Genomic DNA, 58364 nt, shown 5'->3' on the forward strand with positions numbered 1-58364 from the left:
TTCAGGTCCACCTAAAAAAAAATTGACAGGTGGACCTGAACGGTCCGCATGTGTGAAAAGGGATTTAATCTGTCCAAAACTGAAAAAAGTTATTTTACCTTAAATACTTTCAGTTGTAAGAGAGGATATGGGGGGGGGGGGGGGGGGGGGGTGAGAGACAGAGGATGGGGGGGGGGGTGAGAGACAGAGGATGGGGGGGGGGGGTGAGAGACAGAGGATGGGGGGGGGGGGGTGAGAGACAGAGGATGGGGGGGGGGGTGAGAGACAGAGGATGGGGGGGGGGGGTGAGAGACAAGAGGATGGGGGGGGGGGTGAGAGACAGAGGATGGGGGGGGGGGTGAGAGACCAGAGGATGGGGGGGGGGGTGAGAGACAGAGGATGGGGGGGGGGGGTGAGAGACCAGAGGATGGGGGGGGGGGTGAGAGACAGAGGATGGGGGGGGGGGTGAGAGACAGAGGATGGGGGGGGGGTGAGAGACAGAGGATGGGGGGGGGGGTGAGAGACAGAGGATGGGGGGGGGGGTGAGAGACAGAGGATGGGGGGGGGGTGAGAGACAGAGGATGGGGGGGGGGGTGAGAGACAGAGGATGGGGGGGGGGGTGAGAGACAGAGGATGGGGGGGGGTGAGAGACAGAGGATGGGGGGGGGGTGAGAGACAGAGGATGGGGGGGGGGTGAGAGACAGAGGATGGGGGGGGTGAGAGACAGAGGATGGGGGGGGGTGAGAGACAGAGGATGGGGGGGGGGTGAGAGACAGAGGATGGGGGGGGGTGAGAGACAGAGGATGGGGGGGGGGTGAGAGACAGAGGATGGGGGGGGGGGTGAGAGACAGAGGATGGGGGGGGAGGTGAGAGACAGAGGATGGGGGGGGGAGGTGAGAGACAGAGGATGGGGGGGGGAGGTGAGAGACAGAGGATGGGGGGGGAGGTGAGAGACAGAGGATGGGGGGGGGAGGTGAGAGACAGAGGATGGGGGGGGAGGTGAGAGACAGAGGATGGGGGGGGAGGTGAGAGACAGAGGATGGGGGGGGAGGTGAGAGACAGAGGATGGGGGGGGGAGGTGAGAGACAGAGGATGGGGGGGGGAGGTGAGAGACAGAGGATATGGGGGGGGGGAGAGACAGAGGATATGGGGGGGGGGAGAGACAGAGGATATGGGGGGGGGGAGAGACAGAGGATATGGGGGGGGGAAGAGACAGAGGATATGGGGGGGGGAAGAGACAGAGGATATGGGGGGGGGGGAGAGACAGAGGATATGGGGGGGGGGGAGAGAGACAGAGGATATGGGGGGGGGGAGAGAGACAGAGGATATGGGGGGGGGAGAGACAGAGGATATGGGGGGGGGGGAGAGACAGAGGATATGGGGGGGGGGGGAGAGACAGAGGATATGGGGGGGGGGAGAGACAGAGGATATGGGGGGGGGGGAGAGACAGAGGAAATGGGGGGGGGGAGAGACAGAGGATATGGGGGGGGGTGAGAGACAGAGGATATGGGGGGGGGTGAGAGACAGAGGATATGGGGGGGGTGAGAGACAGAGGATGGGGGGGGGGGTGAGAGACAGAGGATGGGGGGGGGGGTGAGAGACAGAGGATGGGGGGGGGGGGTGAGAGACAGAGGATGGGGGGGGGGGTGAGAGACAGAGGATGGGGGGGGGGGTGAGAGACAGAGGATGGGGGGGGGGTGAGAGACAGAGGATGGGGGGGGGGGGTGAGAGACAGAGGATGGGGGGGGGGGGTGAGAGACAGAGGATGGGGGGGGGGTGAGAGACAGAGGATGGGGGGGGGGTGAGAGACAGAGGATGGGGGGGGGGAGGTGAGAGACAGAGGATGGGGGGGGGGAGGTGAGAGACAGAGGATGGGGGGGGGGAGGTGAGAGACAGAGGATGGGGGGGGAGAGGTGAGAGACAGAGGATGGGGGGGGAGAGGTGAGAGACAGAGGATAGGGGGGGAGAGGTGAGAGACAGAGGATGGGGGGGGGGGGAGGTGAGAGACAGAGGATGGGGGGGGGGGAGGTAAGAGCCAGAGGATGGGGGGGTGAGAGACAGAGGATATGGGGGGGGGTGAGAGACAGAGGATATGGGGGGGGGTGAGAGACAGAGGATGGGGGGGGGTGGTGAGAGACAGAGGATGGGGGGGGGTGGTGAGAGACAGAGGATGGGGGGGGGTGGTGAGAGACAGAGGATGGGGGGGGGTGGTGAGAGACAGAGGATGGGGGGGGGGGGTGAGAGACAGAGGATGGGGGGGGGGGTGAGAGACAGAGGATGGGGGGGGGGGTGAGAGACAGAGGATGGGGGGGGGGTGAGAGACAGAGGATGGGGGGGGGGGGTGAGAGACAGAGGATGGGGGGGGGGGTGAGAGACAGAGGATGGGGGGGGGGGGTGAGAGACAGAGGATGGGGGGGGGGGGTGAGAGACAGAGGATGGGGGGGGGTGAGAGACAGAGGATGGGGGGGGGTGAGAGACAGAGGATGGGGGGGGGGAGGTGAGAGACAGAGGATGGGGGGGGAGAGGTGAGAGACAGAGGATGGGGGGGGGGAGGTGAGAGACAGAGGATGGGGGGGGGGGAGGTAAGAGCCAGAGGATGGGGGGGGTGAGAGCCAGAGGATGGGGGGGTGAGAGACAGAGGATATGGGGGGGGGGTGAGAGACAGAGGATATGGGGGGGTGAGAGACAGAGGATATGGGGGGGGTGAGAGACAGAGGATATGGGGGGGGGGTGAGAGACAGAGGATATGGGGGGGGGGTGAGAGACAGAGGATATGGGGGGGGGTGAGAGACAGAGGATATGGGGGGGGTGAGAGACAGAGGATATGGGGGGGGTGAGAGACAGAGGATATGGGGGGGGTGAGAGACAGAGGATATGGGGGGGGGGATGAGAGACAGAGGATATGGGGGGGTGAGAGACAGAGGATAGGGGGGGGGTGAGAGACAGAGGATATGGGGGGGGTGAGAGACAGAGGATATGGGGGGGGGTGAGAGACAGAGGATATGGGGGGGGGTGAGAGACAGAGGATATGGGGGGGGGTGAGAGACAGAGGATATGGGGGGGGGTGAGAGACAGAGGATATGGGGGGGGGGTGAGAGAGAGGATATGGGGGGGGGGTGAGAGACAGAGGATATGGGGGGGGGGTGAGAGACAGAGGATATGGGGGGGGTGAGAGACAGAGGATATGGGGGGGTGAGAGACAGAGGATATGGGGGGGGTGAGAGACAGAGGATATGGGGGGGGGTGAGAGACAGAGGATATGGGGGGGGGGGTGAGAGACAGAGGATATGGGGGGGGGGTGAGAGACAGAGGATATGGGGGGGGGGGTGAGAGACAGAGGATATGGGGGGGGGTGAGAGACAGAGGATATGGGGGGGGGGGGTGAGAGACAGAGGATATGGGGGGGGGGTGAGAGACAGAGGATATGGGGGGGGGTGAGAGACAGAGGATATGGGGGGGGGGGTGAGAGACAGAGGATATGGGGGGGGGGTGAGAGACAGAGGATATGGGTGGCGGTGAGAGACAGAGGATATGGGGGGGGGGTGAGAGACAGAGGATATGGGGGGGGGTGAGAGACAGAGGATATGGGGGGGGGGTGAGAGACAGAGGATATGGGGGGGGGTGAGAGACAGAGGATATGGGGGGGGTGAGAGACAGAGGATATGGGGGGGTGAGAGACAGAGGATATGGGAGGGGTGAGAGACAGAGGATATGGGGGGGGGTGAGAGACAGAGGATATGGGGGGGTGAGAGACAGAGGATATGGGGGGGGTGAGAGACAGAGGATATGGGGGGGGGGTGAGAGACAGAGGATATGGGGGGGTGAGAGACAGAGGATATGGGGGGGTGAGAGACAGAGGATATGGGGGGGGGTGAGAGACAGAGGATATGGGGGGGGTGAGAGACAGAGGATATGGGGGGGGGTGAGAGACAGAGGATATGGGGGGGGGTGAGAGACAGAGGATATGGGGGGGGGTGAGAGACAGAGGATATGGGGGGGGGTGAGAGACAGAGGATATGGGGGGGTGAGAGACAGAGGATATGGGGGGGGGGGGGGTGAGAGAGAGGATATGGGGGGGGGTGAGAGAGGATATGGGGGGGGGGTGAGAGACAGAGGATATGGGGGGGGGGGTGAGAGACAGAGGATATGGGGGGGGGGTGAGAGACAGAGGATATGGGGGGGGGTGAGAGACAGAGGATATGGGGGGGGTGAGAGACAGAGGATATGGGGGGGGGTGAGAGACAGAGGATATGGGGGGGGGTGAGAGACAGAGGATATGGGGGGGGGTGAGAGACAGAGTATATGGGGGGGGTGAGAGACAGAGGATATGGGGGGGGTGAGAGACAGAGGATATGGGGGGGGTGAGAGACAGAGGATATGGGGGGGGTGAGAGACAGAGGATGGGGGGGGGTGAGAGACAGAGGATGGGGGGGGGGTGAGAGACAGAGGATGGGGGGGGGGGTGAGAGACAGAGGATGGGGGGGGGTGAGAGACAGAGGATGGGGGGGGGGTGAGAGACAGAGGATGGGGGGGGGGGGGTGAGAGACAGAGGATGGGGGGGGAGTGAGAGACAGAGGATGGGGGGGGGGTGAGAGACAGAAGATGGGGGGGGGTGAGAGACAGAAGATGGGGGGGGGGGTGAGAGACAGAGGATGGGGGGGGGTGAGGGAATCCTTTATGACAGAGGACATGCTGGTAGGTTAATTGGATCCTGTCTAAATTGTCCCTAGTATGTATGAATGTGAGTTGGGGACCTTAGATTGTAAGCTCCTTGAGGGTGTAGGGACTGATGTGACTGTACAATGTATATGTAAAGCGCTGCGTAAATTGATGGCGCTATATAAGTACCTGAAATAAATAAAATAAATAAATATGTCCACATTGGTAGATTTCTCCTCTATTCCTGTACTGGTGACAACCCAAGATTTGGAATTTCTTTCACCTTTGGTAACCAAATTAGGTTGGTGAATCTCCCTAACAGGGACACAGACAGCAATTAAAACTGAAAGGGTTTTTAATCAATCCACACTGTCTAACCCTTAAAAAAAAGGTCTTGCGTTCTGCCATGTTTGCGTTTAGAAGCGTTTAGCCACAAATGAAAAATGCCTGTAAATGAAACACGGCTAAACGCGTAGCATTTAGCGCTTGAATTTCCTCTAAACTCAGCTTCTGAACTCTTTTTTTGCCTTCCAAAAAAGGCCCCTAAACTCAACTGCCTAGAAAGGACTATAAACGACCCTGTGTACATGTATTGATAAGAGAACAGAGGAGCAGTTGAAAATAATGCCCGTCTGTTTACCAGCAGCAGTGTACATGAAGCCTAAACGTGTGCAATGTGCCCATGGGGGACACAGACCACCCCCTGAATGACTTCTTATGTATATCAGTGTGCACCATGTCTGATGATGACCCCTGACAGCCCCAGTCACTGAGCACTCCATGTGACATGTGGGCTCCCCCAGCTGTGGGTGTCCCCCCTACCCCCCAGATCTAGTCAGCACACAGCTGAATTCCATGCCGCCCCCTCCAATCTCACCGGTGATGGACAGGAACTCCTTCAACAGCTGAGCAGACACCCCACAATCTGCCTCCATCTTCCCCGCGCCAGGCAACAACAAGCCGTGACGTCACTACCTGCGCCGCTGCCTCCACCTAATGCCCCCGCCTAGAGCACACACAGGCACAAGAGGCAGATTCTACTCCTCACCGCTATGTCGCCGCCCTGTGCCTGACACCTAACAGCTATGAGAAGACTCTTCGGCGCTAAAAGTTTATGTTTTCCTTGATTATTAGCCTGGTAGTCGACTACACAGTATTATAGGGCACTTTGAGCTACCTACACTTCTGCGCATTCGAGGCTCTCGACGGCGGCCATGTTTTCGGAGACCAATTCATGTGCACATTGAAGGTTACTCGTCCCTCTGACGGGAAGACAGGGTTGGAGCGTTGTATGTCCCTCTGAAAACTTAGCTTCCATTGTTCTTCTATCTAGACTAGAGACACCAATTTCAAATAAACTTTATTGATCATCACTTTACTGAACATAGTTGCCAACAATTTAAAATAGGTCCCAGGATCCCTCTGTTCTGCTCTTAAAGCTGAGTTCCAGCCTAAATTACAGCAATGCCTGCAATTAGTGAAGACCTAACCCCCATTCTTATTTGGAAACTTTTTTTTTTTTTTTTTTTTGTCATTTACTACCTTATCTTGAGTCTAAAGGCTGTACTTCCGTTGTTCCGTCAGAATCGGCGACCCGTCAGATTAGGTAACAGAAGTGACATTCCATCAGTTGCGCATGTGTCCACCACTACCAGGTTTGCTCATCTGACAGAACACCTGCAGTAACAAGAAGGCAGCGGAGATCTTAGTACACCCAGCTACGTCTTAAATTTCACAGTAATTTTAGCAATAAATTGAGCGTATATAAATAAATATAGTGTATTGACATCCTGTGATGCTGTTTGGATGTTACATTTTGAAAGCCTAAAGGTTTAGCGCTGAGCAGTGCGAGGTGTACCAACATGGCCTCGGCCACCCTCTTACTGCTGGTGTTCAGCTTATTTCAAAATGTAACATCCAAACAGCATCACAGGAGTCAACATACTATATTTATTTATATACGCTGTTTATTGCGTTACCTAATCTGAGGGGTTACCTATTCTGACAAAACACCGTCCAACCTCGCCACGGCAAGGCATGTCATTTCTGCTTGTCCATTGGCTCCTGGGAAAGCAGTGTCATCAATCCCAGAAGTCAATGGGCATCCCCCCCCCGCTGCTAGCATCACGTTATTTCACAATCAGAAATGACGCAATGCTAGGCGGAGATAGCTGCCAGTTTTGAAATGGGAATTCAGTCTTTGTTTAGATTGGTACTGTGTGGCAGTAAAGGTATCTATAGCGACTGGTGGCGTCAGGAACAATATGAGCAGCATTGCAAATCGGAGGTTATTTTATTGCACTGACCGAGAAAACTGATGGGGCAATTCGTTCCCACTGCACATGCATGAGAACGGGAGGTGCATATGCTGGGTAGCCAGCTGCACCTAATCCCGGAAGAAAGTCGCAGCGGGCTTCAGATGCTCACAGTCAGGATGACTGTGTGCTGAATCTGGAGTTTATTATAAGTACTAAAAAATGCACACAGAACAGAAACAATACAATAGAGAACACATGCTGGTTTGTAATCGAAGTGCGGTGACTGTCACTGGGATTATTTAGTTCAATCTGATTTTATTGAAAAATATATTAGAAAGGTTAACACATAAAACATAGAAGCAAAAGTCTGCTTTGATAAGAAATTGTAATCTTTCTACTTTATATTATGTGCAAATTCAAGAAACAGGGGAGTACAAGTGGTTGCATGGAAAGCAAGGGATGCAGGGTACCAATGCTGGTGAGAGGCACCAAAAATGAAAAGAAAGCTCTTTTTGTGGAAAAAAAGGATATCAGTTTTATTTGGGTACAGTGTTGCATGCATACACAATTGTCAGTAAAAGGAACGCAGTGCCGTGTCGCAAAAAATGGCCTGGTCATGAAGGGCGGTAAACCTCCTGGAGCTGAAGTGGTTAGACAAAATAATTTTTTTTATTACAATAAATAAGAAATAGTGTGATTAAAATTTTACTAAACCCAGGACCCTGCATTCACTATATCTGGTCTCAGATCATAGTACACAGAACATGGAAAAGCAATTATTTTAGTAAATATAAACTGCTAAATATCTTTTCTCATCAGCAGCATATAGCAGTCTTGTGACTTCTATCAGTGTCTGGTTAAAGCTTGTCGGAGGAGTTTTTATTCTCCTCATGCTGCATGACCACGGACACTGTGTCTGGACAGTGCTGATTGGCCCAGTGCTGATCACATGCACCCTCCCGAAAAGAAAGAAAAAACCCTTTAGCAATACACACCAAACTGAGCATGTGCAGAGTGCCTCCAGGGCTCTGTCCTATCAGGAGATGGATTAAGGACTGTGGAAGAAGGGGAGGATCAGAGAATACAGGATCAGGCAGCCTTTTTACACAATAAGGAGGATTAACCCCTTAGGTTCCAGTGAGTATAACAAGCTTGCTTTACTGCATATACACACCGATTTTACTGTTGTGGGTTTAGTAACATCAAACTCCATCTTTTTTTTTTTCTTTTTTAACAATCAGGAGTGCTTTATTGAAAAGAATATCTTACAGTACAAAGCAAACAAGGGTATGTAGAACTTACAATGTTATACAGACCACATATACGTCTTCAGGCAATCAGTGCTGTGTCTTGGCCTAGGCCAACAAGGCCCAGGCCTAGGGCGGCACTGTGCGGGGGGGCGGCAAAAAGCCGCCCCCCCCCCGAAAATGGCAGCGGCGCCCTCTTCCCGCACAGCAGGGCCACCATCTGGGGAGTACAGCTTAGCAGTGCGGGTGCGGAGGGGGCTAGAAAGTAAAGTAAGAACTGTCAAGCCGCCCCTCCGTAAAGCTGTAAATCTGTCTCTGATTGGCCCTCTGCTGTGGCCAATCATGGGGAGGAAAACAGCGGTCAGGAAGCTGGGCGGCGGCACAGCGAAACCAATTAGAGCCGCGCTCTCTCTTCTCCCTTCAGCTGACAGAAAGGGGAGGGGGGGCAGCGGGGGGAGTTCTCTGGCAAATGGATCAGCAGCGCTGTGACAGGGAGAGGAGAGATGCGGGCTGTCTGTGTATCTCCCCCACTCGCCCCCCCTCCCCTTTCTGTCAGCTGAAGGGAGAAGAGAGAGAGAGCGGCTCTAATTAGTTTCACCATGCCGCCGCCCAGCTTCCTGACTGCTGTTTTCATCCCCATGATTGGCCACAGCAGAGGGCCAATCAGAAGACTCTGGGGGGCATCATGGGAAAATAGTCCCTGAAGAATGGCGGCCCTGTGTGTCAACAGACATGCTACAGCCCCCAGCATGCATGCACTCTGCTGAGGGAAGGAGGGAGAGGGGGGGAGGGGGGGTGTTAGAAGAGAAAAAGAGGGAGCCACGCTGTACCCGCACCACCAGGGAGCCACGCTGTACCCGCACCACCAGAGAGCCACGCTGTACCCGCACCACCAGAGGGCCACGCTGTACCCGCACCACCAGAGACACGCTGTACCCGCACCACCAGAGAGCCACGAGGTACCCACACCACCAGAGAGCCACGCTGTACCCGCACCACCAGAGAGAGCCACGCTGTACCCGCACCACCAGGGAGCCACGCTGTACCCGCACCACCAGAGAGCCACGCTGTACCCGCACCACCAGAGGGCCACGCTGTACCCGCACCACCAGAGACACGCTGTACCCGCACCACCAGAGAGCCACGAGGTACCCACACCACCAGAGAGCCACGCTGTACCCGCACCACCAGAGAGAGCCACGCTGTACCCACACCACCAGAGAGAGCCACGCTGTACCCGCACCGCCAGAGAGAGCCACGCTGTACCCGCACCGCCAGAGAGAGCCACGCTGTACCCGCACCGCCAGAGAGAGCCACGCTGTACCCGCACCGCCAGAGAGAGCCACGCTGTACCCGCACCGCCAGAGAGAGCCACGCTGTACCCGCACCGCCAGAGAGAGCCACGCTGTACCCGCACCACCAGAGAGAGCCACGCTGTACCCGCACCACCAGAGAGAGCCACGCTGTACCCGCACCACTAGAGAGCCACGCTGTACCCGCACCACCAGAGAGAGCCACGCTGTACCCGCACCACCAGAGAGCCACGCTGTACCCGCACCACCAGAGAGCCACGCACGGTACAGACATGCCTTCGGTAACTGGCAGCCAGAGTGCGCTAGCGTGGGCACCCAGGAAATCTGCCACCTGGGGTCCCACAAGCGGCGATCGGCTTTCCGTAGCAGCCGCCACCTCTCTCCCCACTGTCAGCCACACACACTCCTCGGCTCCTCCTCCTTCTCGGCTCCAATGTTCTAGTGTACACAGCCAGGAGAAGGAGCCACAGAGGAGGGACACGACTTCAGTGCAAGAGCCGCGCTGCCGGTCTGAGGTCTGTGTATAGTTTACAGTGGAGGGGGACACAGTAACCGGGAAGGGGGGCAGATAACAGATGCACACATGGATGAGGGGAAGGGGGGTAAGGGGATATGTGCTGGGTGCTTTGGGAGGGGAGAGGATATGTGCTAGTGAGGGGGGTCTGATCCTCCCCTCCCAAAGCAGCTAGCACATATCCCCTTACCCCCCAAATGAAAAGATGCCACATGCCTCTCTGTCCTCTTCCCGCGGCGTCCCTCTGTCCTCCTCCAATGAAGATGACAGGGCGGATCTTTAAAAGAAAGGGGTGTGGCCTTGACAGGAAGGGGTGGGGCATATTTAAATTAGGGGGTGCGCAAGCTCAGTCAGGCCTAGGGCAGCACAAAACCTAAATACACCACTGCAGGCAATCTCTTCCTCACATAGTGTCTATCACACAATATCCAATGTAAGTAAACAAAATACACTTAATACATTAAAAGAAAATTATGCATATGGATCATACCAGGCAGGGTAAGAAGAAGGAGAATAAGGGGGGTGGGGGGTGGGGCAGGCAGAGAACGGGGCAAGAAAACATGGGAGGAGGGAGAAGCCACACTGGAGGCAGCGAGAAGAAAATCAGTCAATCCCACCATAGCTCAGTAAACTCCATCTTTTTATACACTTTACATAGTTCATTTGGGCCAGCTTGGCCCAAACAAACTATGTCCCCTCACTAACATGTGAGGTTGCAGGATGTGAGGTACAAACTGAGGCTACATAGAGCATACTGCACTTTGTTCCAGAATTGAGCCGAGACTTCCAGTCTCATACCCAGAACACAGTAGAGTATCACAGTGGCGCTCAGCCATTCAGAGTAAACAATGTATTTTATCAGTGAATACAAAGCTTCCTCTGATTGGCTGAGTCAGAGAGGTGGGCTGCTGATGTCACAACCTTGGAACACAGTGCGGTATGCTGTACTGTATGTAGCCTCAGCTACATACAGTTTATACTGCACATCCATCGGCCTCACGTTAGTGAGGGACATAGTTCATTTGGGCCACGATGTAAAGTGTATGAAAAGATGAAGTTCAGTTTTAAAGAGGACCTTCAGTCATTTTTTTTTTTACTTTCCATCTATTAAATCTTCTGCCCTTGTTGTTTTAACTTCGGATAGTAAAACATTTTTTTTCTGCCAGTAAATACCTTATACAGCCCACTTCCTGTTTCTTGTCTGGTCATTAGCCGAGGCCAGTGATGGCAAACCTTGGCACCCCAGATGTTTTGGAACTACAATTCCCATGATGCTCAACTACACTACAGAGTGCATGAGCATCGTGGGAAATGTAGTTCCAAAACATCTGGGGTGCCAAGGTTTGCCATCACTGGCCTAGGCTAATGACCAGAAAAGAAACAGGAAGTGGGCTGTATAATCACTGACCTAGGCTTATGACATCATGCACAGCGCTCTCTTTTACTCTGGTGAGAGTTTTTCAGGAAGGGAGGGGGAATGAGTCATAAGGGGGCCAATTAGAGCTGCAGGGCTGCAGAGCTGGAGGCGTGCCTCTGTGTATCCTGGAAGTGAACAGGCAGCAGCTTCAGCTGCCCACAGTTAAAATGGATGCAGCCAGACTCAGTGGAGGGAGATTTCTGCAGCATATTTGGCAAGTACAGAGTCACAGTATATATAAAATAATATGCAAAGTGGTTAGAGGGAAGCTTCAGAATGGCAAAGATGTTTTTATTAGAAATTATGTGAGCAAACTGCAGTTCCTCTTTAAGTATTTTTTATTGTAAGATCCAGCCAGCACGTGACATACTCGTTTCCTTTTCAAGTGTTTTTTGACTTGGAATGTGGGATATTCCCAGTCGTTGGGACCTACCAAAATTGGTCCAAGGAAGGAAAACTAGTGAACCGGTGATGAGCTCATGGGCGGCCAAGGCTCACAGATATATGAGGGGTGCATAGGCTGGCCCGTATAGTCCAATCCACTAGAAAAGCCACTGTAATTCAAGTAGTTGTAAACCTCTGAATAATGAACAAAGCACATCCCTCTCTATTGTGTACTAGCCTGAATCCAAAACACTGAGCGTGATTCCTCTCAAATTTCTCCCCTCTCTTCTATCTGCATTAGTTACTGAAAAGACCTACACACATGGGTTGATTTTCTAAAACTGGAGAGTGTAAAATCTGGTACAGCTGTGCATGGTAGCCAATCAGCTTCTAACTTCAGCTTGTTCAGTTAAAATTTGACAAAAACTCCTGGAAGCTGAATGGTTAATATGCAGGGCTGAACCAGATTTGCACTCTCCAGTTTTAGTAAATCAACCCCACATCCTGCAGGAAGACAGCCCTCCTGCAGCACATAGCAGGTGTTTCATAGCCTCAGCTGTGTATTTCTTCCTGTTAGCCTGTTAGAGGAGGGTGTATATCTTCCCTCCACTCAGCTAACAGGGAACGGTGGGTTCTAATTCAGCGGTCTGTGACGTCAGATCCCCAACCCCTGCCTGCTAGGACTGAGAAAAATCCTTTGATCCGTTTATTTTTAGAAGGATCTGCAGGAGAAACAGCTGCAGATAAACATGTATAACTTATGTAGGAGGACTTTTTTATCTCTGTGTATCCTAATGCTGCCTCTAATAGAAGCCTCTGTCAGAACACACAGTTATTTATTAAAACTGGAGTGTGCAAAATCTGGTAAGCTCTACATAGGAACCAATCAGCTTCCAGGTTTTAATGTCAAAGCTTAATTGAACAAGCTGAAGTTAAAAGCTGATTGGCTATCATGCACAGCTGCACCAGTTTCTGAGTTTTAGAAAATTTCCCCTATAGCATTGCAGTTTGTTGTGTATAGGGCTGCATAGCCACAGACTGGTCAGGGTGCCCATGCTGACCCGTGTATACAGCTAAAAGTGGCTAAGATGGGCATGCGAGCATCAGAACTAGACCATGGAATAATAGAACAGACTTGACAACAAGAACCTGTAAGATTCATTACACAATATGACTCACAATGGTCACATCCTCTTCTGGTCCATCCTCTTCTGGTGCCCAACTTTGTTAGGTATAGTCAGAGACTATCCACACATGGTAGCACGTAGAGCCCCAAATTTCATGGATATGCTCACTCAGTCGGAGTTCATACAAACAACCAGTAACTCTTGGTTGACAGAATTTCCAAGAACCATTGGAATGTTTTCGTGTGGGCATTAGCAGATTTGTAAGTTTGTTGAGCGTACCGATACTTTCTCTAACACAAACAACGATAAAGTTTACAAGATCAAAAGCCTAATTAACTGTGCAACCACAAAGGTGATCAACAGGCTGCAATGTCTTTGCAATAAGACCTATATAGGCAAGACTAAACGTCAACTTCGTGTATGCATTGGCGAACACTTAGGTGATATTAAACACAAAGAACCTAAAAGTCCTTTGGCTCAACATTTTCTTCTTCACCACCAATTCAAACCGGGTGGACTGGTGGTTAAGGGGATCTAGGCCCTCAAACTCAGCAAAAGACGGGGTGACTTGGATAAAGTGCTCCTTCAAAAAAAAAAAATAGCTCAAAGCTAGCTCAAAAATTCTGGATTTATAAATTAGATATTTTGATGCCACATGGACTCAACAAAGAGATGAACTTACAGGTCTTTTTATACTAGTTGTTTTCCATGTGGCGTTGAGTATTGCTCTGCATCCATGCATTCACTTTCTTCAATCCAATTTTTCCTTGTTCTTTCCAGACTTTGTATCCTTGTCTGTATCTGTACTGTTATGAACGTGTTTACATTATACACAATGGAAGCACTTGTCACTTTATGTCCTGTATATTGTGTTCTATCTGTCCGTTTATTTTGTTCCCCTGACTAAGGCCCAGCGTTTTATGTTATTTTGTGTTGTGTTTTGATTTCAATCAGCCCCTTTGTAGATGGCATACCCTGATATACACCGTTCTTTCAATGTGAGCGTTAAAAGCTTTTCATTGTTTCATGTAAACAAACAAGGTTAATTGATCTTTGGGAAGACAGAAACAGAGTAATAAATCGGTATTTATACCTGTCTCAGCCACTGGGTGCCAGTCCTGAAGAAGTTTCCCCATGAAACTAGTTGACTTCACTCCCCCTCTCCAGGTGAACGTCTGTCACTCCGAGCACCCTGCACCAGCGCCTAGGATTCATGGCACGGATGTTTGCTGGCACTTTAGTGCGGGACACAGCATCTCGGGTCACTGTACCCAACAGCTACTCTAACGGCCATCTCATCTTTCTTCCACCCTGAATGATTAAAACTATAAGTCCGGATACAACGAATGCTGCGGAAAGGCATATAGAAACTGGCTGATATACAAGGTGATTCCTCGCTCAGCTGATTGACATCTACTTCCATTGAACACTATTGTTATTTCCATCCTAAAGCTGGCCATACACCTATAGATTATCTGCAGATTTTCTATGGTTAGATAGAAAAAGTGCAACAGATCTCTCCATGTTCACTAAACTCCCACTTTTTCCATCTAACCATAGAAAATCTGAAGATAATCTATAGGTGTATGGCCAGCTTTAGTGTCGGTTCATACTGCCGCGATTTGGGATCCGACTTGTTAGCCCTCAAGTCGCCCCAAGTCGTTTGACATTGGGAAATACATTAGTCAATGAGAGCCATCTTAATGTACACTACTGAAGTCGCTCCGGCTTCAGAAAAGGTTCCTGTACTACTTCAAGGCGACTTCTAGGCGACCTGTACCCATAGAATTCAATGGAAGTCGCCTCCAAGTCGGATCCTCATCTATAGTGAAGGGACTTTACAGGAAAAAGAAAAGATCATGAGGGGGAACTCCACGCCAAATTTTAAATAAAAAAACGGCATGGGTTCCCCTCCAAGAGCAAATCAGGCCCTTAGGTCTGGATTTCAAGGGGAACCCCCATGCCCAAAAAACAGCGTGGGGTCCCCCCAAAATCCATACCAGACCCTTATCCGAGCACGCAGCCCGGCTGGTCAGGAAAGGGGGTGGGGACGAGCGAGCGCCCCCCTCCTGAACCGTACCAGGCCGCATGCCCTCAACATGGGGGGTGGGTGCTTTGGGGAAGGGGGGCGCCTTGCGGCCCCCCTACCCCAAAGCACCTTGTCCCCATGTTGACGAGGACAAGGGCCTCTTCCCGACAACCCTGGCCGTTGGTTGTCGGGGTCTGCGGGCAGGGGGGCTTATCGGAATCCGGGAGCCCCCTTTAATAAGGGGGCCCCCCACCCTATGTGAATGAGTATGGGGTACATCGTACCCCTACCCATTCACATGGGGGAAAAAAGTGTCAATAAAAAAAAAACACACTACACAGGTTTTTAAAGTAATTTATTAGGCAGCTCCGGGGGTCTTCTTCCGACTTCTCCACTCTCTGTGGCCTTTTCTCCCGCTCTCCGGCCTTTTCTCCGGCCTCTTCTCCCGGTGATGGCACCCGGTGACCCTTATGACATCACAGTCCCTGGGCATGATGGGCCTCATGCCTATATAGTCGTTGCGCTCCGCACACATGGCATTACAGCGGGAGAAAGCGTTGTGTCAACATCGGTATAAGAGAAGAGGGAACAAGATGATCAGGCCAACGCTAGCAAGAGAGCGGCAAAAGAGCAGAAGATAGCAGAGGAGCCCGGCAGAAGAACCGGAGAGCGGGAGAAGAACTGGACACTGGGAGAAGAGGCCGGAGCGCGGAAGAAGAGGGCGGAGAGAGCGGAGAAGTCGGAAGAGAACCCCAAAGTCAGAAGACCCCCGAAGCTGCCTAAAAAAATTACTTTTAAAAACCTGTTTAGTGTGTTTTTTTATTGACACTATTTCCCCCAGGTGAATGGGTAGGGGTACAACGTACCCCATACTCATTCACATAGGGTGGGGGGCTGGGATCTGGGGTCCCCCTTTTTAAAGAGGGCTCCCAGATTCCGATAAGCCCCTGCCCGCAGACCCCAACAACCAATGGCCAGGGTTGTCGGGAAGAGGCTCTTGTCCTCATCAACATGGGGACAAGGTGCTTTGGAGTGGGGGGCCGCAGGGCGCCCCCCTTCCTCAAAGCACCCACCCCCCCATGTTGAGGGCATGCGGCCTGGTACGGTTTGGGGGGGAGCGCTAGCTCATCCCCACCCCCTTTCCTGACCGGCCAGGCTGCGTGCTCGGATAAGGGTCTGGTATGGATTTTGGGGGGACCCCCACGCCGTTTTTTTCAGTGTAGGGGGTTCCATTTAACATCCATACCAGACCTAAGAGCCTGGTATATTCTTGGAGGGGAATTCTCTCTTGCGCTCCCTGCAATAGGAAAATGTGTTTTTCCTATTGCAGTGAGCGCGAGATGTACAATACCCTGTCGCCGAGAACCAGCGCGATGGGATCGTGCTGGAAACACATTCTCGCGGGCAGGTACAGTATGTCACAAGAGCTGATTAGCTCTGATTGGCCACAGGCAAAGTCGCATGTCCTGGGGGCGACTTGAAGTCGTGTTGTAAGTCACCTCCAAGTCGCCTTGCTAAGTCGTGCTGTAAGTCGTGTTGCCCCAGTGTGAACCGACCCTAAGGGAAACAAACTACTGAACACAGCTGATCACTTGTAGCACATCATTCTCTACACCTGGGTTAGGTAAATTACAATATATACCTACCTGTTATGCTCCTGTCACTGAATCTGTTTGCCCTTTGCGGTTGATGATCGCTGTGCAGGCTACTTTCCTGTGTCCTTTGGATTTCAACATTTATCAGTGTTCACGAGATGGATTTTCATTTGCTTCAACCCAGTATGGCTATACCTCCTTGCCGTATACCCCTAACAGCCATCAACAGCATACCTTGTCAATTATTTTTCAATCATATGATTTTTCATGACTTTGAGTTGTGCAGGTTCCTGCTTTTCTACATTATTCCATTACAGGACTGCCTGGCCCTACGTCTGGTGTTGCCACATTGCTTATACATAAACTATTTTTATGGCCCATATATATTTCTGTACGTGCAGTGAAGACATTCCCTTATTTGTTTGTTAGTCTGCCCACTGACAACGTTGTCATTAGATGGTGAACAGTGGAGTTTTCATTGATTTTATACTTTTGTGTAATTGATCATTGTTCATTCATACAAATAATACATTTCTATTTTGTTCCAATTAGTACAATTTTTCAGACACTATATCTCTGTGGCTCTATATGTGGCATGTTTTTCTCTGCCTCTCTTTTTGGTGTAGTTTCTTTCCTTCATTGTACGGTCAGCCACTGAGCCTCACCCAACAATAGGGTGAGTAGATGAGTATCTGGTGTCCTTTATTGTTTAGCTTGGCTTCCATACCTTCACTAAAAGAAGAAGGTGGCCTGGTCAAGAATAGCTTGAGGAACACGTTTGAGATGTTAACTTGGCCTCCAGATTCTTAATCCAATGAGAATCTGTGGTATGTGCTAGAAAAAAAGGCAGGCCAATCCATGGAGGCCCCACATCGCAACTTACAGGACTCACTGCTGATTCACACTGGAACACGGTGCGGGAAAGGCATGTTTTGTGCGTGTTTCCCACACTGCACGGGTGAAAATTGTTTATGGTATCCCAAATGCATCTCACAAGTGCAACGCATTTGCATCCACCAAACCGCATGTTAACGCATGGTTTGGTGCAGCATGATATGTAAAAGTAATGCTTGCACATCCCCATATATTTGGCAGCCCATTAAAATTAATGGGCTGTCAAAACTAGAGTGCGCATTCATTGACCCCTAAAAGATCTGCTACTAATGGTTTGGTGCCAGATACCAAAAAAATCCATGCCTCGCCGGGTTACGGTAGGAGGTCATAATGGTATGGATGATCAGTGTATACTACATTAATACTATCTTCCATCTGGAATCCTTTGCTGTAGCTCACAACCTGGATATACTATAAATAAAATATTTGCTTATGCTTTACTTATTGCAGAGTTATGTTTACTAACTCCTACATCTAGCACTCGTTATTTATGAGCAAGAGGGACAAGGTGGAATCCTTTCACCGCCTATAATTCATTTTTTTTTAAGACTGCTCTGGTTTAAAGATAGATGCTTTTTAGTATGGTGGATTGAGTAAGCTTTCTTTTTCTTCCTGCCCAGGTGAAAATATCACACACTACAAAGTGAAGGCAATTACACCACATAGAAAACAGACAGCAATGAAAACCTAAGAGAATACCCTGTTTCCCCGAAAATAAGACCTAGCGTGATTGTCGGTGATGGCTGCAATATAAACCCTACCCCCCAAATAAGCCCTACCCTGAAAAGAAGACCTACAAGGACTTAAACTAGGGCTTATTTGGGGGGTAGGGCTTATATTGCAGCCATCGCCGACAATCACGCTAGGTCTTATTTTCGGGGGAAACAGGGTAGTATCTAAGTACTGGTTGGAAGAATGAAGGCAATTTTTCTAATCTACCTTTGTAGTTCCTTTCTTTCATTTTCCTTTCCCTCCCCCCAAAATCACCATCTTTTATTTTCGGTGCATAGACCAATCACCAGTTTAGGGATTCAATACACACAGACATCAAATTGGTGGTGGGGGAGGAGGTGCCCAGCATGTGTTCCTAACACCCAGTATTGCATTGAGTGAAGGGCTCAATAGACCATTACACAAAGTCCTTCAATTTACGATCAGATGCACCCTCTATTCATTACTGACCTTGCCTATCTTTCAAGTAGTGGCTTTCTTACTTTCCAATGTAATAACCTGGATGACGTATGCAGACCTAGAAGTCAGACTTTGCTGGAACCTGTATGTGTGTCCTAAGTAAGTGAATCAAAGTTTTGAAGCAAGACAACCTTTATCGTTGGGTGAATGTGTGAAATGATAAAGACCATATGAGCTTCCTTTAAAAGTCATTAGCGCTATCCATTCTGTCAACAGCAGCCCCTAACGTCTTGGAACCATGTAACCTTAGCTGACACAGGAAATTTCAGAGAGGGGCCCAAGGAACATTGTGCGGAGCATGTGATTGTAGGGTTGGTGTAACAAGACATAATTGATCCCATATGCACGAGGAAAACACATCTGTACTGGGCTACCATTGGCAAGTGGATCCAGTGAGTATGTAAATTATTGTACTGGCACACTACATTTCACACATAATCAGCAGCATGGGTTACAAATATTCTGATCTTACAGATTTGGCCATATGTAAACAGGACCAATGTGTGATAGGTCAGGTAGACTAATCACTTATTTTCTTTATATTTGTATTTTAATTTGATTTCCTGACTGTGCTATCTTAGGATCATGCACAGGGGCACTAAGAAGCATTATCAGTGAGGGGGTATTTTTCAGATTATGCATACCGCCCCCCAACTATTCACATGTTCTTTTCATTTAGTTGTTACAGACAAATTCTGCATCTTTACAAGATATCCATAATTTACATTGGTTCCTGATCTTGTGAAATCATGCCCTACCACAGCTATAATACAAGCATTTGGTCTAGTATTCATGGAAAATAATACATCTACCAGAATGCGTGTACAAAGTCCAAGTAGGAAGCTCTGTGGTGGGAATTAAGCTCAGGTCAAATGCTGTATGCTACATACTTCAATTTACAAACACATGTGGACTGTAAAATGAGGAATTTACATCAACTACTTGAGTCCTGCTCTACTCTTCATCCATATCTAGGTATTTACCCAAAGTGGTTGTAAAGGTAAACTTTTTTTTTTTTACCTTAAATTAGAACTATATAGGGAAAACTTTTTTTCATTTTGGATAGAGCAAGGAAGGGTTATAACCCATCAGGTTTTGTTTACCACCTGTGTCCCATTGTGGAGATTTCCCTTCATGTCCTGTCCCAAAGCCAATCAAGAAGTGAGAGGAAATCCATGGAAATTAGGGGAATTTTTTGGGAACCCCAGAACTAGTGTCCCCATTGGAAGATTTTCCTACAGTTACTTTTCTGGGGACAACCCAAAATATGGGATTTTCTTTTACTTTCAATTGTAAAAAGGGACAAATGAAGAGGGTGAATCTCCCGAACATGGGCACAGACAGCAATAAAAACTCACAGGTGTTCTAATCCCTCTGCACTTAATTCAAAACGAAAATACGTTTTGCCTTTAGGTATACTTTAATGCATTCTCTGCATTAAGGTAAAAAAAATGTTTTAATGGTAGCACACCCCCAGCCCCCCCCCCCCCCCAATTAATCACCTGAACCTGATCTCAGTCCAGCACTATGCACTTCTGCAGCAGCTGTTCTCTGCAGCAGCGGGGATGGGGCTGAGTGTCTGAATAGGCACAAACAGCCCAGCTTGGGAACGAACACACACGGGCCCCCATAGAATGCAGCTAACTATGGGGTACAAGCCACAAGTGCAGGTGGGGGACCCCAGAAAAGGAGGATTGGGCATGCTCTCTGCAAAACCATTGCACAGTGCAGGCAACTTTTTATAAAAGAAAGCTTTACAATCTTGTGCCCTGGGGTACAAAGGCTTCGCTAATTTCACCAGTTTATCCAGTGTTGCCTTCCCCTTTATTTTGTTATGACCCCTTAATAAATGTATATTTTTTGCACAAATCATTGGCTATGCGTTTGAATTAAAAAAGGGCAGTTTGTTTGTGAGTAGGCAGGTACATTTCCAAAATACAATGTCAAATTAACAAGGGACACCAACACCAACCAACCTCCTTGAGGTTAATAAATACAATAAATGTTGTGGTAACTTGACACACAAAACTAATAAAAATATTATGGAGATCACTATAAAAAAAAAAGTAGATTACTATAAAAATAAATTCTAAACATTATTATGGAGATCTGACGAAAAAAAAAAAAATATTATTCAGGAGATCACCAAAAATAATAAAGAAATAAATTTGTGAGAACTCTGTGTGAATATGAGCAGCAAAACAACTTCATTATTCTAACATTATAAAGAAGAAGAGAATGCGCTGCATTGAAAGATTATTAAATTTGCAGCATGATGAAAGTGCTATCTCCATTACGAACGCTAGTTTTACCAGACCGAGCACTTCCATCTCGTACTTGATTGAGAGCATGTGTGGAATTTTGTGCATCGGAATTGTCTACACACGCTCAGAATTTACCAGAACGGATTGTGTTGTCGGAAAATTTGAGAGCCAGCTCTCAAATTTTTGTTGTCAGAAATTCCAACAAAAAATGTCCGAAGGAGCCTACACACGGTTGGAATTTCCTATCGAACATTTGTTGTCGGTATGTCCGATCGTGTGTACGTGGCATAAGTTTTAACATTTACAGCAGGGGTGTCCAATCTGTGGCCCGACACAAATCATTAACTTACTTTTTTTTTTTTTACATTTTTGTAAAAATGCGTTTACAGTTTGCAAACACATTCGGCTGAAGACAAATTTGACAATGTCTCTGCTTGGCTTTTATAAGTTTCATCTTCCCAAAGAAAAATATCCCACTCCTCACAATCATGCCTTAAGCATATCATCAGTTTTCAGCAGCACCTATATTTGTGAGCAACTATTTTCAAGGATGAAGGGCAAAATTAGAACCAAACTATCTGATGAGTACCTTAAGAATTCATTAAGAATTACTAATACATCCATCAAATCAGATATTGGTACGTTAGTTTATCAAAAACAGTGTCAAATATCGCACTAGTTTTATGTTACCCTCTTTTATAATAAAAACATTATTTATTTTATAATAAAAACATATTATACAAAAAAAATAAAAATAAATAATAATAGGTACATTATCTATAGCAGTGATTGTTAACTTGGCATCTGCCTACAGATGCTTGATTGGATTGATCTCTGAAGAATTTGGAGGAGACTGAGTCAACAACTCACACTATTCTCGAAGTCATCAGACCAGGCTACCTTCTATTGCTCCGTGCATTAGTGCTGATGCTCAATTGCTCATTGTAGGTGCTTTTGACTGTGGACAGGTCAGAATATGAACCCCAACAGGTTTTCAGCTACACAGGTCCTAACTAGAGGTCGACCTATTAGGCTTTTTTTACTTAAAAAAAGCCGATTATAACTTCAGCGGGACTTGCAAATGACTTCTGTAATAGAAGTCAATGCAAGTTTCCTGAGGTTATCTGTGGAGAGGATTTTCTCCACCTCTGGGCAGCCTGCCAAGTCTGATAAGAAGATACATTTGTATCTCTTCAAGTTCTTTTATCAATAGACTAAGCTCCATGTGTAGAAGTTCTCAGTTTAATCATTTAAAGACTAAATCTTTTCTGACACTTGTTGCTTACAAGTAAAAATCCTGTATTTTCTGCTAGAAAATCACTTAGAACCCCCAAACATATATATATATATATATTTTTTTAGCAGAGACCCTAGGGAATAAAATAGCGGTTGTTGCAATATTTTATGTCACACGGTATTTGCGCAGCGGTCTTTCAAACATAATTTTTTTAAGAAAAATTAATGAAACAAAAAAAAAATAAGCAGTAAAGTTAGCCCATTTTTTTTCGTCCAAAAGTTTTGATTACCTGTTTTTGTGTATTTAATATTAAGATATAGTTTTTTTTTTTTTTAAATCTAAATTATACATACAAGTGAACTGATTGGAGGTTTGTTTTGTTTAATAAATGTAAAAAATTTTCTTTATCACTTATTACTTAAGGTTGCTTTCACACTGGAGCAGGCAGGCGTTGACGGTAAAACGCTGTTAGTTTTAGCGGCGCTTTATCGTCATTTTAGCGGCGCTATTCGGCTGCTAGCGGGGTGCTTATAGCCCAGCTAGCGGCCGAGGAAGGGGTTAAATGCGCCCATGAAGCGCCGCTGCCGAAACGCTTTGCAGGCGCTTCGGCAGCAGTGCGCATTCATTTCAATGGGCAGGAGTGGTGGAGGAGCGGTATACCCCGCTCCAAAGATGCTGCTTGCAGGACTTTTTTTTAACATCCTGCCAGTGCATCGGCTCAGTGTGAAAGCACTCGAGCTTTCACACTGAGACTGCAAGGGAACCGTTTTACAGGCACTTTACAGGCGCTATTTTTAGCCCAAAAGCGCCTGAAAAAGGCCCAGTGTGAAAGGGGTCTAACTGTTAGATTTTATGAGATGAAGGGGGAAAAAAAAAAAAAAAAGAACAAAAGAATAATAAAAAAAAAAAAAAAAAAAAATCGGCTTAATATATCGGCCATCGCGATTTCTAAATATCGGCATCGGCCAGAGAAAAACCCATATCGGTCAACCTCTAGTCCTAACCACTGCAGACCAGGAACATCCACCACAAGAGCTGCAATTCTGGAGTTGCCCTGATCCAGTTGTGTAGCCCTTACAATTTGGCCCTTGTCAAAGTTGCTCAAATCCTAAGACTTACCCATTCTTTCTGCTTTCAAGACATCAACCTCAGGGACATGTTCACTTGCTGCTTAATCTAGTCTACCCACTTTCAGGTGCTATTGTAACAACATAATGTTATTCACATTACCCAACAGTGGTCAGTGTATATATTTTATCTTTTGTGATCTATCACACCCAACAGGCTGGTCTACAGCCATGGGCTGTTCCTCTTCTATGTCATACCCTTTCGGAGGGACAGGAGAGGACATTACTTTGAGGGCTTCTGCTACACAGCACACTCAATACACAAAACAAAGCCATCCATAAAATAAAAATATAAGGTTACAAACACCTGTGTTGCAGCCCCATTCATTGCGATGGGCAGGGGGCATTTTGGGAGCGCTGTATACAACCCGCAAGCCCAAAAGATTCTGCTTGCGGGACTTTTTCTAACATCCCACAAGCGCACCGCCCCAGTGTGAAAGCACTCGGGCTTTTACATTCGGGCAGCAGTTTTCAGGTGCTATTTCTAGCGCTAAAACGCCTGAAAACTGCCTTAGTGTGAAAGGGGTCTAAGGCAGACACCAGATGGACACTCAAGATACCAATAGGTGTGCCTAGTGGACTTGTCCGGGGGAAACCATAGCTTCTGACAATAGCCAGCAGAGAGCACTCCCAGGAATCAGAGACCTTGCATTCCAGGTAGCCATGGATCATTGGAGATAACAAAGACAGTGGCACAGGCACTGTGACACCCTTCCCTGGCTGCTAAACCTCCTAGATACAGGCAGGCTACCATAAATGTAGTGGCTGACATGCACCCCCCATAGCTCATACTTATCACCTTCAAGGAGGGATGGGACTCAAACCCAGGATATATGTCCCGCTCTGCCTACACTGCCACCAGGGACCTCTAGGGTATCAACAAACTGTCACAGGCCACAAAAAGGGCACCACCTGCCTGTCTGGGGACAATGCCTGGTCGGTCAGAAGCACTGGTCAAATGTGCCCCTGCCGAGAGAGTTCTCACAGGCTGCTCTGGAGACACAGATTTCACGGCCACACCTGCTATAGTAAAAAAACTCTAATGTGGTCAGTATAGGTGAAACAAGAAATTATAATTTGCTGCTCATCAGCAGACAGTTGACTGATGAATCTGATCACATGATGAAAGAAAAAAAAAAAAAAAAAAAAAAACACAGCAAGGATTTTAATGTCCTCCTGATTCTATGGCAGCCAGCAGATACCACCCTAAGCTGTTTTTTGTGTTTACACATAGTACTCTACTCCTGCAGGTGACTGTATTACCCAGTGGTTCCAGATTTATGATCTTCGCTTTGTCCTTCAATCAATTTAAGAGAAACCCTTTTTTTATATTTAAAGTGGATCTTAAGGCTGGAGGGTTTTTTTTTTTTTACCTTCTATGCATGAAGGTAAAAAAACTTTCTGTGTGCAGCGCCCCCCCACCCCCTCCAATTCTCACTTGAGCTCCCTCTGATCCAGCGATGTTCTCGACAGCATCAGCTCTCTCCTCATTGGCTGAGACAGCAGTGGGAGCCCATTTGCAGGGCCACAGCTCAATGTGTCTTATGGACGTGTAGAGCAGTAGCTCGGGAGCAAGCACGCAGTAGTGGCCCCAGGACAATCTACTTTCTCTGGGAGCACTGCTCAAGGGAGAGGAGCCAGGAGCGCCGGCGGGGGAAGGGAGAAAAACAGGATCAGAGCTGCTCTCTACAAAACCACTGCACAGAGCAGGTAAGTATAACATATTTGTTATTTAAAGCTCAGTGGCAGCTGCTGTCTAAAGGTTTATTTTGTAACTGAACCTCCAGCACGCAGGTGTTTACCATGACAGACCCAAACATCAGTATTCCAGATTGTTCCGAGAGACCAAGGGCTGTTACCCGACAGCAGAGTCTGAGAACTAGGAACAGGTTCAGGTGTGTATTCTTCGGTCATTTATTATGTTAGAGGATGTTGATCGTCAGAGCGCAAATGCCATCTGGTTAAAAGAGGACTACATCAATTTAAGGAGGTATAAAAAAGGCGAAGAGTCGGCAACTCGTCCTTCCGAGAAAAAAAGTCACTTTATTACATTGAGTGGAGTGTACAAAGGTTTAGGGCTGCAACTAACGATTATTTTCATAATCGATTAGTTGGCCAATTATTGTTTCGATTAATCGATTAATAACCTTAAAAAAAAGTGTGGTGTATAATTTAGTTAATATGTAAAGTTTTAAAAAAAAGGCAATTTATTCTTAAATATCTCTATGCAGTGGTAAATATAAATAACCAACTATATGGTTAGAGAGCAAAATATCTAATCCACTCTGAGAATAACAGACAGAAGAGATACTGTATATACTATCAGAGGAGAGATAAGAACGTTCGTTCGATTTTCTAATCGTTAGTGGGGTCAAATCGACATTCATTTTCAACCACAGTAATGGGAAAATTTGGAAATAATAAAAAACTTGTTGGTGAAAGGAATTATGAGACAGTGGATGTGGTTTTCGTTCAGAAATTCCAATTATTTCAAAAAACAGAAAGTTAAAAACAAGTGAAAAATTCAAACATTCTTTCATTTATCGAATGTACAAAGATTTTTCGTCTGAATATTCTCATCTGAAAATTGATCGGTGTGGCCAGCATAAGACTCGGTGCACACCTATGCAGTTTGCTTTTGATCTGCTTCTGCAGTGCATTCTGCTGTGCGTTTTGATTTTTGCGCACGTGACTTTGCTGCGATTTGCTTTTTTGCATTTTTTTTTTGCCAATTTGTTGTTGGCCAGATTAAAAAACACAAATTGCTGCAAAAACGCATTACATGCTTTTCTGCAGCTTCTCCATTGAAGTATATTGAACCAAAAAAAGCACTGTTTTGCGTTAAAAAAAAGTCACTGACGCTTTCCAAATACGCAGCGGCTGAAAAAGCATAGATGTGAACGTGTCCCATAGGAAACCATGTAAATGAACTGTAGTCCGTTTCTGCAAAAAGCACCAAAAAACACATAGATGTGAACCAGGTGTAAGACGTTTAGTAACATAATGGGGTTAAAAAAAAACAAATATTAGCCCTTTTATAGTACAAAAAAAGCAACTAATCACTACTGTAAGGGGTTCATTTTTTTTTTCTCAAATTGGTATCAACAGATATCAATAGAATGAAAAACTTCCCACATCCATACTCCAATTTCAGCCGTGATGAACGGTTGGCTCTGGAGGCGCTGTCACGCAACCACGACGTTGTCATTAAACCCTCTGACAAGGGTGGCAACGTCGTGGTTATGGACAGTGCACAATATACTGAGATGTGCATGGATATATTACAAAATCATGAGTGGTATCGCCCCATCCCCAAATCTCTATTGGACAAATTCACTCACGACTTTTATACACTTGTTGATACTGCATTTCAATATAATGCAATATCCAAACAACTTTGGGAGTTCATTAGGACTAGCCACCCCAAAGAGGCAACTTTCTATGCGTTACCAAAGTTGCACAAACAAAAGAAAAAACCACCGGGCAGACCTATCATCTCAGGCTGCGGAAGCCTAACAGAAAACCTCAGTCGTGTAGTTGATAACCATCTAAAGCCTTTAGTTACTTGCCTATCATCGTATGTACGCGATACAATTCATTTCTTACAGATTATTCAAGACATACACATAGAAGAAGGCACCCAATTGGTAGCCATCGATGTGGAATCCTTGTACTGCACCATTCCCCACGCTAAAGGGTTATCGGCCATACAACACATTTTGCAACAATATAGCGATTCTGAACCCAAATATATTGAATTCATCCTGGCCTCTCTTGAGTTTATACTCAACCATAACTTCTTTTGCTTTGACGGTTCCCACTACCTCCAGGTACAGGGCGTGGCGATGGGGACTTGTTGTGCCCCATCGTACGCCAACCTGTACCTGGGGGAGTGGGAACATTCACTGCTTGTCCAGGAGTCGTTGTCTGTGTATATGCGCCATGTTATTACATGGCGACGTTACATAGACGATATCTTCATGATATGGGACGGGCCAACTGAATTACTACATGAATTTCTTAATTGTATTAACAAGAACGACTTCAATTTAAAATTTACAATGACCCACAGTCCAAAGGAAATTACATTTTTGGATGTACTGGTCCAAAGATCACCAGATGGCAATCTCTCCAGTGAACTATACCGAAAACCCACAGCCGGTAATTCATTGTTGCACGCAAGTAGTTTCCACCCCAAGCCCCTTCTAACCTCTATACCATATAGTCAATATCTAAGAGCACGCCGTAACTGCTCCGATGATACTAGATTTAAAATGGAAGCCAATGTCCTAAAAAAGAGACTCCTCGAAAGAGGATACTCAAACACCTGTTTAAAAAAAGCGTATAAACGAGCGCTCAACCAATCTCGTCGTGACCTACTTAATGCACAAAAACAATCCAGTAAAGATGAAACAACTAGAATCATCACGACATATTCTTCAGAACATAGGCAGATAAAGCGCATTCTAAATAAATACTGGCACTTATTAACTATGGACCAAACTTTGGCCCCCTTTGTCCCCAGTGCCCCAACAGTCACCTATAGGAGGCCACCATCTATAGGAGACAAAATAGTTAACAGTGAGTACAAAACTTGCAAAGGCGATCCATGCAAAGTATTGGGAACATATATGTGTGGGGGCTGCCACTATTGCCAATATATGGACAAACGAAAAAATATTATTCTGCCTAATGGCCAAAGGTTTACCCCCAAGCACTACGTTAATTGCAAAACCCCAGCAATAGTATATTTACTGACTTGCGAATGCGGGTGCTACTATGTTGGTAAGACCATAAACGAGTTCTGGAAACGCATTTACCAACATCTTGGCACCATACGCAAACGCGATCCAGACCTCCCTATTGGTCGCCACATGGCAATGGCTCATCCCTCATCGACCCCCAAAGTATACTTTTTGGCCCTTGATCGCATCCACTTCAGTCCAAGAGGAGGAGATTCTAACAAGCGTCTTCTCCAATGCGAACTGAGATGGATACACAATCTACGGGCCAACCATCCACCTGGCCTAAACGGGGCCTTCAACTTCAAACCATTTCTGCCTGGGTTCACATCAGGGGTCTGCGAACTAGATCTATAGGGACCTCCTAATACATCCCACTGTTTACTTTTACACTTTAATCTAAATGTCTCACCTTTTATTATGTTTTTTTGTCAGCTTCCAGACTTCATGTATTAAATAGTATTCATCGGTGTGGTAAAACATTTCCAGATAGATACAGGTATGGATACAAGACATTGTGCCCATATATATTTAGACTGTCTTTGATCTAAATCATCGTTATACGATAGGTCTGAACAATATGTATATCTGGGTTCCCTATACCGTTATAATACAAATTGCTCGATTACAATAATGAACACTTTGTGTTTACTTTAAAGATTTTGAAGATTTTGTTTATTTTATCAACATCGTTTGAAATTGACTGTTATTTCACAAACTGCCCATATGTAACCTCTGGTCATTTACAATATGTTTCCTTTTTTTTTTTTTTCTTGTTTTGCTCTTTTATGCTTCCTCATTTATTCACCTTTTTTATTCTTATTTTTCTTGTAATCATGTACAGCAGGCTGGCTTTTTGTTGATTCATTTTTGTTCACCTTCTTACATCCATCCACTAGATGGCGCAGTTTCTCCTTGGTGTGGATGTGCGCGTGCGCACGGACACCCGGCGGGTAAGCTCTACGCATGCATGGCCATGGGGCAGCACTTGGCTGCGCGCCCCATAGGCCTTCTGCATGTGGACGAGCTCTCGCACGGTTCCCGGTGTGGATTTCGCTAATCGCGCCGGGACCGCATACCCGCCGGTGACGTCAAGACGCGTGACGTCATCACGCCCCCATGGGCGTGGCTACGCCGCGCGCCTCGTCGTCTGGGGGATGCCCGATCTCCACACATGGCTGCTTGTTTTGCAGCTGACTATGTGGAGTGGACACTGATTGGCTGATGTCCAATCAGCTGTCCTATTTAGGACACAGACACTCCTTTGGCATCTGTCAGTCTTTTGAACTGCTGCCTGGAGGTCTGGTCTTGAGAGATCACTAAATAGCCACAAGGTAATTTGAATAGATACTTTGTTCTAGATCATCTGAATACTTTTTCTACACACCTACTCTCCCCTTTTAACCACAGCTGAATGACCACTCTATCCTTCAGCAAAGCATTGGCTTAATTATATGCCTTGTACACTTACAAACATCACTCTTTAAATACACAGATCTCCATCGGTCATCCCTTGTGAAAGTGCTGCAACGCTCTGCATCACACTCCTGGTTGCCCACCTTGTGTCATGTGAACCAGAAGCCAGCCTGCTCTCAGTTATACTGTTTTAACTGCTGTTTTTTGTCTTTATGAATCAAATTGATGTAAGTATAATTAGTCCATACCAGACCTTTTCTATACTACTTCCTTTAATAACTACTAAAATCGCATATATTGCAAAAATGCAGTCGCATATAATTTATGACGACATAGATATTCTCTATTATTATTTTGTCCTTTGATATTTACAGATAGATTTGAGCACCCAATCATAAATCCCTTGATGAAGGAGTAATACATACCTATTTCCGAAACATGTCGGGTACACGCCATACACCTCATCCGCCTGATTCTCCATATACAGGCTGCGGGCTGTAGGCACATGGGTGCTATATCCTCTATATGCAAGCGAATGTATAGTGTTTGTATTTGCACTTTATACAATTGTAAATTCTACTGTTATATTTTTTTATATATTGAATGTGTTTAATAAAGATGGCACTCTAGTGCACTTTTATATATAACAATCTATGAGATTTAATACTCACTTGTGGCCACTAATATCCATTAAGGGCGACCCCAAATGCACACTTAGTGCATAATTTTCTCTATAGAAAACACCATGTATGCTTCTTGTGTGAACTGGCCCCAAGCAGGCTACCCGGTTCCTTCCAACAGACTTCACCTCTTTACCTCTACTAGCAATAACAACTTAACCCTTCCCCATTCTATCACATGGCGTTAAAAACCTAGCTGGGTCAAAATCAAGATTATTTTTTTTTTCATATGGTCAATAAAGGGAGTACAGCCTTTGGCCTATGACCTGGTTTTATATAGCATGGCTACATTCACACAACCGGCCAGAGGTGGATAGTTTGCCATGTTCAGAGGCAAACAAATGACACTTCTAGACACAGTAGCACAGTGGGTACATAAAACTTGTTGATTAGCTGCGGACAAAACTCTGCAGTAATGCTTGGCCTGGGCACACGCTGTTCCCCTCATGCAGCTTGCCAGTGTCTGGATGCAGCCTCACCCGTGCCCAGATCAGGGCGGCGATCTCCATGTGTCCTGGAGCTGTGAATGGAATTGCCCGGGCGCCTGCAGTAACAACGTCCCGCCTCCTGTAATCACGTCACACTGATTCAATGTCCCGCCATTGGATCAGTGTGCCGTCTGTCACAGGAGGAGGGACATTGTTACTGCAGCGGCCCAGACAATTCAATTCACAGCTCCAGGACACACAGAGATCGCTGATCTGTGGGAAAGGAGGAGCAGGAAGGACTGGGGCGAGCCAGGAAGATGCCCCTGCAATGGGCGGCACCAGGTGGCGGGCCCCACCCCCATTTGCCATTTTTGGCCCCATTATCAGCAAGGTTTTCCTTTCGGCAATGTGCCGAAAACACCATTTTCGGTGGATAATTCGGTGCATCCCTAATGTATATGCTCATGGCAAGGCTTTTGCCTGTGTAAAAAAAATCTGAATTCAACAGTAAACATGAGAATCATATAAATTATAAAACTTAACTCAATGTAGACTGATGTTTTTGTCTTACACAAAGTTACTTTTAAGTATTTATGCTAAAGCTAGAGAGAATCTATCAGAACTTTTGCTTGAAGGCCGTGGGACAGGTGAGTGTCTGTTTATTATAAGTCAGCAGGTACACTTTTTGTAGCTGCTGACTTAATAAACTGAAAAACAAGTGGAACTCCACTTTAATGAATGTAATCCTGCACTGTTCATGCTACTTTAGGGGAGATATTACATTAATCAAGCTGATAACTTTTGTCTTAGATCCACCAGTGGTAGCATTTGGGGATTTAAAAAAGTTTACTCCCCCCCCCCCATTAGCACAAGGTTGTAACTGTGCATGTTTTTATGTGACTGACAACAGTACATTAGCCAAAACTAAAACTACACAATCTGGAAAAAATGGCTATAGAATACTGAAACCAAAGAAGTGAAAAGTAACATTTAATTGCCTAACTGCATAATCTAACTCATCATAGAACAGAGTACAGTTGACTCATAAAACTCATTTGCACTAGACCATAAGCCATAAAACAGAACTGGGCAATAGAAGAAAAATAATCACTATTCAATTACAGTTACTTCTGAAAAAAAAATATATGTATACAAAAGGATTTTTTGAGGACCAGTCAGAACTAGAGGGTGGCTTGAACACGTGAAACTTTTCACTTCTACCCAATATGATAGCACTTTGAGGCACTTATGTACACTTGTAACCATCTATATTCCAATCACGCACAATCCTGGAATAGGATCTGACACAACGGGTGCTGCAGCAACCGCTAGAAAACTGGAACATACATAATGCAGTGTAGATATTTTCCAGCACACCACGGATCTTCAAGTTCAGTCCAAACAATGTTTTATTAAAGCATGATCACATCACGAGCAAAATAGTGCAATATTTCGGAGCCGGGCAGGACCCCTTCGTCAGGCAGGTCACATGCCTGACAAAGGGGTTCTTCACGGCTCGAACGTTGCACTTTCTTGCTTGTGATGTGATCATGCTGCAATAAAACATAGTTTGGACTTAACTTGAAGATCCATGGTGTGCTGGCACACGGGACTTATTTAAAGCTGACCCTGCACTAAAAGGCAAGGTCCACCTATGTGGCTATTCCCCCCACTCTCTTCTTTCAAAATGCTGCATTACAGAACTAAATGGAGAAATGCAGTGTTCTGGGAACAGGGGGTCGGGGAAGACAAATATGAGGACATTGCATTTTAGTGCAAGGTCCGCTTTAATTAGTCAAAAAACAAAACAAGTACTGGATGTGAGAAATTCAGTAAGCCCCACCAAGTAAGCAAATTTCACTTTACATCTGCAGTGGTGCTGCACATTGCTGCCTGCAGTCATTCAGCCCTGGTTCACACTGACGCAGTGCAGGAAATGCAGCGATTTCTGCACTGCAATCACGCTGTGAAATGCAGTGCGTTTGCCTGAACTGGATCGTATGGGTGTAAACACCCATGCGATCCAGTTCCAGTGCAAACAAAAAAAGCTGCCTGAACCTTTTACAAGAGGATGCGGTGTGATGCGAGTCATTCAAAATGAATGAATGAATGTGCAAATCACATGCGGCGTGCAGTCTGAACCAGGGCTCCTCAAAATACAAGGAGCTCTAATTGGCAAGTGGCAAAATATGCACCATTGTAGTGCTGCACCTAGTAACAGACAATTAGCTTTCATTAACTGGAAGTGCATTAATTGTAAACAGCCTTATTGTATGTAATAGTTTGCATAAGCAGTCTGAAATAAAACTACTACCAAACCTAGCAGCCCTTTTTAAAAAGGTCATATTCATGGCTTTTGAATGTCTTCACAAGGGAGGCTTTTACATGTAAATAGCATGCATAAAATACATTAAAAGCACATATAACCTTACAGGAAGATTGGGTCCCTAAGGCCACTTGCACACTGCAGCTTGAAAATGCTCAGTACAGCTTTTTTTCTTATGGATCTGAAATGTAGCCCAATGTTTATGATATGGCTGTACACACAGGCATGTAAACAAGCACTGCGTATTCATGTGAAAAAAAAAAAAACCCATAAAAATCTGCGTTCCCCGTCAGTATTTTGTGCCGGTAAACGCATATGCGACAATAGTTTGCATAACATCCCGGGAGCTAGAACGCACAAATATGCGCTTGTGAATATATCTAACCTACAGGCCTGGGATTACGTCCAAAAATGCAGATGTTCAAACATCAGTACCGTGTGCAAGAGGCCTAAAGCCAAATTGCAGATATGGCAATGTTTACATAGGTACATTGAGCGAGCTTGGACCAGCACAAGTATGTATGTGCCAAACCTATGGGTTAGCCCTGGAAGTTGAAAATCACTAGTAGGCACCACTAATATAGTGATTACTGTTAGCTTCTGGGCCCCATGCCAAACAGATAAACTGCTACTTACTGAACAGATCGTCGCCTTCTCCGCACAGGCGCCGTTTACAATGCTCGATTTTCTCGATTGGATGAGGTGGAATTCATATCACCACCCTGGCTCTCCACCTCATCCAGTTAGAGAATACTTTACATTCATTTGAAAAAAAAACAAAGTATTCCCTGAATGGAGCCCATGCCAAGTGAGCAAGCTCCCTCCTGTGTTCACAATGCAGCAGAGCAGCCACTTGGCAAAGACCACTGTAGTAGTGGTGTCTACTACAGTGATTTCCAGCTGCCACAGGGATCCCACAGGTATGGTACATACTTGCATTGTTCCAAGCTGTGCCAAAGTAACTATGTATAAATGACTGTCTGTAATTCATTTTTAAGCAAATATGAAGTTCTTATTGAAACTACTTTCTTGAAGCTCTTTGAAACATATCCAGTATGGTTTGCTGCTTGTTACTTGGCTTCAGGATTTTTACCCCATTAGGCAGTGAGGGCTGTTCAGAAGTTTTACTTGTCCCATCTCTAGGTGGAAAGGATTGAGCATGCTTTCTTGGGGCAGGTTTTTTATTTTCATCAGAGGATTCCCCACTTTCAGAGCTCTTAGAACTGCTTTGATCCATACAGCACTCTGAAGCAGTCCTTTTGGATGATGAAGACTCCAATGGCTTCTGCTGTGGAGGTGTTCTTTTTGGACGCAACTTGTACTCATCTGGGGAACCCTTCTGTCTGCTGACTTGTTTCACCTCCTTGTTTAAGAGCTTCTGTAGTTTTAGTGCCAGAATTCGGTCCTGTTCTTCCTGCAGTTTCTTCTCATGGAGAGTCTCTTCCAGTTCCATTAACTTTTCTGTGTGATATCCAGGTGCTGTGCTTTTCTCCAGACAAGGCCTCTTTTCACTTGGATGATACTCTGTGTCTCCATAGAAATCAAGAGTTCTTTTAGGTGACAGTTTATGCCAATGCTCAGGCATATTGGTTGCATCAAGATGTTGTGGATTTTGCCGTTTCCTACTACTATCTATAGAGCTGGAACATCTGGGAGGGGATAACTGTGCAGTAGTCATGGTTAGGAAAGCCTCATTAGTTACCATTTGCTCTAAATATTTGTTTCTGGATGACCATTCTGTGTGTAATGCATTTCTGGTAGGAGAGTATTTAGTCAGACCAGGTAGTTGAATCTCTGAATCTGATACTTCTATAGGACTAGGAGTGAAAGAGGATTGAGGGGAGAGTATAGGCATTGCATCATCATCCGATTCTTCCAGCAAAGCTAAAACATTTTCAGCACCAGTACTCATGTTCTGCAAATACAACAAATAAGAGAATCAAGTGTCTGGTTACACATCCAGTACATAAAATTGAGGCATATGTTGTAAAGTATAGAAAACAGTTTACAAATGCCTATGAATTGGTCAGGTCAATGCACTTTTAAGCCTTGCTAGTAAAACGTACAATTCTCAAAAGTTTAAATGCAGGTGAATGCTATGCAAAGGCCTCAACTTCTGCAGACACAAAACTAGGCCTCAGCCTTGCTGGAGCCAAGTCCAGCTGACACAATTTAACTATGGTAAGAGCATCTACTAACCAATGGGCCTCTTACACTAGACTGTTGAGTGGCAGGTGCTGGTCACAAGTCAGGGTAGAAGTACTGCATGTAGCTCAGATGGAAGGGGGTGGGGATTGCTTCAGGACCAGGTTGGAAAGGGGTCAATTTGCACAAAAGTAATAAAATGCGCTGCACTGTCCCTTTAAAGCAATAACTGTCACTTGCAAATAATGGTGTAAAACTACTCAACCCAATTTTTATGTGACCAATCAAGAAGTGACAAATCATTTCCAAATAATCATACAGTACATAAAAGTGCTCAATATTAATGTGATCAATGCCCATGCAATAAGCATAAAGAATGTCTTTCTGTGCTCCACCACTTTAAAACACATGTACTGCTTACCATGTCCATTCACAATGGAGCATCGTAAACTTCTGTCTCCAGTCCATTTATCTTCAGTGCAGCTGAGGCTGCTAAGAAAGGGACTGGGGAATCTGTGTCCTCAGTCCCTTCTCCCGTCTCAAAGGGGAGATGTCAGGGGTCCGTTTAGACCTCTGATATCTCACCAACACCCCCCCCCCCCCCCCAACAGGGCTGTTAAAAAATAAAGAATTGTAATTAAAAAAAAAAAAAAAAAAATCACTGACACAGTCCGCACCTCATTAGTGCCACCTATCAGTGCTGCATATTAGTGCCACTGTCATATGACATAAAAAAAAAAATATATATATAAAAAAATAGTATCAGTATCGGCGAGGACCTTTTTAAAGCCGCATTGTGGCCATCCCAGACATGTGTGAACCAGCTCCATTGAGAGCCAATTACATACACATATTATGCAAATTGGATGCGGTTAAAAATGCATCCAATTCACATATATGTGAACCCAGCCTAACAGTCTGGGTCCCGTGCTGAGGCATATGGACTAGCCAGCGCGGGATGATGAAACTCATGTGCAGGAGTCAGTCATTTCAATGCACAGGGACCTCACTGCCCAGCTGCACATGAGCAGCCCAATTACATGCCGCAGAAGACACCGAGCAGGCAGGTTTGTGCATCTTATTGTATATCTCTTCTGTGATAAGACTGTCTGCTTGTAGTCTATTATAAAATGCCTTCAGTTCCATTTTAATCCAGGAATTTCTGCCTTCTCCCATTGCAAGTTACAAATGTGAAGATCAGGAATGACAACTTTATGCACCACCCAGCCCAACTCAACCTATTAGTCAAGTCCAGCATCTTGCTCACAGCCACATTCGTTAGAATGACCTAACCTCAGCAGCCAAATTGCAAGAGTGTTCCATCTTAGCTCCAGCAAGCCCTCCCACCGAGAGAAAAAAAAAAAAAAAAAAAAAAAGAAAGATTTCCAGGTGGCTGAAATTTTAAATGGAAACAGATTTACCTGAAGTTCCCCATTTCTAACATAAGTAGATCCGTTAGTGCCAAAATTCTTCACTGATGTAGGTGACAGAAACCTGCAACACAGAATAAATTAACTTTAAAACAAAGATCACTAAACTCCTTACCCTGACCTAACCAACACTCCCTCCATAGACGCAGTTACCTTGATGTGACAGCTGCAGCCTCAAGTGTTTGTATATACACACTATGGCTGCGCATTACAGCCCCATGGACACCTAGAGAGCGGTGTCATGAGGCCAGAGATGGAGAGATGTACAGGAGCAGCCAGGATGAAAATACCAGAAGCCACAGCCATCGGATCAAGGTAAAAGTATGCATTTATGGAGGGTTAGGGTGTCTTAGATGCAGATCCTTGCAGCAAAGCATGAACTACCTAGCTCTCCCAAATTTCTTGCGAACAGAAATAAATACAAACTCAGTATTTTAGAAGCTATTTTCAGCCTCTAAGCTAGTCGCTAAAACCTGAATACAGACTCTCACTCCCATGAAGAGGTTCAAAGTGTGAGCAGAGAGGAGGGCGGATGTTGTTACGATCTCTGCCTCAGCCAATCAAAGGAAGCTTTACATTCAGAGCATACAAAAGCTGCCTATAAATAGCTGAGCACCACTCAGCCTGACTCACGTTTGTTCTGGTTGTGGAATGGGATGTTTGCATCCCACAGACGCAACACAAGGCTGGACACTGCAGACAGCTGGAGCTACAGTCTATACAGTGCTGCCAGCGGGTGCACCTGTTAGTGTAGAAAAATCATTTGTTTGGGCCAGCTAATCTCAAATTATTTAAAGTGATAGTAAAGCTGGAGTCAGCTTTGGAAGACCATAAGAGGACCCTTGCTTTTGACAAGACAGATCATTTTTTGTAATTTCAGTACAGTACAAAATGGATCCAATGCGGAGCTTTAATATGACCAAGTCATATATGGTACCATCATTTTGTCTCTCCTGATCAAGTTAGATTTTTTCAGCTTCAAGATTCCATTACGTCAAATGACTTCCTTCCTCACCTCTGAATGTCTCCAGACTGCGTCCTGTTGCTTTTCATACGTTTACAAGACTTTATAGCGACAGTCTTCTTGAGGATTACAGGTGATTCCACTGGGGATATTTGGACAGATGATGCAGTGGACTCATTCTAGTGAAAAAAAAAAAAAAAAGTTAACCCTTTAAGGGCAGGTTTGTTTAAGAAACAAAATTCTCCTCTAGGTGATCTATATACATTGCAAGGATTTTGGCACACTTGCTTCAGAACAGAAGGTAGGAATCTGCAACAAATGGCTGTTTTACCATGTCATTGCCAGGCTAGTTCCTGAATTTGAGGGGGGAGGGGGGGGGGGGGGGCGGGGTCGTCTACTCTCATTATAACCTCATAAGCAAATCTCAGTGTTACAATGAGAAATGCTGCAGGGACCTTTGTAAGTGGAAAGTTTGACACATCTGGGAAAATCAGTGTGTCAATCATATAAGCATGAAATGACATACATTGGCCACTCGTACTGCAGAGGCAAAGCGACGTACTATCCAATGTCACTATCCAATTTTGGATTTAGGTTGTGTGCATGCGCAACCCCCACCCAGTTTCTCCTGTGATTGCACTAGGGATCGACCGATTATCAGTGCGGCCGATATTCACTATTTTTTTTAGAAGTATTGGTCACAAAACTGACCAATATTGCTTAAAGGGGTTTTACTGGGGAGATGCATGCATCACCCCAGTATCGTTCTTTAGAGCGGATGGCCAGCTTTATTGTAACAACCGATGCAGCTCAGCAGCCGCTTGGCTGTTATTACAAGCAACGGGAGGGGACCTTCCCCCACGTCCCACCGGGAGGCCCGAACAACCAGCCAGCACGTCTGCTGGCTGCCCGAAAACCCGAACAAAGCCGTTGCTTTGTTCAGGTCTCAGATCTAGTAACCCGGAAGCGATGTCATGACATCACTTCCCATATTACTGGCATCTTAAACGTGCCAGTTTTAAAAAATAAAGTATTCAAAAATGCCGATCTTGAGGTTTTGAATACTGTGAAGTGCAGAAGAGGGGTTTGGGGTCTTATAGACCCCCGATCTCTCCATAAAGAGCACCTCTTACATGTCTATTACTGTCACAAGAGACGTTTACATTCCTTGTGACAGCAATAACAGTGATAAAAAACAAACAAAAAAATGTAAAAATGACAGTGTAAAAAATATTTTTTTTAAATGTAAAGAATATTGGCAAAAAATATCAGCTATCGGCAGGAGAGGTGCCCGAAATATCGGTATCGTATCGGCACCGAAAAAACGATATCGGTCGATCCCTAGATTGTACACAGGAGCCTGTCAGAAAGTCTCAGCCAATGATTCACGGCCGGGGACATGCTGTTCGGCTGTGTACATTTACAGCCCAGAGCTCTGTGTTGAAATTCGACACAGAGCTGTGTACACAGGGAGGGATCTGTCAGTTTGTGCAGGGATGATAAAATTAGAGATCAGTTAGCAAAAAGCAGCACACTGTACACACATATTAATACATAGTGAGGAACATATTTAACCCCTAGATCTTAACCCTTCCTAGCCAGTGTCATTAGTACTGTGACAGTGTATATTTTTAGCACTGATCACTGTTTTAACGTTATTGGTGATGTTAGTTGCAGTTAGCCAGCCCCCCCAGCGTCAGATTGACTATACCAGCACTGCAGTGGACATTAATCACCGCCATTAGGCCCCTTTCACACTGGGGCGGTGGGGGCGTCGGCGGTACAACAGCGCTATTTTTAGCGCTGCTGTACCGTCGTTCTTGCAGCTGTATTTGGCCACTAGCGGTGCGGTTTTAACCCCCGCTGGCGGCCGAAAAAGGGTTAAAATCCCTCGTACACCGCTCCTTCACCGCTCCAAAAAAGCGGTTTGCAGGACTTTTTTCACCGTCCTGCCTGCGCACCGCTTCAGTGTGAAAGCCCTCGGGCTTTCACACTGAACAAACAGCGGAGGCTGTTTAGGGGCGGTTTGCAGGCGATATTTTTAGCGCAATACCGCCTGCAAACCGCCTCAGTGTGAAAGGGGCCTTAGTATAAAGAAAAAAAAAAAAATTCCAGTATTTATACCATAGTTTGTAGGCGCTATAACCTTCACACAAACCAATTAATATACACTTATTGGGATTTTGTTTCATCGAAAGCTTGTAGCAGAATACATTTTGGCCAAAATTTATGAAGAAATTAGATTAAATTTTTTATGTTTGGTATGGTTTAGTAAAGTAAAATTTTTATTTTTCTCCAAATGTTTTTGCAGAAAAACAAAAAACAAAACAAAAACAGTGGTGATCAAATAGCACCAAAAGAAAGCTCCATTTGTGTGAAAAAAAAATATGTAAATTTAGCTTGGGTACAGAATTGCATGACCGCGCAATCGTCAGTTGCGAGTAACGCAGTGCCGAATAGCAAAAAATGGCCTGGTCATGAAGGGGGTAAAATCTTCCGACGCTGAAGTGGTTAAAAATTATATACTGTATACATTTTTCCCCCTTTAACTGTAGACATTTACTAAAAATGATACTGAAATCTATAGTTATTCCTGCGCTACCATGTAAACGAAGGACAATGAACGTTGAACTGCTGCAAGCACCGAATAAAAGGTCAAACTCAGCCCATACAGCAATAGAAATAAGGTTTGTAAAAACTGGTGCTGCGCTGTTCTTAAAGAAGAAGAAAAAAAAAAAAAAAAACTATGCTGCTAGAGGTAAGTAGTACAAAGGTAAATGAACACGTAAAATGATATAAATATATAAAAAAAAACAGAAACAATATAAGAATAAGTACAATCAATATAGAGCACTTCTATACCCAATTGGTGCAGTGTGATATTCCACAATAATCGGTGGTAATAGCAAAGTGCAAGAAAATCATTCAATAAAGACTTAAGGCCAGATGTGATAAGTATCTTATTGGAAACACTAAAATCAATATACAAATCACTAAAAACCTCAATGGATCGTGCAAATAGGCAAAAAACAGCAATTAATAAATTAAATGTGCAACGTGCAATCAATATGTGCAAAAATTGCAAATGCAGTGTTTAATTCACAAGAAAAAAAACACACAGAAAACTTATATGCAAACAAGCTCGCCGCTCATAGGAGATATCAGTCTTGGGTGCCTATCCCGTCCCTATGCGTGACGTCACGGTCACGTGACTTCATCAGGGGATCACGTGTAGTAACGGGATAGGCATCCAAGACTGATACATGCAAACGAGCTCGCCGCTCGTAGGAGATAAGTTTTCTGTGTGTTTTTTCTTGTAAGTGAAGTGAGTACCCTCACCATTGTTTTAATAAAAACCAACCTCTGATTGAAACACTACACTAGTTGGACCCTTCTTACCATTAATCCCATTCCTGCTCCACTGAGAGACAAAGACCCACTAACAGCTCCATCCAGCCCAGAAATCTAAGTGAGAGGCAGTTAGGAGTACAAGGGAGAAGCAGCCATTACCAGCAACTTTATGCGGTTACCTCTTTACCGCAAGGTAGGAGGCCACTTCACACCACTGTGTGTCCTGTGCACGAAGAGGAGATCACCACCATGCTCTCAGCACCTTATTGCACATTTTCTGATTAGCCACAAAAAGAGGATTTAATCACATTGGACTACATTCCCAGTCCCATTATATATTTTGCACACGTTTGCCTTTGTTTGAATTTCCACAAGTTCTACAGTTGGCTTATTTTGGTTATATGTTTATTATACACTGCATTTGTAATTTTTGCCCATATTAGTTGCACATTTAATTTATTAATTGCTGTTTTTTGCCTATTTGCACGATCCATTGAGGTTTTTAGTGATTGTATATTGATTTTAGTGTTTCCAGTAAGATACTTATCACATCTGGCCTTAAGTCTTTATTGAATGAATTTCTTGCACTTTGCTATTACCACCGATTATTGTGGAATATCACACTGCACCTATTGGGTATAGAAGTGCTCTATATTGATTCTACTTTTTTTTATATTGTTTCTGTTTTTTTATATATTTATATCATTTTGCGTGTTCATTTACCTTTCTACTACTTACCTCTAGCAGCATAGTTTTTTTTTTTTTTTCTTTAAGAACAGCACAGCACCAGTTTTTACATACCTTATTTACTAAAAATGAACAATGAGCCATATGGCTTCCTCATAGTGTCATTTACCAGATCACTGCTAAGAATCCTTGCAAGCTCCTCATCTTTCTTCATCTGTTCTTCCAGTTCCCTTTGTGTGCGTTCTAGAGAACATTGCTGCTCTGCCTCCTCCTCTGCCAAAAGCTTCTGAATGTAGTCCTCACTTGCCTTCCGTTCTTCCTCTTCTATCCTAAGCCGCTCAGCTTCAATCTAAGGGGACACACAAGTCAACTCTGCAAAACTAAAAATCTATATACAGTGTTCTGTATATGGCCAGAATTGAAACAGAATAATGAAACTTTGCTAACTGGTTATGTAAAAGTAAAATACAACAGATAGAGCCCCCAAAATTGTTTTGTGGTTAAAAAAAAAATGCATTCCAGCACCACTCCAACACACACTTTCCCTGCATTAGGCTGCTCCTTGGTCAGAGAACATGAGCCTTACTGATTGGAAAGTAGTAGTTTCTATGAAAGGGCACGTCATCTGACCACTAGAGATAGACTGCTGCTGTCACAGGGAGCGGTGGTCCTGGTCTTCTGCCTGCTGCTGGTCAAGGTGGTTGTCAAAAGTAGAAAAGTAGTGTTTCTAGCTACCAATCAAATCAGTGACTGCAGCATTTGAAGTAAACAATCAGTGGCATTATCTACCTGGAACATTAATGTATTAGAACAAGGAAGAAACAAATAATTGACAACTAATCGATTATGAAAGGAATCGATTACTATTTTCATAATGGATTAATCGGCCAGCCGATTAGTTGGCCTACGGAATGCATTATTTGTTTACATATCAGGAAAATACAATGCAGCACACATATAGCTCAGTACACCGTCCATACATGTCACTAAGTGCCTGAGAACTTGTGAATGTGTGAGGAGCAATGCCTCATGGGACATGTAGTCCTGGGCAGGAAGTGAGTGGCTCTAAAGGCAGAAGTTTTTTTTACCTTGCTATAGGGGTGCTCTATACTATACTTTGCGGCTTCCTGTAGGGGAACGCTATACTATACTTTGCAGCTTGCTATTGGGGGCACGCTGAAGACGAAAGGAGCCAGAATTGTAGGCGGGGGACCCTAGAAGAGGAGGAACTGGGCTGCTCTGTGCAAAACCATTACACAGAGCAGTTAAGTATAACACGTTTGTTGGTTTTCACTAAAAAAAACAAAAAAAAAAACAAAAAAAAAACAAAAAAACAAAAAACACAAAAGACTAATGACTGTGTGCAGGGAAGATCACCACCTGAACCAAGAGAAGGTGTTGGAGGCTGATAGACGGGATTACAATTACATTTTAAGTAAACTTTTACCAGTATTGTGCATTATATTTAAAATGATCATATCCTTGGAAAAAAAAAAAAAAAAAAAAAAAAAAGTCTCAGCTTTTAGTACTACTTTATTATAAAAGATTTCTATCTCCCTTCCACCCGTCATGTCGCACTCCTAGTTACAATACCCATATATCCTACTTCAGGGTGCATTTATTATTAATAATAATAATAATAATATAGTAGCGATTATCTGCTCTTTTTTTACTATAAAGAGCTCATTTTAGTTTTTAACCCCATTATGAAAGGTGATACAAAAAAAAAAAAAAAAAAGCATGCTGCTACTAAACGTTTTAGGCCTCGTTCACACCTATGTGTTTTTTTATGCTTTTTGCAGAAAACGCACTACAGTTCATTTAACATGGTTTCCTATGGAACACATTCACATCTAAGCTTTTTTCATCTGCTGCATATTTGTAAAGGATCAAGGACTTTTAACACAAAACGGTGCAATTTATGTTTTTTAATCTGCCCAACATCAAAATTTGCCCAAAAAACCCCCCACAAAAAATGCCGCAAATCACAGCAAAATCACATGCGCAAAAACAAAACGCACAGCAAACTATATAAGGGTGACCCGAGCCATCTGCTGGCCACACTGATCAAAATTTGATTTGAGTCTGATGATATTTAAGGCCGGGTTCACACCTATGCGAATTACATGCGGTTTTCTCCGCATCCAATTCGCATAGCAGGAGAATGTGACTGGCTCCCTATGGAGCCGGTTCACATATCTCCGTTGCGGAGCGTATTTTTAAAATACGCCACTTCATATGCCAATATGTCACTTCATACCGAATTTCACAGTAGTACAATACATCCCGCTCATGTGACACCCGGCCCGTCCCCCCTCTCTCCGCTCTCCTGAGTCCTGACGTCAGCGGGTAATTCTTAGCCCCGCCCGCTGACTATAGCTATCATATCAGAAGAGAGGCGGGCGGGACTGAGAATTCCCCGCTGACGTCAGGACTCAGGAGACGTGAGAGGAGAGCGGAGAGAGGTGGGATGGGACTCACATGAGCGGGATGTATTGTACTACTGTGAAATGCAGTATGAAGTGACATATTTTTTTAAAAAGCACATACAGCGGGGCACATCATTCATTGTAACACAGCATTTATTAAAAGAAAGTAATTTTAACAACAGTAAGTAGAGTACAAATGTGTTTGTACTCTTACACCTCACGCTGCGTGCTGACAGGTCCCTGGGCTTCCCTTTGCACATTCCACTGTTAACTCCTAGTGTGCTGGAAGGTGCAAACAGGAAAGCCAAGGAACTGTCAGCACCAGTGGTGGCCCGTGCATTGTGGTGGAGGGGGGTTAGTGAAGTGATGGCTGCATTTAATGGGCACAGGTGGCTGCATTTGACGGGCACAGTGAGGCTGCATTTGATGGGGGAGGTTCAGTATTTTTCAGTTTGTTTGCGCCCCCCCAAAAATTTTGAGCACCAGCTGCCACTGGTCAGCACAGAGACAGTACAGGGAACTTCACAGGGCTGTTTGTTAGCTGTGGATTGTAATCCCTCCTGACCTCCTGGCAGCAGCTTGTGTGAATGCCTGTACCCTGTAGTGCACCGGATTAGTGCACTTTTTAAGGGAGTAAGGTTATTTTTTATTCAAAGCGGAGTTCCAGTCAATTTTTTGTTTATTAAAAGTCAGCAGCTACAAAAAAAAGTGTATCTTCTGACTTTTAATAAAAAGACACTCACCTGTCCCACAATCCAGCGACGTGGCCACCCAAACCCTCTATTCTCTCCCCGTCTGTCCACGGCGCTGGCAATACTACTGTGGGCATCCGGCTGTGACAGCTTGCAGCTTCACAGCCAAGTGTGCATGTCTCACTGCGCTGTCCTGCATAGCCGGGCAATCTTTTGGGAACTGTGATGTGTGCCAGAAGATTGCAGGGTGGAAGGGCCGCATAGGTGGCCCAAGCAGAAGTGGAAGCTTGTCGGTAATCGTGATGCATCGTGAAATCCAAAAGAATCGTTGACCAGATAATCGTAATCGAATTGTGAGACCAGTGAAGATGCGCACCCCTAATATCTCTTCTGTCTGTTAATCTCAGAGTGGATTAGAGATTTCGCTCCCTACCTATATAGTTGGTTATTTATATTTACCACTGCATATAGATATTTAATAATAAATTGCCTTTTTTTTTAAACTTTACATATTAACCAAACTATACACCACACTATTAAAGGTTATTAACCAATTAATCGAAACAATAAATCGGCCAACTAATCGATTATGAAAATAATCATTAGTTGCAGCCCTAATTAGAACTACTTCTTACCTTACTTCTTTCAGCTTCATATTCTTCTCTGATTTCTCCTGGTCTGCAGAGTTTTCGAGCTGGATGAGGTGTAAAGTCTAGGCCAAAAAGCAGCAAAACATCAGGTAATATTTCTTTACACCAAAACAGCCATTCGGGCAGTTTTAGAAGCAGCTTAGCAATGGCACTATCATATTTCTAACATGACATTAGCAGGGAAACATTAGTAGAATAATGTAGAATAACAAGGTTTACAATAATGTTTTACTTTTAAACCAGTGCATATCTGAAAACCAGACTGATATGTTTGCACAAATTGTTATTTGAAACTGTATCTTCTAACGACCTGTTTACACCTCTATTTATTAAGAGCACCTTTTAGTGCCATAAAACATGGAGAGGAATTTTTATCAGTGGTATACAGTAGGTTTTCAATAGCAACATAAAAGACTTATATGAAAAGCTATGTTAAACTGAATGGGTTTTTTTGCAAGGTGAGGGGGTCACATATACTTTAACATTGCATACATTTTAAGCACAGAATTTTGAATGGGCCTTCACTCTAATCATACTATTAACCGCTTGACGACTGGCTCACGCCAATATGCGTTGGCAGAATGGCACGCCTGCGCAAACTGACGTACCTGTACGTCAGTCCGCAAAAGTAGTATAGTGGGCGCGTGCCCGCGGACTCGATGTCCACCGGCGGCCCGTGATCACGGCAAGGAGAGGCAGAAACAGGGAAATTCCTACGTAAACAAGGAATTTCCCTGTTCTGCCTAGTAACATGACAGAGCTCTTCTGTTCCCTGTCATCGGGATCTCTGTCATGGCAGTGGCAGCCCATCCCCCCCCTACAGTTAGAACACTTAACCCCCCTTGATCGCCCAAAATTTTATATATTTATATTATAATAAAAATGCCATAAATCTATTCCCTATATCGTAGACGCTATAACTTAATCAATATACACTCATTGCGATTTTTTTTTTACTAAAAATATGAACGTACGAACGTTCTTAAAATGAATTTGTTTTTTGAAGGAAGATATTGTTTTTGTATGGCCAGCATAAGTGACAGCATGCACGGGGAGCTTTTATCACCCGTCTATGACAAGGGAGTCTGTCATACATAAATGTATTACACTTCTGTCTGAAAAACTGCAAAACCGTCTTTAATTTTTTTTTTTTCTTTAACTAAAAAAAATTTGGGATCTCTGAGTCCGATGATATTTACCAGATTCAACCTCAAATAGTATATACAGTATATCTCTTCTGTCTGTTCTTCTCAGAATGTATTAGAGATTTTTTTAAAGGTTATTACCAGATTAATCGAAACAATAAAATCGGCCAACTAATCGATTATGAAAATAATCGTTAGTTGCATGGGCGGCTGTTCTTTCAGAGCGCATGCGCCAATTACATCATTGGCGCACAGTAAATATCTCCTAAACGGCGCATGTTTAGGAGATACTTACAGTACCTATAGGTAAGCCTAGAATAAGGCTAACCTATAAGTACAAATACACAAGGAGGGGTGAAAATAGTGAATGTAAAAAGCCTCACCATCTTCAAGGTCATCATCTTCAGTGTCTAGTCCACAAGCACGGCGATTGCACTCCTCTGGATACTGACGCTGGATGATCTCCCAAAGTTCCTTGTTGATTAGTGTTCCTGAGCGGGCACTGCGACGAGCCCAGGAGGAAACTCGCAACCTACAAAAAGGGCAGCACAGGCTAGCTTGCTCCACAGTCTTCTGGAAACAAGGATGGCACAAAGTATGACTGCATGGCAGCGTCACCGGCTCCAACAAAACCTCCCGACAAATGGCACACAGGCATTCTGATCGTGGCAAAGGATAGGTTGGTTTTTTTGGCATGCTGGACTTACACTTTATTCTTCATCTGCAGACCAGAGATGTGACATTTACAAGATGCGCCAATACACACAGTATATACACAGCATTATGTTCGATAATAAACTTATTTTCTTTCACAATTTCACACATTACCTGATTAAGGAAGATCATAACGCTCAAAATAAACGTCTTTTTCTTTTTAACCTCCCTGGCGGTATGATTATTTCGGATTTTAGGTGCTGAAAGCGGTACAATTATTTTGCATGGAAATTTGCCATTTTATATTGTAGGTCTGTAATTCTTAACAATAACAAACTTAAATCTGTCCACCAAGAGTCTAGTAGATATCCCAAGTATGATGAAGTTTGAAACACAAAAATCATAATATAATAAATAAATATAAATAATTAAAAAAAAAAAAAATAATAATAATAATAATAAAATAAATTTCCCCACGATTCACTATCACTCAATTCTGCAAGTGTTCTAATTTATTATCGCTGTTTTCTAGCTGGTCTAAAGCCACTTTTGATGTAAAGGGACACTTTTTAGTTGCTATGGACAATCTCAAGTTTCCAGGCAGAAAGAACAGTATATATAATATAAAACTGCATGCAGGACACTGGACAAAGCACTGGGGACAAAAGAGATGTGAAATAATTTCATACAGTACTGAATCTGTAAGATTACAGTACTGTATGTGTTATGATTTTTACATTTTTTGAATTTGCAGCCAGGCTCCGCCCCCGTGCGTCACGACGCTCGCAGGGAATGGAGCCTGGCACAGAGAGGCTTCGGAGGAGGACAGAGCCCGCAGACACAGCGGGGGACATCACAGGATCCTGGGGACAAGGTAAGTATACCGCTCCAGGATCCTGAGATGTAATCCTGAGTGTGGTTCAGGGTTACCGCTAATGGTGCTGAAATTTAACCCCGAGCCACACTCGGGAATACCGTCAGTGAGGTTAAAGATAAGCTCGCCTTTGTAAAAAAAAATAAATGCACGTTTTTGCAGGTAAAAAAACGTGCATTTATTATTTTTTCTTTTACTATAAGCCTGCAAAGCACTGCACCCGCGATCGGCAGATTGTGGGTGCCATGCAGGGCCAAAACATCTGCCTGGTAGAACTTAGAAAAAGTGTGACCAAAGATACAGGTGGCAGTCTTGCAAATTTGAGAAATAGTTGCCGATGTTGAAAAGCCCAAAAAGCAATTCCAAGTCTAGGAGTGCGCACCTTGACAGGAAAGGGTGGAATCCAATCCTTGAGACCATAAATGATGATCTGCCCAAGTCACCTAGAAATGGCGGAAAAAGATGCTGATGCATCCTTTTGGGGTCTACCCAGGACGACAAAGAGGGAATTGTTTTTTTTATGAAAGAAGCAGTGGCTGAGAGATAAGCCCGGTACCAGGGAGGATAATTCAATCAATGATTTTTAGGGGAAAAAAAAAAACCTTACATTTTTGGTAAACTCATTCAATGAATCCAAGCTCTGCCAGCTGAGATAACATGCACTGCATTGATGCATTCACACAATGTCACAGTAACCATGAGATTAAAGAAAAAAGTTCAGGAATATTCTTTTATCCCATTGTTTTGCAAATATATGAACACTACAAATTGTATGATTGAATCGGTTCTGATATTGCTGTTTTACTATTCTAAATAGGAAACCTTCATTTTGTTTGAAAATATAAAATATTTTAACTACCAGCAAGAATGAGTCATTACCTTTAAAGAGCCCCTGTCATTTCAGATCCATCATGGCAGCACCTGTTAGCGGGCATCCACTTACCTGCTGCCGCCACGTCCCTCACCTTTTGTCACTGCCACAACACCCTTCGTCCCATTAACCACCTCAATACTGGGCACTTTCGCCCCCTTCCTTCTCAGGCCAATTTTCAGCTTTCAGCGCTCTTACACTTTCAATGACAATTGCGCAGTCATACAACGCTGTACCGTTGGTAGCCCCGAAATTTTTATCATTTTGTTCGCACAAATAGAGCTTTCTTTTGGTGGTATTTATTCATGACTCCGTTTTTTATTTTTGGCTATGTAAGCGAAAAAATAGTGGCAATTTGGAAAAAAAAACAATATTTTCTTCTATTTTAAAAGAAATCCAATAAAATCAAATTTTGTCAAATTTAAGGCAAAAATGTATTCTGCTACAGGTCTTTGGTTAAAAAAAAAAAAAAAGAAGATTGTATAATAATTGGTTTGTGTGATCACGAACAGATGTGCGCAGATAATCATGGGGACGTGTGTCTGTTTACATTGTGTGGGGACACTGGGCCGGTGATCAGTGAGTAAAAAGCTGTAAAAACAGCTCATACTCACTGATCACTGGCCGGCTGCAGTGATCCGCTCGCCTGTCCTCACCGACATCTTGTTCCATGTGAGGAGAGCCGATCGCCTAGCAACCGGCTCTGTATTTACATCACATGACAACTGTGATTGGACACGGTCATCATGTGATCAGGAGGGCCAATCACAGAGCCCTCCTGCCGATCGGAGATGACCGTGTCCGGTTGACACAAGCGCATCGGGATCGTGCCGCTGCATGGGCCCGCGCGCACGGCCCCCCTCCTTCTGAGGGATGTTCCTGAACGTCCATTCAGAAGGAGAGAGCGCCCACCCGGACATTTATATACAGTGGCCGGGTGGGAAGTGGTTAAAGTGAATAGGACTGTCGGTGAGTCAACAGCAGGTCAGAGGAGGATCCGCTACAGGACAGAAATGACTTACTCTTTAAAAATTATGATTTAAATCAAGTTGATATAAATCAAGCCTTTTTATTAGCGATTTAAATCAAATCTAGCCTGTGCGGTACACACTGCAAGTTTTTTCTTTTTTACTTCAGCCTGTTGGGTGAACAAACACAAACCATGATGTACCAAAACACAAGCAATGTTGATACTCCAGTCAGAATACACTGATCAGAGCTTTCAGCCATTGGTTGCATGTGCTGATGATCGGATTCTGGTTTTCTAGCATGTTCCTTTGACAAAAGAGAGTTATTAAACCCGTTTCTGTAGGACAGACAGCTGTACACACTACCTGAAAGTTGTCCAGTTCCTGCTGAACCAGACAATTTTCGGTCAGTGCGTACCCAGTTATAGACTCTTCAAGCTGAGCCACATCCAGACAATGGAAGGAAATTTCCTTTTGCTAAACTGAAGCCAGACAGAGGGACAGAAGAACAATGTCCTGGTTGAGTTAAGAGGTAGTAGCTAACTTAGGTAAAAAGGAAGTCCTGGTTCCCAACAGGACATTGTGCCTATGCAAACCATATTTGTTGCCTTACAGCATGGCTTGACAAATTTGCTTCGAATCTAGGGGCCAGCTTAAAAAAATAAAAAGTTGGGAGCCAGTTTTTTTAACCACTTGCCTACTGGGCACTTTGAACCCCTTCCTGCTCAGGCCAATTTTCAGCGGTCACACTTTGAATGACATCTGCATGGTCATGTCACACTGTACTAATGACATTTTTAGCATTTTTTTCCACACAAAGAGAGCTTTATTTTTGGTGGTAATAATCACTGGGTATTTTTTTTGCTAAACAAAATGAAAAAAAGACTGAAAGTTTTGAAAAAAAAAATAAAAAAATTTCCTAATTTCAGTTATAAAATTTTGCGCTGAGGAAAGGAAATGCTGACAACTGGCATTCGTTTACATGCGATCAGCTCTGATTACATAGACATACCAGCGATCACAGAGCGCGCATTATGCGTGTGGGGGCAATGGGAGTACGTCATTTGATGCCCTCCCAGAACTGGATGACCACGCTGTAACCAACTTTCGTCTATAGCACAGCCGGCAAGTGGGAGGCGGATGCGGACGACTGACAAACACAGGCACCAGGAAACAATTTCTAGTCGCCATGGTGACCTGGGATGTTCAAGCCCTACCTTACAGGATAAAGCAACCAGTGGGTGAGAGAGGAATGTGTAATTGGTTCAGACAACTGGTAGTTTCTTAAGCACTGAGTGAACCAGATTCAGATTCCACAGAGTGAGAGGGTACAGATGAAAACCCTGAATAAAGGGTTTTAAAGAGTAAAAGACCAACTATAGCTGAAACAGAGTAGAAAGGGCATAAGCAGCCCCTGTCCCTCAGAACCTGTTCAGGCCAGCAACTATAAGGCGCCTTTCACACAGACGGCTATTCTGCCGCAGTTAAAAGCATGTTTTTTTTCTGTGAAAAAGACACCAGGCACCAGCTGCATTTGTACAGTGCGATTAGCTGCGGTTGCGTTTAGCTGCGGTTTGCCATTTCTATAGCAACCCGACAGGGTACCGACTCATATTGAACGGGGATCCGACCTGGATCCCCGCCAATACCAGGCACTGTGTTTGGTATGAATGTTGAGGGGGAACTCCAAGCCAAATTTTAAATAAAAAACCAGCATGGGTTCCCCTCCAAGAGCATACCAGGCCCTTCGGTCTGGTATGGATTCCAAGGGGCATCCCCTACAACGAAAAAACAGCGTGGGGTTCCTCCCCAAATCCATACCAGGCCCTTATCCGAGCACACAGCCAGGTCAATCAGGAAAGGGAGTGGGGACAAGCGAGTGCCCCCCCCCTCCTGAACCATACCAGGCCGCATGCCCTCAACATGGGGGGGTTGGTGCTTTGGGGCAAGGGGGGGCACCCTGCGGGCCCCCACCCCAAAGCACCTTGTCCCCATGTTGATGAGGACAAGGGCCTCTTCCCGACAACCCTGGCCGTTGGTTGTCGGGGTCTGCCGGCGGGGGGCTTATCGGAATCCGGGAGCCCCCTTTAACAAGGGGGCCCCCAGATGCCAGCCCCCCACCCTATGTGAATGAGTATGGGGTACATGGTACCCCTACCCATTCACCTGGGGAAAAGAGTGTCAATAAAAAAAAAAAAAAAAAAAAAAACACTACACAGGTTTTAAAAGTAATTTATTAGGCAGCTCCGGGGGTCTTCTTCCGACTTTGGGGGGGTCTCTCAGGCCTCTTCTCCCTCTCTCCAGTGTCCTCACCGCGCTCTCTGGTTCTTCTCCGTTGCCTTCTTCCTTCTGCTGGGCTCCTCCGCTATCTTCTGCTCTTTTGCCGCTCTATTGCTAGCGGTGGAGCCCGGTCTTTTGAGGCGTCTTCTTCCCTCTTCTCTTCCAGAGATGTTGACACGACGAAAGGAGCGGATCTTCAGAAACTGATTTTGATTCTTTAGAATGGGTCTGGTACCGGTTTTGGTACCGTAAAAAGGGGTGGAATAAAACCCTAAACCTTGCTCTTCTGTGGGGATCTGTATGATCACCCCCTGAGCTAGTAATCATGTCTGAAACAGAGATTGCCTTTTCCCTGGATCTTTGGGAATGTTTGATCTCAGAAAACGAGACGGTGGAAACTCCCAAAATTCTAGTTTGTCCTGAATTTCCTCTTGCCAGACTTCTGAGTATTGCAGAAGCCTTCCCCTCACTATGGCGAGGGGGGGCGCCTCTTCATAATTAGGCTTTAGCATTCTGCTTTGCAGAATTCTGGCCCCGGGACTTCTTCTGTGCCTGGGCCTGACCCTGAGGCTTGCCTCTAGAGTCTAACGGTGGAGGCCGTCGCCACTGCCTAAATGCGGATGCCCCTGGCGCAGGGGAAAGAGTCCGTTTAAATGAAGGACGTTTATACTTTCTTTTGACTGGCAAGAGTATTCATCCCACTAGAAATCGTTTGGATGTATTTGTCCAAACCTTCCCCAAATAGTCGATCCCCATGAAAAGGGGAATTAGTCAGAAGCCTTTTGCAAGGTGCTTCAGCTGACCAATTTTTTAACCACAGGGTCCTGCTCATGTGTACTAGCACAAGCGCAAGGCGAGACCGCCTGGTGAATAGAATCTTTCATGGCGTCTATGGCAAAACATAGCGCCTTTGGTAGTTGGGCCAAATCACGGGCCTGTTGTGCAGGGACCTCTTTAAGGGCCTGTCTAAACTGGTCCCTAAGGGTCCTTTCACACTGAGGCGGTTTGCAGGCGCTATTGCGCTAACAATAGCGCCTGCAAACCGACCCGAAAGTGCCGCTGCTTTGATTCCAGTGTGAAAGCCCCGAGGGCTTTCACACTGGAGCGGTGCGCTAGCAGGACGGTAAAAAAAAAGTCCTGCTAGCAGCATCTTCGGAGCGGTGAAGGAGCGGAGTGTATACCGTTCCTTTACCGCTCCTGCCCATTGAAATCAATGGGACGGCGCGGCTATACTGCCGGCAAAGCGCCTCTGCAGAGTCGCTTTACGGTGGTTTTCAACCCTTTCTCGGCAGCTAGTGGGGGGTAAAACCGCCCCGCTAGCGGCCGCATACCGACGGTAAAGCGCCGCTTACAACAGCGGCGCTTTACTGCCGACGCCGCCCCCGCGTGAAAGGGCCCTTAGGGACAAACAGATGCCTATTGTCGCAACTGCAGGCTGAGTAACCGCACTTGCCAAAGAGGATTTTAACAGAAATTCCAATTCCAAACGTTTATCAGTTGGATCTTTAAGCATTTGTGCATTGTCTACTGGACAAGTTAGACTATTATTCACACTGGAAATCACAGCGTCAACTGCTGGTACCTTACATCTTTTGGTGAATTTCTCCTCCATGGGATAGAGTACTGTGAATCTCTTTGGAGGGAGAAAATGCTTATCTGGGTTATCCCATTCAGTATAAATAAGCTTTTCTAATAAGGCATGTACAGGAAACACATGAAAAGGCTGTGAAGGTTTTAAGGAACCTAAAGAAGAAACAGAACTATCAGCTGACTCTGCTAGAGGTAGATTGAAAGAGGCACGAACCATCTCTGTATGAGATTGTACCAGTGATTTCGCAGATACAGAGGGTGAAAAAGGTTCATATACAGTTGTTTCCTCCACAGAGGAGTAATCGGTTTGCCTTCCTTCCTGATCACCTGAGGGTAACCCCTCATCCTCTACCCACTGTTCCTTTGGTAAGGTGTTTGAGGTGGGGGATCTAACACACTTCCTATCCTTTTGGATAGCGGATGTGATTAAAATCGCTAATCTTCCTTCTAGGCCCTACAGGGCGGAGGAAAACGCATCTTCAGTCACGTATTCAGGGGCTGAAATGTGAGAAGCAGTTGCACCACCAATTGGTCCTAATGACTCACCCTGGATTGCCATATCTGGTATCTCAGGAGAGGATGACAGTGTGGAGACATGACTAGAGTTCCCAGCACCTGGGGGTGGAATTTTTGGTACCTTTGGGGTGTCTTTTTTGGGAGCCATAGTGCTGAGCACAAAAGAACAGAGGCAATAAGTAAATGCACAACTCGCTGAGCAAAATAGTTTAGTAAAAGACAATGCTAATAAAGTTCAGCTTTAGTTGTTTTCAATGTTATTTCTTATACTGGAAATGCCTGCATCCCTTACGTGCTTCCAGCACGTGTCCTGTGTGTCCACTGCAGCTGTGAGTGTCTGTCTGTCTCCAGTGCCTGCGCCATGTGCTCCTCGAGTGCTTACGCCCCGCACACGGCGCCACGCACGCTCCATCAATCAACGTCCCCCCCTCTGTTTTAATTAGCCCTAGTCCACGCGGACGGCATTGATACGCTCCTTGAGCGAGAGGGGAGGCAATGGAGGGCTGGGAGGCAGGAAATTTAAAAACTGTCTGTGGGGAATAGAAGAATAAACTCTAAATGAAAATCCGCTGCCGCCGCACCCAGTTGTTATGAAAATAATCCTTAGTTGCAGCCCAAGCTTCCATCCATCTGGATTTGGCCGATTGGATAGCGCGGAATGTCAGCAGACATGTCACCACTGACATCCGTCGCTCCATAGAGGTGAATGGAACGTTTGATCAGGTCAGCCTGAAAAAAAAGACAGGCGGACCCAATCGGACAGCCTGTGTAAATGGGGCCTAAAGGAGGCAGGGGGAAAGAACCAGATTCAGCCAGCACTGTAATTTACGGCTATACACCCGTACTCTTGTGTGCTTGTATATTAGTATACCGGCCTATAGATATAAATTACTGACGTAAAATTTTCTATTTTTTTTTTACGCCTCTGTACTCTGCGCTGCTTTACTGATCTTTACTCAATAGTGTGCAGTCAGACAGCAATGCATCGGATTAGAGATCGGTAACAAAATCTAGGCGATTTTTACTCCCATGTGAAAGAGACCAAAGGCCTGGTTCACACCTATACAGTGTGCTTTTGATCAGACAGCGTGCACTGATTGGCCAGAGGGGGAGCCAATCAGCGGGTCCAGCAAATGTGATGTCTGCCGGGACCTGCCGATCGTTCCCCAGAGAGGCAGAATGGCGATCTGCCTATGTAAACAAGGCAGATCGCCATTCTGACAGGGAAGGACACGGTGATCTTGTGTTCCTGCTAAGCAGGAACACGAATCTATGTTTTCTGCCAGTCAGTCCATCCCCCACAGTAACAGAAAGCACTCCCCAGGGACACACTTAACCATTTGATCGCGCCAGGTGTTAACCCCTTCTTTGCCAGTGTCATTAGTACAGTAACAGTGCATATTTTTAGCACTGATCACTGGTTCCCAAAAAAAAAGCGTCAAAAGTGTCAGGTGTCAGATTTGTCTGCCGCAATCCGGCTAAAAATTGCTGATTGTCACCATTACTAGTAAAAAAAAAAAAAAAATTAAAAGCCATAAAAATATTCCATAGTTTGTAGACGCGATAACTTTTGCGCAATCCAATCAATATATGTTTATTTGGATTTTTTTTTTTTTTTTTATGTAGCAGGACACAAATTGACCTGAACTGATGAAGAAATTAGATTTTTTTATTGGGTTATGTTCTATAGCATAAAGTAAAACAGTTTTTTTTTTAAATTGTCAGTCTTTTGATTCTGGAGCAAAAAAATAAAAACCACAGAGCTGATTAAATACCACCAAAAGAAAGCTCTATTTGTGGGGAAAAAAAAAAGGACATCAATTTTAGTTAGGTACAATGTCACATGACCGCACAATTGGAAATTAAAGTAACGCAGTGCCGCATCGTAAAAAATGGCCTGGTCATGAAGGGGGTAAATCCTTCCGGGGGTTGAAGTGGTTAGAAAAAAATGTTTATATATATATATATATAAAACGCGTAAAAATTGTGTGCAAAACAGATCAAAAGCAAACAGCAACAGGTGTGAAGCAGTCCTCAATGAGTCTTCAGAGATGGGGGAAGTGCTGAGCAATGCCAGGGCTCTGAACCTTATCGGTGCTTTGTAGGTGATTGTTACCAGAATGGAGTCTAGCCACTTAAGGACCAGCCTCGTTTTGGATTTTAGGTGTTTACATGTTTAAAACAGTTTTTTTGCTAGAAAATTAATTAGAACCCCCAAACATTATATATGTTTTTTTTTTCTAACACCCTAGAGAATAAAATGGCGGACGTTGCAATACTTTTTTTTGCACCGTATTTGCGCAGTGGTCTTATAAGTGCACTTTTTTTGGAAAAATTTCACTTTTTTAAATAAAAAAAAATAAGACAACAGTAAAGTTAGCCCAATTTTTTCTTTATATTGTGAAATATATTACGCCAAGTAAATTGATACCCAAAATGTCACGCTTCAAAATTGCGCCCGCTCGTGGAATGGCATCAAACTTTTACCCTCAAAAGTCTCCATAGGCGATGTTTAAATAATTCTACAGGTTGCATGTTTTGCATTACAGAGGAGGTCTAGGGCTAGAATTATTGCTCTCGCTCTACCGGTCGCGGCGATACCTCACATGTGTGGTTTGACCATCGTTTTCATATGCGGGCACTATTCGCGTATGCGTTCACTTCTGCGCGAGAGCTTGTCGGGACGGCGGGGTTTTTTAAAAAAAAATTTTAATTTTTATTATTTATTTTACATTATTTTATTTATTTTTACACCGTTTAAAAAAAAAAAAAAAAAAAAAGTGTCACTTTTATTCCTACAAGGAATGTAAACATCCCTTGTAATAGAAAAAAAGCATGTCAGGACCTCTTAAATATGAGATCTGGGGTCAAAAAGACCTCAGATCTCATATTTACACTAAAATGCAATAAAAAAAAAAAGTAATTTAAAAAAATAACATTGAAAAAAATGTGCCTTTAAAAGGCGTGGGCGGAAGTGACGTTTTGACGTCGCTTCCGCCCAGCAGTGTCATGGAGACGAGGGGGGGGCCATCTTAGCCTCACTCGTCTCCAGGCACAGAAGGGAAACGGACGCGATCGTCTCCGCCGCTACCGACGGCTCCGGTAAGCGGCGGAGGGCACCGGATCGCGTCGGGAGGGGGGGCCCTCTCCCGCCACCAATAAAAGTGACCTCACGGCGAATCCGCCACAGGGACCACTTTTATCAGAAAGAGGACTGCCGCACGAAAACGGGGATACCGGGGTTATGGCAGCTAGCTGCTGCCATAACAACGATATCCACCGGAAAAGTTTGGACGTACATCGGCGTGCGGCGGTCCGGAAGTGGCTAGATAGTGCCCCACACAGACAGCGCCAAAGAACGGTTATCTGCGCGATATCATTGCACACATCAGGTAATTATAACCTCTTTTTTATTTTAATTTTTTTTTAAATGCCTTTAATAGGACTTAAGTACATTTGTCTTTTTATTAAATGTAAGCAGCATTATATTCTGTATAGGTGGTGGTGGTGGGGACATTTGTATTTATTATGCCCAGAGTTCTGCTTTAAGTGACTGAACAGAAGGGGACACATACAATGTAAGTCAGCTTGTAATGGAACCCAAGTCTGCCACTGAAGATTGATAGATGAGGACACCTTCAGTCACAAGGACTGTCTATATGTCTGGATCCCCTCCCCGACCTCTCTAGATGTACCCCAGTATAGATACACTGCACCTCCCCCTCCTGTCACTGACTTGTCCATACATGTCCACTGACCACCATCCACCCAGAGAGCGCCAACCAGTGTCAACCCCGCCACCCTGATCACCTCACCTCCCGATCTACGACTGGAAGGCCGGGACACACCGCTCAGTCACCGCGGACCCTCCACACACCGGACTTTACCTCACCCTTCTGGCGCCAAACTACACACCAATAGAGACCCAAATCTCTCCGTATCTCTGCTCTCACTTCCCGTCACTAGAGCTTACCCACTGCTCTACCAACATGTCTGCTTATTGCAGCCAGCGCTGCATTCTGTCCACCATTGGTCGCCATTTTCCCGAAGACCAAGCTGAACAATCACCACAGAGCTTCCATGTCATAAAATTTCTTACTCTACACACATGCACATCATATCTATATATATATCTATAGATCTATATATATATAGATCTATATATATATATCTATATATATATATATATATATATATATATATATAGATATATATATATAGATATATATAGATCTATATATCTATATAAAGATATAGATATGTAGATCTATCTATCTATCTATCTATCTAT

The 58364-nt window shown here is 45.1% G+C and overlaps 2 protein-coding genes and 1 long non-coding RNA gene across 4 annotated transcripts in view; 1 reads left to right on the forward strand and 2 right to left on the reverse strand.

Annotated features, from left to right (window-relative positions):
- Positions 1-5670, reverse strand: part of UBXN7 (UBX domain protein 7) — a 54840-nt gene extending 49170 nt beyond the window's left edge. Inside the window, exon 1 of the mRNA XM_073625626.1 lies at positions 5516-5670. Within this exon, the coding sequence (XP_073481727.1) occupies positions 5516-5573 (58 nt within the window). The 5' untranslated portion in view covers positions 5574-5670. The remainder of the gene's footprint in view (positions 1-5515) is intronic.
- Positions 5671-28756: 23086 nt separating this feature from the next.
- LOC141139479 (uncharacterized) lies at positions 28757-30043 on the forward strand. Its single transcript, XR_012243764.1, has 2 exons — positions 28757-29620; positions 29768-30043. It is a non-coding gene; the product is annotated as an uncharacterized lncRNA (long non-coding RNA).
- A 1431-nt stretch (positions 30044-31474) lies between these two features.
- On the reverse strand, positions 31475-58063 carry RNF168 (ring finger protein 168). Of its 2 annotated transcripts, none has more exons than XM_073625628.1 (7): positions 57889-58063; positions 46704-47041; positions 45161-45237; positions 41574-41753; positions 37418-37545; positions 36394-36466; positions 31475-34742 (listed from the first exon to the last, which is right to left on the reverse strand). In XM_073625628.1, exons 2-7 carry the CDS (start codon positions 47014-47016, stop codon positions 33849-33851), a joined length of 1665 nt encoding a protein of 554 aa, XP_073481729.1. In that variant the 5' UTR covers positions 47017-47041; positions 57889-58063; the 3' UTR covers positions 31475-33848. The 2 variants fall into 2 exon arrangements, with proteins under 2 accessions (XP_073481729.1, XP_073481730.1); XM_073625629.1 differs by having other exon boundaries at positions 57966-58048.
- Between the last annotated feature and the right edge of the window lie 301 nt (positions 58064-58364).

The sequence above is a fragment of the Aquarana catesbeiana genome, linkage group LG04 (assembly GCF_042186555.1).
Source record: "Aquarana catesbeiana isolate 2022-GZ linkage group LG04, ASM4218655v1, whole genome shotgun sequence".
Classification (NCBI taxonomy): domain Eukaryota; kingdom Metazoa; phylum Chordata; class Amphibia; order Anura; family Ranidae; genus Aquarana; species Aquarana catesbeiana.

Excerpts from the sequence above, each read along its gene's own strand:
- RNF168 (XM_073625628.1), bottom strand. The coding sequence starts at position 47,016 with ATGCCAAAAAAACCAACCTATCCTTTGCCACGATCAGAATGCCTGTGT. Across the intron at positions 37,546-41,573 it reads GGATTCTTAGCAGTGATCTG|AATGAGTCCACTGCATCATC; the intron begins GTAAATGACACT and ends TTTTTTCACTAG. Across the intron at positions 34,743-36,393 it reads TTAGAAATGGGGAACTTCAG|AACATGAGTACTGGTGCTGA; the intron begins GTAAATCTGTTT and ends TTGTATTTGCAG.